This window comes from Zea mays, chromosome 9 (genome assembly GCF_902167145.1).
Source record: "Zea mays cultivar B73 chromosome 9, Zm-B73-REFERENCE-NAM-5.0, whole genome shotgun sequence".
NCBI lineage: Eukaryota > Viridiplantae > Streptophyta > Magnoliopsida > Poales > Poaceae > Zea > Zea mays.
In genome coordinates this window covers 28273910-28345998 of record NC_050104.1, presented here as the reverse complement: position 1 = coordinate 28345998, position 72089 = coordinate 28273910, and the positions used below count along the sequence as shown (strand labels likewise).

General features: G+C 43.7%; 1 protein-coding gene and 1 long non-coding RNA gene across 4 annotated transcripts; one reads left to right on the top strand and one right to left on the bottom strand.

Moving 5' to 3' along the window:
* Positions 1 to 26029: 26029 nt before the first annotated feature.
* Positions 26030 to 48364, bottom strand: LOC100274846 (uncharacterized). 3 transcript variants are annotated; one of them, XM_035962500.1, is made up of 7 exons: positions 48267 to 48364; positions 46823 to 46892; positions 34119 to 34316; positions 26992 to 27078; positions 26802 to 26832; positions 26415 to 26495; positions 26030 to 26331 (listed from the first exon to the last, which is right to left on the bottom strand). In XM_035962500.1, exons 3-7 carry the CDS (start codon positions 34311 to 34313, stop codon positions 26303 to 26305), a joined length of 423 nt encoding a protein of 140 aa, XP_035818393.1. In that variant the 5' UTR covers positions 34314 to 34316; positions 46823 to 46892; positions 48267 to 48364; the 3' UTR covers positions 26030 to 26302. The 3 variants fall into 3 exon arrangements, with proteins under 3 accessions (XP_035818393.1, XP_035818391.1, XP_035818392.1); XM_035962498.1 differs by having other exon boundaries at positions 46823 to 46897; positions 48267 to 48341; XM_035962499.1 differs by having other exon boundaries at positions 46823 to 46897; positions 48052 to 48285.
* Positions 48365 to 62475: 14111 nt separating this feature from the next.
* Positions 62476 to 63201, top strand: LOC103638169 (uncharacterized). Its single transcript, XR_558599.3, has 2 exons — positions 62476 to 62592; positions 62692 to 63201. It is a non-coding gene; the product is annotated as an uncharacterized lncRNA (long non-coding RNA).
* Positions 63202 to 72089: the final 8888 nt, after the last annotated feature.

Below are 72089 nucleotides of genomic sequence, written 5' to 3'. Positions count from 1 at the left end.
CCTTGTACTGCATCGAGTAAGAAGTGAAATGAGGTTACATGAGATAATTTGTTGATTGAACTAAATGCTTGTCACCATGTATGCTTAGAAGGAGCAAATCTAGCTAAGTTAATGAGGATAGAATTTGGAAAGCTAAAAATTGATTTTAGAAACAGCTAGTGCTTTTGGCAAACCAAACCCCTCAGCCAAACAACTGCATAGTCTAGAGGTAGAGGAGTAGACTCCTCACACCGGGTAAGTCTAGTTGAGTATTAGTATACTCAGCCTTGCTTGTGGCATAATTTTTGTAGGTACCATTCAGGAAATGGTTGATGGTGTGACTTGGCCTACCACCCTGCCACCGGGCTGGATGGTCGAGTGGGATGTTGCTCCGGCAGGAGAGGAGCACGAGGAGTAGTGGGCTAGGCCTTGCCCATTTCCTCGATACCGACGACATCGATTATCCGCTGCATTTTAATTTGTGAACTCTTATTTGCTACTCAAAAACTCCGATCTATGTAATAATTCATCACTTAATTTGAGGTTTCCTGTTTTATTATATTTCTTTAGTGACTCACCTTCGAGTGAGATTGTGGAATTTGATCCTGGTTAAGTGGCTCCATCAGACTAGATCTGAGGGACTGACGGGTTATTCCGACTTAAGTGTGTTACGACCCCTGAGGCGTGACTTAGGCACTTAAGCTGGAATAATTCGGGTGGTTCCGCCATAGCTGGTATCGGAGCAAATTCCACCACAGAGAAGGACAATAAACCATGAATACCATTTTCAAAAACTAAAAACTTGCCTAGAAACTGCTACAGATCGTCAGGACTAGACCGCTAGACCTAGGACGAAAGGCCTTAGGCATAGAGGGAGAAATAGGTGGCTAATTAATTAGGCCCCGTGGGCTAGCACTTATATTTCTAAGGATGCCCTAAAAAGCACCCTATTTTTGGAGAGGCAACGTTACTTCCAGCATGCATGCATTATAAACACAAAGAGGAATTAAAAACTTGAGCTAACCCACTTTCTTTAGAACCATCCGGGCTCTCTTTTTCTTTTTCCTTCCACCATAATCTTTACCTTTGATTCCCTTCCACAGATGAATTCACCCACCCCCGCCAGTGGAGGAGACACTCGTTTTAGTTCTGACTTCCTTTCTCGCGATGGCTTTCCTTCCATCTTGTGGGAAGTGCTTAACTCCGCCGGTTACCCTACACCCCCTTTGTACACGGTGCAGTTGTATGAGGAGCATCGGGTACCTCGTTGTCGGGTCTGGCTGACTTTGGAGGCTCATCCCCTTCAGCCAGGTTGGCGTTCTCTTGATTCCGAGACAATTGGACTCAGGACGGACGACACCGTTGAAGCAGCAACCATGAAGACTCTGATGACTTTCTGTGGCTACCATCCCCTGGAGATGGTGATGCACCCCTTGGGACTCTTCCCTGCTGAGAAGAAGGATGATCCCATGTGGTGTAACCGCGTGAGCCATGTAAAGGATGTGTGGGCGATGTATCCTGACTTGGTTGGGAGGGTCACCGTTCAGTGCATGAGTGCGCTGTACCGCCTTCAGGCCCTTCAGAGCGATGCTATGGCACTCCTTGCTAACACCGCTCAAACTGCCAAGCTCACTCTCGACAGTCGAGAAGATTTTGTGGTCGATCTATCCACCGAGTTGGTAGAGAAGGATCTGCAGGTGGAGAGGCTGAGCCAGCGCATCACCACCTTGGAGCAGCAGGTGGAGATCCGAGACAACACTATTGATGTCTTGGAGAACCAGCTTCACGATGTGCAGAGGGAACTCGAAGAAGCAAATGACCACTTGGACATGCATCACTTGGAGATGGAGGCCAATGAAGCCGGAAGCGAGGGAGAAGAGGCTCCAGAGGAGCTAGGACCAGCCCCTGGTGCCCATGGGACTACCTCCGCGATACCTCCTTCACCCGTATCCAGTGTCGCTTTCACCGCTCAGGGTTAGGCAGTCACTTCGACACTTTTAGGCGGATAGAAACCTACGCGAGCTTAGTTAATGTTAGATTTTGGACTAGGCTTACGGGTACTTTCCCCTGATTGATGTAACCCTGTGAACTTTGAAATCTGGGATGTTTGTCACCATGTTATCTTCATTTCGAACCTAATATTATGATTATGGCATTTTCCTTCCATATGAGATGATATCTTGTCGTTCGAAACCGTGAGTTGGGATAACAGTGGCGACAATCTCTGTTTTCAGATGGTAGCTAGGCAGCGTCGTGGGCATAACGAGCAGGTTCCCCCGCCACCTCCTCCGGCTCCCACAGTGCAGGAGCTGATGGCCCAGCAGAATGAGATTCTGCGACAGCTCTTGCAGCGCCACCCCCACCCCCAGCAGCATGGTGGAGGCCAGCATCAGCGACCTCCGACAATGGCAACTTACCAGGAGTTTCTAAGCACGCAACCACCATTGTTCACTAAGGCAGAGGATCCGTTGGACGCCGACGTGTGGCTTCGCGTCGTTGAGTCCAAGTTTCCCCTCCTCACGGGAGACTGCCCTGATGAGTCCAAGGCTCGCTTCGCCGCCCAGCAGCTTCGCGGCCCTGCTCGGACTTGGTGGGACCACTTCCGTGCTATGCTCCCCGCTGATCGTGAAGTGTCTTGGGAGGAATTCAAGACTGCCTTCAGAGGACACCACATCCCAGCTGGCATTCTTGATCGGAAGTTGAATGAATTTCTGGCCCTTAATCAAGGAACCCGCACGGTACTGCAGTATGCGCAAGCCTTCAACGACTTATGCCAGTATGCAGGGTACCATGCTGATTCTGATGAAAAGAAGAGAGATCGCTTCCGCAGGGGTCTTAACACCAAGCCGCGGGAACGACTCAACACTGTCCGGGCTGATAGCTTCAATGAGTTGGTCAACATGGCCATCTCCCAGGAGGATTGCATCATAGCTCACCGGGCAGAGAAGAAGAGAAAGGCACCAATGGAAGCACCATCCGCTCAGACTCAGAGGTTCCGGATTGTTTCTCACAATCAGAGCAGGGTTTTCAGCAGCAAGCAGGCAGATGGGTGATCAGGCCACCTCAGCAGCAGCAGCCGGCACCCAACCGCTTTCCAGCTCCCGCTCCAAGGAACAATCAGCCTCCGCAGCAGCAGCAGTTCCACCAGGGCAATGGGAACAAGTGTTTCACTTGTGGCAATGTGGGCCACTATGCCAAGAATTGTCCCAGGAACCAGTAGAGGCAGATGCCAGCACCAAATCAAGACAAGGGGAGAAAGCAGAAGGTGCAAGTCAGGCAAGGGAAGCTCAACTTCACTACTCTGGAGGAAGTACCTGAGGGAGCTCCTATCATGACCGGTATCTTTTCAGTTTATAATCAACCTGCTTTAATTCTGTTTGATTCTGGTGCATCTCATAGTTTCATTAGCCAAAAGTTCAGTGCTAAATGTGAACTGCCATTCTCTCACTCTAAAGGGTCATTTATGATAGTCACACCTGGGGGTAAAATTTCAACTAATCAATTAAACCAAAGTGTGCCTATTCAACTGGGAAGCCACATTGTCAAAACCACTCTTCTTGTTCTGGGTTTGAAAAATGTGGACATTATTCTGGGAGCTAATTGGATGACCTTGCACCAAGTTGTGCTTGATGTAGCCAGCCGTACCGTGGAAGTCAATTCTCCGTTCTGCGGGAACTTCACCTTAATTCTGCCTAGTCAAGGTTCTACTCAGTCATGTGCTTTCTCTATGATGGAGTTACCTCTGAAGAAGATCCTAGTTGGTCTATGAGTATGCAAATGTCTTTCCTGATGAATTGCCAGGAATGCCACCAGACCGGGATATTGAATTCGCCATCGAGTTGCAACCAGGAACGACACCAATTTCCAAGAGGCCCTACCGAATGCCACCCGCTGAGTTGGCAGAATTGAAGAAGCAATTGCAAGAGTTGCTGGATAAGGGATTTATTCGCCCAAGTACTTCGCCTTGGGGATGTCTAGCACTGTTCGTGAAGAAGAAGGATGAAAGCTTGAGGCTATGTATAGATTACCGCCCTCTTAATGCGGTAACTATCAAGAACAAGTATCCTTTGCCTCGTATTGATGTTCTTTTTGACCAGTTGGTCGGAGCCAAGGTGTTTTCCAAAATAGACCTTCGCTCTGGCTACCATCAGATCAAGATACGAGCAAGTGATATTCCGAAGACGGCATTCTCGACCAGATATGGGCTATATGAATTTTTGGTGATGTCATTCGGGCTGACAAATGCACCAGCATATTTCATGTATCTGATGAATTCTGTTTTCATGCTTGAATTGGACAAATTCGTAGTGGTTTTCATCGATGATATTTTGGTGTACTCAAGGAACGAAGAAGAACATGTCGGGCATTTGCATGTAGTGCTTCAACGTCTACGAGAGCACCACCTTTATGCCAAGTTATCCAAGTGTGATTTTTGGCTAAAGGAAATCAAATTCTTGGGTCACACTATCTCTCAAGCAGGAATAGCTGTTGATCCTAATAAAGTGCAAGAGGTGATGAACTGGAAGCCACCAACGACTGTCCGTCAGATTCAGAGTTTTCTGGGATTAGCTGGTTATTACCGAAGATTTATTCTGGATTTCTCTCGAATTGCGAAGCCTATAACTGAGTTGCTGAAGAAGGAAGCCAAATTTGTTTGGAGTCAGAAGTGCAAAGATGCCTTCCATGCATTAAGGCAGCATCTGACCACAGCACCAGTATTGGCGCAACCCGACAACAGCAAGCCTTTTGATGTATATTGCGACGCCTCTGGCACCGGGCTAGGTTGTGTCTTGATGCAAGACAACCGAGTCATCGCTTATGCCTCAAGAGCACTCAGGCCTCATGAGCAAAACTATCCCACTCATGACCTCGAGTTGGCAGCAGTGGTTCATGCATTAAAAATGTGGAGGCACTATCTAATGGGAACCCACTGCAACATCTTCACTGATCATAAGAGCCTTAAGTACATCTTTACTCAGGCTGATCTCAACATGAGGCAGAGAAGATGGCTAGAGCTGATCAAGGATTATGACCTGGAGGTACATTATCACCTAGGAAAAGCTAATGTGGTAGCAGATGCCTTGAGTCGGAAGTTGCAATGCAATTGCATTCTGATGGATTCTCGCATTAACACCTTGTGTGATGAGTTGAGCAAGATGCAAATTGAAGTGATTCCTTCTGGTTCTTTGTCTCACATTTCTGTTGAGCCAGCTTTGCAAGACCAGATTATCATGGCCCAGCTCAGTGACAAGGGAGTGCAAATTATCAAGAAGAATCTCCATCAGAAGGTTGAGAAGTATAATTGTTTCCGCCAAGATGAAAAGGGTGTGTTATGGTTCAAAAGCAGATTGGTGATTCCTAAAGACCAGGACCTCAAGAGGAAAATTTTGGATGAGGCTCATCTCTCCAAATTCTCTATGCATCCGGGAAGCACCAAAATGTACCATGATCTGAAGCCTTTGTATTGGTGGACCAGAATGAAGAGGGAGATAGCCCAGTATGTATCAGAATGTGACATCTGTCAGAGGGTAAAGGCAAGCCACCTGAAATCAGCTGGAGTTTTGCAACCCCTGTCTATACCTTCGTGGAAGTGGGATGACATCAGCATGGATTTCATTGTGGGTCTGCCCAACACCTCTCGTCATCATGATTCGATTTGGGTTATTGTGGACCGACTGACGAAAGTGGCACATTTTCTTCCTGTGCACACCACTGATAAGGCTCAAAAGTATGCAGAATTGTATATTGACCGGATCGTGTGTTTGCACGGATTACTTCGGACCATTGTTTCTAACCGAGGAGCCCAATTTGTTGCCAGATTTTGGGAACAATTGCAAGAGTCTTTGGGAACCAAGCTAATCAGAAGTTCAGCTTACCACCCACAGACTGATGGTCAGACGGAAAGGGTAAACCAAATTCTAGAGGATATGCTGAGAGCTTGTGCAATCGATTGTGGCAAGAACTGGGATAAGCACCTCTCCTTGGCAGAGTTTGCTTATAACAACAGTTATCAATCCAGCCTAAGGATGGCTCCTTTTGAAGCTCTCTATGGAAGAAGGTGCAGGACACCACTCAATTGGTCTCAACCTGGAGAAAGAGGAGTTTTTGGACCTAACTTAGTGGCTGAAGCCGAAAGGAAGGTCAAAATAATCAGGAAGAATCTAGAAGCTGCTCAGGCCAGGCAGAAGAGTTACCATGATAGAAGGAAACCTCTCCAGTTCGAGGTGGGAAGTTTTGTATACCTCAAGGTATCACCCACCAAGGGAGTGCAGAGGTTTGGGATCAAAGGCAAGCTAGCCCCTCGTTACATTGGACCTTATGAGATCATAGAAGCATGTGGACCCGTGGCATATAAGCTGAAGTTACCTTCAAAGATGTCTGCCATTCACAGTGTATTCCATGTATCTCAGCTGAAAAAGTGTGTTCGATTGCCGACCGAGATCATAGCAGAGCCAGAATTGGAGATAGAGCCAGACCTATCGTACCAAGAGTACCCCTCCAAGATTCTGGATTGCAAAGAAAGATCAACTCGGGCTAAATCGATCAAGATGTACAAGGTCCAGTGGAGTAATCACTCAGAGGAAGAAGCTACTTGGGAAACCGAGAAATTCTTGAGATCCAACTTCCCCGATTGCCTACCCAAGGAAGCTGGTACGTAATCACCCCCAACCCCTCCTCCTGCCCTTCGAATCTAATTTTCAAAAATATGATCTTAATTCAGAATGAAGTCATCATGAAATAAAACTTAAAAAGGGCTTCCTTCTAAAGTTGCAAAGAGAATGACATTCGAAGAGCAGTTTTACCCTAAAAATAACAAAAATCACCCATTTCCTATAAGTCTCACCCTTCGCTTCACCCTGGGAGGACTCTGGCCCGAATCTCGGGACGAGATTCCTTTAAGGGGGGAAGGCTGTGACACCCCAGTGTCACCTAGGGTATCTCTCAAAGTGCCAAACCAAGAACCATCATTTTATGTGAACCAAATTAAGCATGAGCATCAAATTGACTTAAGAATGAAGAATCCACCAAGCATATACTTAAAAGCATCATGATCAAAACAAATGGGTCTTTTAAAAAAGGTAAAAATGTTGCAACCCTAATAAAAACCCTAAGTGAGACCTATGAGCAAAATTCAAGAAAATAGGGAAAAGGGTAGGAAAAATTTAAAATCATGGCTTGAGCCAATTATAAACATTGAAGTATATTCATTAAGCAACAAGAAAGGTTGAGAAAGCTTGGCCAAAATAACTCAAATAAAACCCCAAATCAAGCTTCTCATGTGGGGACTTAATGGGGAATTCTGAATTTCAGAATTCTGAATTTCAGACCTTGAGCCAAAGGTCAAGCATGTTCACCTTGATCCCTAACTCGAATCCTAATGGCCCCATTAACAAAAATGTGCCTAACTAATCCCTCTATCGTGTGCCAGAAGATGGCATTGGGACGCGTGCCTTGGACACGTCAAACCAGAGATCTTCTCCCTGTGCGTGGCAGTGAGACAAACATGATTTCTCCCCTCTCTATCTCTTAATCCAATCAGCAAAACTTGCTAGCCTCCACACACAAACGACAAAGGGACCTGAGAGGAAGAGATATCTCAATGGGATCATGGCCATAATCTCAAAGATTTGGGGCCAATCCGCGCTTGAACTCGACCTCTCTCTGCGCTGCCTCGTGCTCGACGCTGTGCCAGACGCCAGAGCGAGCACTGGCGTTCGCCGCGCACGCCCCGAGCGCTTGTCAGAACCCCGCCCTCGGTCGTGCTCGCCCGCGCCTATAAAGCCTCCCCGGGCGCGCCTCACTTCACCCCGCGCTCACCATCACCGGCCAGCCACCCCTCCTTAGCTCCGGCGAGCTCTTTACCGCTACGCCATTGCCGCCAGAGCTTTGGCCACCATAGCCAGCCCACTCCAGCCACCCCCAAGTCGAGCCAGTGCTTCGGCTAGCTCCGCCAGTGGCCCGTGAAGCTTTCCAAGCCCTCGGACCCGGCAGGACTTCACCGGAAGCCCGAGATCGACTTCACCGGACTTCGGTCGCCCGCCTGCGCGCGTGGACCATGCTCTCCGGTGAGCCATTCTTCAATTCCTCGCGCACACCCCTTTCTTGTTCCCTGGTGAAGCTCTCTGACCCGTTCAATTGAACTATCGTGCCGTGAGCAGGCCGGACTCCTCGCCGCCGACGAGCATCCCCGCCTGCGCACGTGGACTGGCCGACTCCGACCATCCCTGACGGCGACCCACACATCGTTGTGATCCCTGAGACCTCCCCTACGTCCTCGACCACCTCACCGGAGCAATCTCGCCGCCGGTAAGCCCCTCCGCCCTTTCTTCCGCCGCAGTTACTGTTTAAGTTAGGAGAAGGACCTCGGGTTAGGATTAGAGGAACCCGAGGGGTTTTCTGCAATGTCAGTGACTCATTTGAATAGTAGCCCAAGGACTGATCCGTGAGGAAAAACTTAAAACACCCGCCAGGGACCCCAATGCAAAGTAGTTTTCCATTTAATCAATTCTGTTAATCTTTTTAAATAACCAGAGAACTTAGGAAATCCATAACTTAATGAATTCTTAATCAAAAGTTGTCAAACTAATTTTGCTAGATCCTAAATATTATGAACTATCATTTAAAAATGATAAATCCTATGCTTTCTGTTCTAAATTTTAGAGTTTAAAATTAAAAACTAGAACTGACCAAACCTTGTTTAATTAAGGAAAATTAGTTTTACTTCTGTGGTGAACCTAAGAAAATTTGTAGATGTTCAAACCTCACTCAAGCACTGTTTAAAAATAGTAGGAACTCCAGTATTAAAGAATATAGTGTAGATATTCATTTAAAGCTATTTTACCCAAAATTTAGGAAAAATCAGAAAGGCATTAGAAATTAATGAACAGAGAGTGAAATTATTTTTCCTAGTTTGCTTAAGTAACAAAGAACCTAGGAAAAATAAAGAGACTTTTGGTCCAGATCAGTTTTCAAATAAAATGTTTTATTTAGCATTATTTGAACTGAAAATCAATTATTAGAATTACAAAACTAGACCCAAAAATTGATAATAAAATTCAGTGGACTTATAACCACCAGAACCCCACTGCAAAAATAATGAACACCTCAGCCGTAAGGAAAATAAATATAAAATGATAATGAGGCATTATCCAAATAAATCATGAATAACCCCTAATAATGCAATAATGGGCAACCAAAAATTTGCTAAGTCCATAATGAGAGAAACCACCAGAGAAAAATGCAAACTCATGAAAAAGGAGCAAAATCATACCTATTGCTAATAATTTATAAGAAAGGCCACTTAATCCAATTAATGCATACCACCCCTTCCCTTAAGCAAAAAGATGCCAAACTTCAGAATGATTGCTCTTGCGCAAAATAAAAGCTAAGAAAAATAAGAACTCCGTTGTTTGATATTTTTCAAATATAGTGGTAGTAGAAAGCACCTCTTTGGCTAGAAACTTGAGAAAACCATAGTAAAATAACTAATAGGTATCAATAGCTAAAATTTTGTGCCAAGTCTTATTATACCATCCTAAAAGCCAGCAAAAATAAGTTTTAGAAGATTACTCACTGTTAAATAATAGTTGTAGTTCAAAGCACCCCTTCTGCCCAAAAATTTGGTAATTTTGTCCAGAGAAAACTATTCACCTTCTGACCCCCAAATTTTGAGGCAAAGAATTATACACCAGTACCAAGCCACTGTAATTTTTGCAGAAATTTTGGAATTTTATTAAAGCAACTTGTAGTTCAAACCCACTCTAAAAAATTAAAGAAAATAAAAGAAAAAGAAAGAAGAAATAAACCTCACCCCAATAAGTCTAACTTGAGTAACTTATCAATTCTCACTAAGGCTTGAAAAGAATTCAGTGGAACCCCAAAAATAAACCTACCACTTACCTTAGCTAAAGTTTGACCCAATTTACCAAGTATACCACCCAAGGGTATCGCATAAGTGAAGTTAACCTTGTCTAACTCCAGAAGATCATACACCGTCAAAAGTTGTAATTTCTAAAAAGCACATATCTTATCATGCATATATCTTACGCATTGCATTCATTAGATTGTAATCTTGCCGACGGAGAGTACGTGCTCATCCCCGAGCAAGGATCTGCCCAAGAGGAGGACCAGGAGCAAGCTTCCGAGGCTGCTGTTGAGGATCTCCCCGCAGCCCCAGCAATTGAAGGCAAGCCCCGGTTTATATGCATAACCGTATTATTATATGCTACTTTACTACACTTAATGCTTGTAGGATTGTAATGTGCACTTAAGTGTAGGAGTTGCTTGAAACCTCTAGTTGCATGAACTTAGGATTCCTTTTTGAGATGAATACTAGTATGCTAGGTCGAGTAGCTGCTTGCTAATCAGGATCTCGGTAGAAGTCGAGTGATTTTTCTAGCACTCGCGCGAGGTCAGAAATTGATTGTATTCATCTTGATAACGGGATCTATATTAGTCTATGGACTTGGATCCAGGGAGGATGCCTTGACCATAAGACGGGAAAAGGAATTAAGGATTAATGTGTGGATACCTGAGTCAAGCTTTTGAATGTACTAAGCACATGCCGGGAAAAATGCTAACTGGTAAACCTAGTACCTGAGTGAAGCCGGGCGCGGACTTTATCCCTCATGCGACCTGAGACTGGGTCTCCCATGCTAGCTATGGTGGGTACAAGTGCGGTCACTGCACGGCGGCAGCCGGGGTCAGTGGAGCATTGTATGCCAAGGCGGTGAGGCCTAGACGCGAACGGGGAATCGATGGGGACGGTTGTCATGTGTGGGGTCGGAGTACCCTGACATGCCGTGTGTTTAGGTTTACCTTGCAAGGTTTTAAAACTCGATTCGAATCGTCTGCTTCTCGCAGCTAATGAGACTGCTTGACCCCTTGTACTGCATCGAGTAAGAAGTGAAATGAGGTTACATGAGATAATTTGTTGATTGAACTAAATGCTTGTCACCATGTATGCTTAGAAGGAGAAAATCTAGCTAAGTTAATGAGGATAGAATTTGGAAAGCTAAAAATTGATTTTAGAAACAGCTAGTGCTTTTGGCAAACCAAACCCCTCAGCCAAACAACTGCTTAGTCTAGAGGTAGAGGAGTAGACTCCTCACACCGGGTAAGTCTAGCTGAGTATTAGTATACTCAGCCTTGCTTGTGGCATAATTTTTGTAGGTACCATTCAGGAAATGGTTGATGGTGTGACTTGGCCTACCACCCTGCCACCGGGCTAGACGGTCGAGTGGGATGTTGCTCCGGCAGGAGAGGAGCACGAGGAGTAGTGGGCTAGGCCTTGCCCATTTCCTCGATACCGACGACATCGATTATCCGCTGCATTTTAATTTGTGAACTCTTATTTGCTACTCAAAAACTCCGATCTATGTAATAATTCAGCACTTAATTTGAGGTTTCCTATTTTATTGTATTTCTTCTGTGACTCACCTTCGAGTGAGATTGTGGAATTTGATCCTGGTTAAGTGGCTCCATCAGACTAGATCTGAGGGACTGACGGGTTATTCCGAGTTAAGTGTGTTACGGCCCCTGAGGCGTGACTTAGGCACTTAAGCTAGAATAATTCGGGTGGTTCCGCCACACAACGTGGAGTAGGCAAGTTTTGTACTTGGCCAAACCACGAGATAAATCCTCGTGTCTCTTGTGCTTGTCCTTATTGTGTCTATTGTGCTTTACAAGAGCTCTCCTCTCTACTCACTTGATTTCATTGTTCTAACTCTTAATCAAGTTTGTGGTGTTAAGTTTTAAGTTTTACAGGATCACCTATTCACCCCCCTCTAGGTGCTCTCACTTTAACGTTTAACATTCTCTGTGTTGCCTTGTTCTTGACTCATAGCATTTGAGAACAAGTCCCCTGAAAGCATCTAGGCCCCTGGTTGGTTTTAGTGATTAATGACAACGTAATATTATATGTGACTAACATGTGTTTTGCAGAGACAAATGGTAAGTTAGGTCGCATGACAGGTAGAAGTACTACAACGGTGAAAACAATCCTGGAAATAAGAACTCGAAGCGACGGCTAAAACGACGGAACAAAAGGTGAAGGTCTACGGAGTCCGAGTGTCAAGGAAATGTGGACACTCGCGATTTAGTTAGGTCTTTTATTCTCTTTTAGCCGTACTATAAAGAGGGGTTGTCGATGAGTAGTTTGACCAAGAGAGTTCTAGTGTAGTGTTGGTGCCAATCACACTCATATACAGTGCTAGGTGTCACTCTAGAACTCACACACAAGTTAGAGCGAAAACCGATTTGAAAATCAGCTGAAAAACAAGACTTAGTGTTTCTGGCTTAGGGGCACCGGACTGTCCGGTGTGCACCGGACTGTCCGGTGCACCCTCTGCCAGGTGGGGCCAGGCTGGTCCACGGCAGAGACTCTCCCCTTCACAGAAACCCGAGAGCGCAGTGTTCTGAGTTGAATTTTAGTGGCACACTGGACACCGCACCGGACTGTCCGGTGTGCACCGGACAGTGGACTGTTCACTGTCCGGTGCACCATGAGTCCAATGGCTCTCTGTCAGAACTAGCCGTTGGAAGTGACCGTTGGCGCACCGGTGGCGCACCGTTGGCGCACCGGTGGCGCACCGGACTGTCCGGTGCGCCATCGCGCAGTAAATTGCCTGTAACGGCTAGTTGGTGGGTGAGGGCTATTTATACCCCCTCCACCCACCATATTCAATGTCTTGCACTCCACATTTATTCCAGCACATTGGTAGAGCATTGCAAGCACCAAAAGCCTAGTGAAGAGATTAGAGAATCATAATCCGCGCTTGTTCCTCATTAGCGCTAGTGAGAGCCACCTAGAGCACACACCACTTGCATTAGGCTTCTCTTGGTCAAGCGAAAGTCTACGGCTTGTTACTCTTGGTGATCGGCATCACCTAGACGGCTTGGTGGCGTTGGGAGCTCGGTGATCACCGTGAAGATCTTGTTGGTGACCTGACTCAAGTTTGTAAGCGGTCTCGAGGGATCCACCGCGCAGGAGTGGCAAAGGATCATCTCGTAGTGAGCACTTGGTTCTTGCGAGGACCAAGGGGGAGCGATACCCTTGCGCGGGTGCTCCAACGACGACTAGTGGAGAGTGCCGACTCTTCGATACCTCGGGAAAAATTGGAGGAGTCTTCTAAACTTTGCTTTACATTCCGCACTTAATTCAAGCTCTTTACTTTGTGTATTTCTTTAGCAAGTATTTGAAGCATTGTCTTAGCTTTGTTACATTTCTAGTATTATTTTCTTAGTACTAGTTGTTGGGGTGAAGTTGGGATCTTGTTTAGCTCTTGCTTAGGTTTTAATTAGTGTTGATTTTTAGAAAAGCCCAATTCACCCCCCTCTTGGGCATCGTGATCCTTTCAATTGGTATCGGAGCCTTGTTGCTCATAGATTAGCTTAACCGCTAGAGTTACGATGTCCGGTGGGGATGGACCTCCTCCCGTTTTTGATGGTGACGATTTTCCTTATTGGAAAATTCGTATGGAAGCATACTTAGAGGCTATAGACATTGGTGTCTATAAAGCCGCCACACAAGGGTTTCCCCAACCTAGAGATCCCACAAATCTTGTAGGTGATGAGTTCAATTATGAGAAATGGAATGCGAAGGCCAAAAACACCCTTTTTAGAGGCCTTTGCAAAGATGTGTTCAATAGAGTTCGGAATCATAAAAATGCTCATGATTTGTGGATGGACATTTGTGCTCTACACGAAGGAACTAGAAGTGAACGTGAGGAAAGATATCACATAGCCATGCGAAAGTTAAATTCTTTTGAAATGCTTACTAATGAAAATGCAAACGCTATGTACTCACGACTTAATATTCTTGTAGAGGAAGTCAATGGATTGGGGCTTACTCAAATCTCACAACCGGATGTTGTGAGGAAGATTCTCAGTGTCCTCCCAATAGACAAATATGGACACATTGTCACTGTGCTACATCAAATGGATCTTTCAGTTACCACACCTACACAAATTTTGGGAAAGATCAATGCCCATGAAATGTACATGCACATCATCAAAGAAGAATCATCTTCCAAAAGAAAGGATTTGGCTCTCAAAGCAAATCATGAAAGAAAAGGAAAAGCAAAAATACAAGTTGAGGAAGAGTCCTCAAGTGATGATGACCTTGATGCAAACATTGCCTTGATGGTAAGGAAGACCACCAAGATGTTGAAGAAGCTAAATAGAGAAGGCATCAAATTTGATTCAAGAAAGAAGAAGTTCTTTTCCAACAAAAGAAAGCCCATTTCTGAAATGGACTGCTACAACTGTGGTGAGCTTGGTCATCTTGCTCATCAATGCAACAAGCCCAAGAAGAACAAGTTCAAGGGCAAGAAGGAAGATGACAGCGATGATGAAAAGAAGGAAAAGAAATTCTTCAAGAGGAAGGATGGAAAGCAAAAGAGGTTTCACAAGAAGAAGAATGGAAAGGCATATATTGTTGGCGACTGGCTCACCGACATCGAATCATCAAGTGGGTCTTCTTCAAGTGAAGAAGAGAATGATGAAAAAGTTGTGGCCATCGCCGGAGACTTCTCTTCACCACAACCATCGCCATCATCCACTTCTCACCTATGCCTCATGGCCAGGGGTGAACGAAAGGTACAAAATGATATTAATATTGATGATGATAGTGATAGTGATAGTGATGAAGAATTTGCTTCACCTTCATATGATGAGTTAGCTGACTTACTTAAAGAATATACTCAAATCATTAGAAAGTCAAAAGCCAAATGTGATAGGTTGAAAAATGAAAATGAATCTTTAAATGCCAAGTATGACATAGTTATAAAGGCTAGTGATGAAATAAAAGAAGAAAATAAAACTATGTCATCAACTGTAAATGAGCTCACAAACTCCCTAAAAGATGCTAAGGAAAAATATGACAAATTAAATGAAGCTAATAGGGAGTTGCAAAATAGACTAGTAAAGATCAAGGAAGACTATACTCAAATTAAATTTGATCATGACAATCTTCTTGTTGAAAATGAACTTTTATCTTGCAAAACACATGAGGCTATTAACCCTGTTGTTAAGCTTGATGTAGCAACCTCATGTGATGATTTGATTCAAGAAGAGCAAACTAGTCTACATGCTGAATTGACTGAAAAAGTTGAAGTCCTGACTTTAGACAACCAAAAATTGAAGAATTACTTGACTGATGCAACTACTAGAGGAAAAGTTGCTATTGAGAACAATGATTTCAACAATGAGTTGGCAGTGGATAATCAAAGGCTTAAGAATGAGGTCAAGAAACTAAAAAGTGAAAATGAACATCTTGCAACAAGTGTGCAAAAGTTCAACAAGGGTCAATACCTCCAAAATGAGCTGCTTATGAACACTGTTATGAAAAATAACAAGAGTGGTATTGGATACAATGCTTTTGTGCAAAAGAAAGCTATCACTCAATACAAGCCAAAGCAGACTCACAAGCCTATCAAATGCTTTGAGTGTGGAAATGAAGGTCATTTTGCCCACAACTGCAAAGCTAAACCACCAACTCCCTTGCCTAAGCACTCAAGACCATTTGCTTTCAATGCTCACTATGTTCTAAGAAAGGTTGCAAATGGAAAGATTAAGGTTACATTCCTAGGTCCACCAAATAAGAGTAGACCTAGACAAATCTGGGTGGCAAAGTCCTTAATTGAGAGAGTCACTGGTCCTATGCAATATAGGGCCCTCAAAACTCAAGCTTGAATTGTCTGTGAATGTAGGTGAACTACAAGACCAGTGGGAGCCATTGGGTTATTGACAGTGGATGCACACAACATATGACAGACAACCCACGGATGTTCACCTCACTAGATGAGAATGTTGATGGTCAAGATAAAATCACATTTGGAGACAACTCAAAAGGAAAAGTGCAAGGACTTGGCAAGGTGGCAATCTCAAATGATTTATCAATATCAAATGTTCTCTTAGTTGCACCTTTGAGCTTCAATTTATTATCAGTGGGACAACTCTGTGATCTTGGACTTCAATGCTTATTCACTTCATCAGAGGTTATTGTAACAAAAATGGATGATGAATCAATGGTATTCAAGGGATTTAGATACAACAACCTCTACTTAGTGGATTTCACTTCAGAAGATGCAGACTTAAGAACTTGCCTCTTCACCAAAGCTTCTCTTGGATGGCTTTGGCATAGGAGGCTTGCACATGTTGGGATGAGCACACTCAAGAAGGTATTAAAGAAAGATATGGTTAGAGGTTTAAAGGATGTGGTGTTTGAAAAAGATAAGCCATGCAGTGCATGTCAAGCTGGAAAGCAAGTTGCTAACACACATCCTACTAAAGCTTTCATGTCAACATCAAGGCCACTGGAACTACTTCACATGGATTTATTTGGACCTACAAATTATGTCAGTGCCGGTGGCAACCTCTACTGTCTAGTGATTGTTGATGACTTCTCAAGATACACTTGGGTGTTCTTTCTCCATGACAAATCTGAAGTTGCATCTATATTCAAGAAGTTTGCCAAGAAAGCACAAAATGAATTTGATTGCAAGATTAAGAAGATTAGAAGTGACAATGGCAAATAATTTGACAACACCAACATTCATGAGTACTGTGATGAAATTGGGATCAAGCATGAAGTATCTGCCACATATACACCTCAACAAAATGGAGTTGTTGAAAGGAAAAATAGGACCTTGATCACCCTTGCAAGAACCATGATTGATGAGTATAACACACCGGAGAGGTTTTAGGCCGAAGCTGTCAACACTGCTTGTTATGCATCAAACAGGCTATTTCCTCACCGGCTACTTGCGAAGACTCCTTATGAACTGCTAAATGGGAAAAAGCCAGACGTCTCTTTCTTCCGGGTATTTGGGTGCAAATGCTACATCTACAAGAAACGCCATCACCTAGGGAAGTTTCAAAGACGTTGTGATATTGGTTTTCTTTTGGGTTATTCATTAAAGTCCAAAGCATATCGAGTATTCAACCATGCCACTGGCGTGGTAGAAGAAACATATGATGTGGAATTTGATGAGACTAATGGCTCCCAAGGAGCACTTGAAAATCTTGATGATGTAGGTGATGAGCCACTTAGGGAAGCAATGAAGAACATGCCTATTGGAGCTATCAAACCAAAAGAAGATGAAGAAGAGGTGCAAATCATTGACAGGCCTTCTTCATCAAATGTACCACAAGATGATGAAAAAGATGAGAGGCATGCAAATGAAGATACATTTGTCTCTCATGAACAAGCAAGGGTACAAGCCGAAGATGTTGATGCTCCAGGATCTTCTTCCCAAGTGGTTGACAGGAGAAACTCATCACTACTTCAAGCACATCCTCAAAACCAAATCATCGGGAGTCCTTCACAAGGGGTTATTACTCGATCACATAGACATGCTAATTTTATTGAACATCACTCTTTTGTTTCTTGTGTTGAGCCTACTTGTATAGATGAGGCGCTACAGGATCCGGACTGGGTGAATGCCATGCATGAAGAACTTAACAACTTCACCCGTAACGAAGTTTGGACCCTGGAGAAGCCCCCACAAGATGCAAGAATCATTGGAACAAAGTGGGTGTTCAGAAACAAACAAGATGATCAAGGTGTGATTGTAAGAAACAAGGCAAGACTTGTCGCAAAGGGATTCTCTCAAGTTGAAGGCTTAGATTTTGGAGAGACCTTTGCCCCGGTTGCTCGACTGGAAGCCATCCGTATCCTACTTGCATATGCATCATGTTATGATATAAAACTTTATCAAATGGATGTAAAAAGTGCATTTTTAAATGGCTTCATAAATGAACTTGTATATGTTGAGCAACCGCCTGGATTTGAAGACCCTAGATATCCTAACCATGCTTACAGGTTGTCCAAGGCGCTATATGGGCTAAAGCAAGCTCCAAGGGCTTGGTATGAGCGTCTTCGCGACTTCCTCATCGAAAAGGGCTTCAAAATCGGGACCGTCGACACAACTCTCTTCACAAAGAAACATAACGGTGATATTTTCATTTGTCAAGTATATGTTGATGATATAATCTTTGGCTCGACAAATGACTATCATTGCAAGGAATTTGGTGAGTTGATGTCGAAGGAGTTCGAGATGTCAATGATTGGTGAGCTAACATACTTCCTCGGCTTTCAAGTCAAGCAAATGAAAGATGGTAACTTTCTCTCACAAGAGAAGTATACCAAAGACTTGCTGAAAAGATTCAACATGGAGAAGTGCAAACCAATCAAGACCCCCATGCCTACAAATGGACATCTCGACTTAGATGAGGGAGGTAACCCGGTTAATCAAACTCTCTACCGTTCTATGATTGGTAGTTTATTATACCTTACCGCATCTAGGCCCGATATTATGTTTAGTGTCTGCATGTGTGCTAGATTTCAATCTAATCCTAAGAAAGCTCATCTTCGCGCTGTTAAGAGAATTCTTAGGTATCTCAAGCACACCACAAGCGTTGGTCTGTGGTATCCCAAAGGAGCTACTTTTGATTTAATTGGCTATTCCGATTCGGATTATGCCGGTTGCAAAATTGATAGGAAAAGTACTTCTTGGGGATGCCATCTGCTTGGTAGATCACTAGTTTCATGGACATCCAAAAAGCAAAATAGTGTTGCCTTGTCAACTGCCGAAGCGGAATACATTGCCGCAGGTGCTTGTTGTACACAGATTTTATATATGAAACAAACTCTTCTAGACTATGGCGTAGTTCTAGAAAAGGTACCTTTGTTGTGTGATAATGAGAGTGCTGTTAAAATTGCTAATAATCATGTACAACACTCTCGCACCAAGCACATTGATATCCGTCATCACTTCCTTAGAGATCATGTTGCTAAAGGAGATATCATTTTAGAAGGAGTGAGGTCGGAAGATCAATTAGCGGATATTTTCACTAAGCCACTTGATAAGACCCGCTTTTGCATGTTGAGGAATGAACTAAATTTTCTTGATCTCAGAAATTTTATGTGAAATGTCAAATGGTGTTGTCAAGCTTGCATTGCATATTTAAATTCCTTGTATTGCATCTAGGACTTGTCTAACCTAGTTGAGATAACCGCCAACAAAGCGAGTGAAAAAGCTTAACTCGGGTCAAACCTGACAAGTCTTAGTTTTTAAGCTTTTAGCACTTAAATCCTTACTTCTCATGCAATTATTGGTTCTTGAAATATGCATGAGGTACTGCACTTAGGGGGAGTATTCAAAACTCAAATCACTCTTGAAAACCCCTAGTGCAAACCAAAATGCAAATTTCATCATTTGCCTATTTTCTCTAAAAATTATCTAGCCTATGGCGAAATATTTTGAAAAATATATGAGGGTGCCAATACCTGTCCCAACAAGTGTTATTTTGTGTGATTATAAGTTGGGATTTGGTTTGGTTGGGAGTTAGATAGAAAAATTCAAAATTTTCCAAACTCTCCTCTGTCTGGGCTCACCGGACAGTCCGGTGTGCACCGGACACTGCACTGTGCAATGTCCGGTGCACCGGCAGCCGCGCGCTAAAATCCAATTTTCCTGTGCGCTGTCCGGTGGTTCACCGGACAGCTACTGTGCGCTGTCCGGTGTGCACCGGACAGGCACTGTAGACTGTCCGGTGTGCCCATCTTGCGTTTTAAAAAAAGGCCTCCAGCCCGACCGAGCCAGAGGCTCTGTTTTGTTTCCCAGCCAGCGCCCGCTGTTCTCTGTCTCTGGCGATTTCCCCCCCGCCGGCGATCTCCACCGGCGGCCACCATCTCCGGCGGTGCTCCGGTGACCTTGGGCTCCCCTCCTCTTCCCCCTCGGTGAGCAGATTAGTTTTCTCTCTTGTCTCTCTTTCTCTCTGTCTCTTAGGCAGTGCACCACCCTTTGCACAAATTCCAAATCCCTTTGAATTCTTGTCAATTCCTGTGAATCCAATTGGTGGAATGAGTTCAAGTGTCTCTATTGTGTATCCCTGCTAGCTTTTAGCTCCTTCGGGAGGGTATTCCCACCTCAAATGGCCGTTTCACCAAAACCCTAGCTCCCCGCACGCCACATGCTCGGTGAAATGCCCAAACCAGCCAAAAATGCTCCAATTGAACCCAAATTTTTCAGGCACTTTCACAACACTTCCAGTAACCCACTTGCCAAATTTCACGCCAATCCGAGATCCCAGGCTTAAATTTCACCAAAATTCCCGTTTTGAGCGATCGTTTCCGAGCCGAGTGCCCAAATTCCTTTTTCTTCGCCTAAATTCAAACCAAGCACACACTTCACTCATATTCACCTATATAAACCTATTCGTGAAGTATCGGCTCAATCCCACATCATTTCGTGCCTCAATTCGAATTCCAATCATCCTATGTCACTATTTGTCTGTCAAACGTCGTTTTCACATCGTTTGACTTCTTGATCGTCCCGTCTCGTGCCATATCTCTCTGTGTATGTATTTATTCACATTTCATATGCTTATGACTATGTGACTAATACGTGCTCACCTCTTCTGTCATTTCAGTGACCTTGTTTGACCGTGTGCCGTCTCCCGTCCTGCCTGGATCGTCACATCTCGTGTGAGCTTTCCAGGTAGTCATCTCATTCTTGGCTAAATCTATCGGTCATTTTTTGCTCTGTGCTTAGTCTCTCTATCTCATTTGCAGACATTAGTTCAGGATGCCGCGCACGAAGAATGCGTCGACGCCAGGGGGTGGCGATGACGAGGACCCTCGTCGCCCCTTCAGGCAGGTGAAGGGCAAGACTGTCTATTTGGAGCAGCAGGAAGGTCGCAAGAAGCGGCGTACGGACAGAGAGGCCCGTGTAGCGGCAGCAGCTGCCGCAGCCGCTGCGCAGGCCGCACTTGGAGATCAGCCGCATGTTCCATCCGATCAGATTGCATTCCGTGCTCGTCGTCTCACCTCCCGGCCTCGCTCCTCCACTCACACCTCTGTTTCCACTCCGCCACCCACTCTGCCTGCTCCCGTCACTCCTATTGCTCCATCCCCCTCCACAGCCATACCCACTACCTCCTCTACGCCAGCTTCCATTGCTTCCCCTGCTCCCGCTCCCGCTTCAGCTCCTCCTGTCCCTCCACCTCGTTTCCGGGAGCGTGATGAGACTGAGGTCCGTCCTCTGGTTTCGGATCCTCGTCTGTTTGATCTTCAGCATGCTACTGCAGCACGGGTACTTCGGTTCAGGTACGTACCCGTGGAGTCTTGGCTACCAGCTCAGAGAGATCCAGCCGCAGGTGTTCTTTTCAGCACACGGATTCAGGAGTCATTCTTCAGAGCTCAGATGTCTGCTCAGATAGCGCTGCGAGTGCACCGCCTTTTGGATCTTCCAGCTTTTCTGCTTGCAGCCGGTGCTGAGTCTGAGGCGCATCTCACCTATCTGCCTGGCCTCCTGACCCTTCTGACTATCAGCGGCAGATATGTTGAGGAGTGGGTTCGCGTCTTCTACGCCTCTGTTTGGATTGACCCGGATCATCACTGGATGAGGTTCCGCTTTGAGCGCGAGGATGTCACGATCACTGCCAGTCAGATCCGTCAGCTATTTGGATTCCCTGAGTCGACGACTCGCCTTCACAGCCTCTGCTACGGCTCTTCTGACCCTCCTCGTCGCCCTCACGGCGGTGTGGCTCCAGGGACAGCTCACGTCGCGGCTCTGTTCCGCCCGCCTTTCACAGATGGGTCGCGACGTTCACCAGCAGACTTTACTACAGCAGCGAAGTACTTATATGAGCTCATCAGACGGACACTCCTGACGAGGATGGGATACAGGGAGGCTACCACTCATATTCAGCTTTGGCTCCTTGGTGCCCTGGTATCCCACTCTGAGTTTGATGTTGTGGACTTTCTGATCTGTGAGATCGAGGACACCGTTCTGGATGGGATTCGTGCTCGTCGGCAGCTACCTTATGCTCACTACTTGTGCCACATTTTTGCGCAGCTGATTCAGCCACCTCGATTTCAGAGCACTCTTGAGGCCTCACGCCTTGTATTTGGATCTTACCGTCCTGCTCCTGAGATTCCAGTGCCAGCTTCTGCTTCTATGTTTGACACTCAGGCCGAGGATGCAGCTCTTCGATAGTTTGACACTCAGGGTACAGCCGCTGATGATGATGATGATGATGATTTTGGGGTTCCTCCTCCGCCTCCGCCTCCTATGCCTCCATGCTCACATGATCATGAGGCTGGGAGTTCTCGTGCTGCCCCTGCTCCTCCTCCAGCTATGGACCCTGCTCTTGCGGCGATTCTGGCCATCCTGGCAGCCGAGCAGGCCCGGTTATCCGAGACGATGCTCTCGATGTTTTAGAGCATGCAGGACAGGTAGGATGCACTTCAGCAGCAGCTCATTCAGGATAGGGCAGAGAATAGGGCATTCATGGCTCTCATGCTTCAGCATTCTGTTATCTCAGCTCCTCCGGTTCAGTCTGCTCCGCCTCCTCCGCTTCACGCTCCAGTGGTGCCTTCGATTTTGTCTGGACCCCCTGTTGGTACCTCTCCGCTCCGGCCGGTCACTTTGGCGTTCACCTCTCCGGTTCTCAGCTCTGTCTGTCCGCAGCCGCCAGTGCCACCAGCATCTGCTGTTACCACTACCGCTGTGGCAGTATCTGTGACCGCTTCTGCTCCGGTAGCTCCTGCAGCGCGGCCTCAGTCCGAGTCAGTACCAGCTCCAGCTTCTACCGCAGATCCTGGATCCGAGACTGACTCTGACCCTCCGTCGGCGTTCGCTCTGCTACCTCGACCTCGACCGGATGCGCCCCCGCCGCCTCCTCCTGCTTCAGGCGTTTAGGTTCAGGTCCCTTTTGGTGTTTGACGCCAAAGGGGGAGAGAGATGAGTTGTGAGAGCTAGGGGGAGTTAGAGAGTTAGTAGAGAGTCAGAGTCATTTTGATGTAATATATGTGCCTGCTACTCTCTGTACTAGCTTGATGTTTTTGGCTCACAAACTCGTCATATACTCTCGTTGCGTATGATTGACTGTGTGTATTATGTTTTCACCTTATATCATATCACCAGTCTTCTAGCTCTTGTTTCATTAATTTACCTTCTCTTTTATATGAACAAGAATCTTATGATGTGTATGCGCTCACTCTTATTATTATGGTACACATTCTTTCTGTCAAAGATTACTGAGTATAACTAACCATTCTTTCTATTGACAGAATCTTCAAAACAAACTACTCTCACAAAACTTGTAGGGTTGTCATCAATCACCAAAAAGGGGGAGATTGAAAGCATCTAGGCCCCTGGTTGGTTTTAGTGATTAATGACAACGTAATATTATATGTGACTAACGTGTGTTTTGTAGAGACAAATGGTAAGTTAGGTCGCATGACAGGTAGAAGTACTACAACGGTGAAAACAATCCCGGAAATAAGAACTCGAAGCGACGGCTAAAACGACGGAACAAAAGGTGAAGGTCTACGGAGTCCGAGTGTCAAGGAAATGTGGACACTCGCGATTTAGTTAGGTCTTTTATTCTCTTTTAGCCGTACTATAAAGAGGGGTTGTCGATGAGTAGTTTGACCAAGAGAGTTCTAGTGTAGTGTTGGTGCCAATCACACTCATATACAGTGCTAGGTGTCACTCTAGAACTCACACACAAGTTAGAGCGAAAACCGATTTGAAAATCAGCTGAAAAACAAGACTTAGTGTTTCTGGCTTAGGGGCACCGGACTGTCCGGTGTGCACCGGACTGTCCGGTGCACCCTCTGCCAGGTGGGGCCAGGCTGGTCCACGGCAGAGACTCTCCCCTTCGCAGAAACCCGAGAGCGCAGTGTTCTGAGTTGAATTTTAGTGGCACACCGGACACCGCACCGGACTGTCCGGTGTGCACCGGACAGTGGACTGTTCACTGTCCGGTGCGCCATGAGTCCAACGGCTCTCTGTCAAAACTAGCCGTTGGAAGTGACCGTTGGCGCACCGGTGGCGCACCGTTGGCGCACCGGTGGCGCACCGGACTGTCCGGTGCGCCATCGCGCAGTAAATTGCCTGTAACGGCTAGTTGGTGGGTGAGGGCTATTTATACCCCCTCCACCCACCATATTCAATGTCTTGCACTCCACATTTATTCCAGCACATTGGTAGAGCATTGCAAGCACCAAAAGCCTAGTGAGGAGATTAGAGAATCATAATCCGCGCTTGTTCCTCATTAGCGCTAGTGAGAGCCACCTAGAGCACACACCACTTGCATTAGGCTTCTCTTGGTCAAGCGAAAGTCTACGGCTTGTTACTCTTGGTGATCGGCATCACCTAGACGGCTTGGTGGCGTTGGGAGCTCGGTGATCACCGTGAAGATCTTGTTGGTGACCCGACTCAAGTTTGTAAGCGGTCTCGAGGGATCCACCGCGCCGGAGTGGCAAAGGATCATCTCGTAGTGAGCACTTGGTTCTTGCGAGGACCAAGGGGGAGCGATACCCTTGCGCGGGTGCTCCAACGAGGACTAGTGGAGAGTGCCGACTCTTCGATACCTCGGGAAAAATTGGAGGAGTCTTCTAAACTTTGCTTTACATTCCGCACTTAATTCAAGCTCTTTACTTTGTGTATTTCTTTAGCAAGTATTTGAAGCATTATCTTAGCTTTGTTACATTTCTAGTATTATTTTCTTAGTACTAGTTGTTGGGGTGAAGTTGGGATCTTGTTTAGCTCTTGCTTAGGTTTTAATTAGTGTTGATTTTTAGAAAAGCCCAATTCACCCCCCCTCTTGGGCATCGTGATCCTTTCATCCCCAACAACTAGCATTCAGTGCGTCAACAACATTGTGAGTAGCAACAATAATACTGGTAATATACACGATAGTACACACTGTATAATAAATATTATTGTTAGGTCCTTAAAATTAAACGAGCTAACATTGTAAAACCCTCTAGCAATGTCGCCATGCAACTTTGCCCCAATGCAAGGTCATTGATGCTGCCACATGTCGCCCTGAGATCCTTGTCAGATTATGAGGCCCAAACACAAAGGTCAAAACTATCAAAGCCTATCGCAATCTCTCCGATATTGATGCATGTTTCCTCTAAGAGTCCACCAAGGGGTAAAAATGGCTCTCCTTGTTTTTCAGTCACGGCTTTGACTCTGATGAATGCTATTTTTACCACCATCCAACATGTATTGTAACAATCTTGATGCTAGCCATCCTTTGTCCATCCACTGTCACCTTGGTTTCTTTGCTCTAAGTTGTTCATGGTTTATCGATCTAAACCTCTTGTTTGACCTTCTCTGTTGTCATAGTCTATTTTGATGTACTAAACACATGCACAATTGCAAGCCAAGATATACGTTGCAAAATACACACACCGACTTTGTGCAAATCACATTAAACCAACTCTACCAAACCTTCATCACCTCGCTTTGAGAGTTACACATCATCCATGGCATGAACACATATCCACCATGACATCTCAAGCACACACTAGGTACATAAACCAAATGTCGTTTCTTTACTTTAGCTAGTGGTGTGACCGAAGGTGATGGGCTCATCACCTCATGAGTATTAGCTAACACAAAGCCGAGTGGTTTTAAATGTTTAACACAAAATTAATTGTGGTGTAGTATTACTAGCATTTAGAGCGTCAACAACATTGTGAGCAGCAGCAACAATACTGGGAATATATATGCTAGTACACACATCAACATAACAAATCTTACTGCCGGGTCCTTAAAATTAAATGAGTTAACATTGTTTTTGAATAGTCTAGGTACCACCCATTCCACTGATTGAATAGCTATAAGATACAACTAGCACAACTTCCTTCAGCATGATTCATTGCTCATTCCACTGACTGAATTACTAGCAGATGTGTATCACAACTTTCTTCAGCTGATCGATTCATCATCATCATTGCAATTTTAATTATTTTTAGGTAGTGAGTACTAGGTACTATTTCCTCTGAAAATGATACGATTTACTTAAAGCTGCACATACCTACAATACCTACAGGAGGTTTTCCTTCAAACATCTTCCATGGCATGAACACATATCCACAATGACATCTCAAGCACACACTAGGTGCATAAACCAAATGTCGTTTCTTTCCTTTATCTAGTGGTGTGACAGAAGGTGATGGGCTCATTACCTCATGAGTATTATCTAACACAAAGCTATGTGGTTTTAAATGTTTAACACAAAATTAATTGTGGTGCAATATTACTAGCATTTAGAGCGTCAACAACATTGTGAGAAGCAGCAACAATACTGGGAATATATATGCTAGTACACACATCAACATAACAAATCTTACTGTTGGGTCCTTAAAATTAAATGAGTTAACATTGTTTTTTAATAGTCTAGGTACCACCAATTCCACTGATTGAATAGCTAGAAGATACAGCTAGCACAACTTCCTTCAGCATGATTCATTGCTCATTCCGCTGACTGAATTACTAGCAGATGTAGCGCAACTTTATTCAGCTGGTTGATTCATCATCGTCACTGCAATTTTAATTATTTTAGGTAGTGAGTACATGGTATTATTTCCCCTGAAAATGATACGATTTACATAAAGTTGTACATACCTGTAGGAGGTTTTCCTTCAGCCAATAGAAGACTAGCACTTGATGGAGCACCACCCATTCCTTGAGCTTGCTGATTAGCGCCTGCACATTTTACATTTTGGTGTAGTAAAGTACCATATTCCAATCCATATTGCTGTATAAAAATACATAATTTGAATTTATTTTGTTTTTTGATCCTATGAAAGACTTTGACCTTGTCCTTAAAAATCTGTATGAAACTGATGCAAGCACACGTTGAAAAGTTATATGTTTAATTGCAGTAGCAGCAGTATTACTTACATAAAAGCATAAGTGAGGTGAGACATTGCAAATAATAATAATGATGATTCTATATGCATAGAGTGAATGAACGACGAAAGAACATTTGAAAACAGTTTAATTGCATACCACAACCCTGCTTAGCCTCATCTGCTGAATCCTACAAACACAAATAAATTCGAAGTATCAATTAATTTAGCAAAAAGTGGAAATCCTAAAAACAAACACATGGTAATTATTAATGGCCACATATATAGGTTAGGAAGGAGTAAACTCTATATGGTTGCATGGTTGAGTTTGTATGGAGAACTTCTACTACCTTCCCCTTTCCCCTCAACAGACAATTCAGATGATTAAGAACTTGTTTTTTGGAGCGGAATTTGCCATGGGTTTGATGAATGAATGTCTGCAAAACAGAAACATAGATGCACACAATAGTTAAAACCGTTGAAACTTGTATAGTAAACATATATATAGTTTCACGTACGACACTTGTTATCATGACCATAAAGAACAATGGGCACTAATGCATTGTTGTCATATAATGTTTTAATCACTCCACATATGTAATACTCTATCTGTCCCAAACTAAAATTCGTTTTAGCCTTTTAATGGATTAATACAATAATTAATGTATGTGTTTTGTTATGTGTCTAGATTAATCATTATTTATTTGAATATAGACATAAAAACTAAGAGCTAAAACGAATACTAATTTGGGACAAAGAGAGTAACATTTTCCCATCTCCTTTGAAGGAGTAACTTATTTGTTGTATTCTCATGTTTTGTAGTCATATATTTTCAGATTTATCCATGCCATGGTGATTTCACATGAATCTCCAAGCCATAGTGATTTCTCCACTACCCGCTTCTTTTCGTGTTGCACTTGTTGCTACGCTTGTCGAGGAATTTGCAGCCCTCCATGCTAATAACACTTGAATTTCGAGGAGTTTTGCGTGACTTCATGCTAATAATACTTGGATTCCTCGTCATCATGGAGTAAATGTTGCCACTAGAAAATAGGTTTTCATTGCAAACTTTGCTTTTATGGTTCTCTTCATTGATACACGGATCATTAGGTTCTTCGGGGATTCACATAGTGATGATGATCGATTGTGAAGCGAACTTTAGTCCTATGGTGAAGCTTGCCACGTTTCCACTGTTCTCACTTTGAGTTAGCCGATTCATCAACGCAATGTGAAGAATACCTTTTTTCTCTAAGATCCTCATTGATACTATGTACTGCATGCAGTCATCTAATTTTGATGACCTATCCTTGCCCAATCATGTCTATCACTTGACTAAGTCTCTCTACAGACTCAAACAAGCACCTCGGTATTGGAGTAGCCGCTTCGCAACTTACATGTATCCTATTGGTTTCAACACTGCCAAAGTAGATACCTCCTTATTTGTTTATCATCATGGTTCAAAGACTACTTACCTTATTTTATAAATTGATGACATAATGTTGACTACCCCACCAGTTTCCACGCTTTAGCATGTCATCAATGCTCTTTGTCAAAAAATTTCTTTGAGACATGGGCCTCTTCATCACTTTTTTCATGTCTCTATGACTTTGTGCTCCAAATGGGATCTTTTTGTCTCAATGACATTACATTCCAGAAATTCTTGATTGCACATCTATTTGTGATTGCAGTCCTACTCTATGATAGTTTACAACGACTCCAAGCTCTCTTGTTGTTGAGCTTACACTCTATTACAATATAACTGATGCTTTGCAATATGTTGACATTCACTCGACCATATATTGCTTTTGCTATGCAACAAGATTTCTTATTTATGCACAGTATGCATACACCACATCTCTAGGTAGTCAAGCAAATCCTCCAATACCTGCAAGACACCCTAGATCATGGCCCCACACTTCATCTAGGGGCGGACCCACAGGGAGGGCAAAGTGGGCCATGGCCCCCCCTGAAATTTTGACATTATTTATATATGTAATATGATTTACTATAAAATACATAAAATGTAAAAGGCATAATAGGCTAAAATCAATTTTATTGGGCCTTCTCTTTTTTAAGCCGAGGCCCAATAGCTATCTTCGGCTTGCTTCTTCCCATGTGCCTTCTCTCTGTCAATTGTCAAGCTGCTGCCACTTCTTGCCTTCTTGGCTTCTTCTCGTATGCATGTGCTCGTCCAGGTCCAGGCATCCAGGCTCAGCGATAGGGACCAGCCCCAGCCCTAGCGGCCGGCGTGGCGGCACACAGTGCCCGGCGCCTCCGTCCACTTCCCGACCCGGCGCGACGTTGGCCCCGGCGCCTCGCCCATCCGCTTTCATCCTCCGGTGCAGCACAGGCGAGTAGCGCACCCAGCTCGACGACCCGGCCTATCGGTCGCCACTCCCTTCCATCAAGGCAAGCAGTCAGGAAGGTAAGCAAACAAGCTGTGCTAGATTTGCAATTTTGCATAATTGATAACTGACAACTTGAACTCTATGCGGCTATGCGGCAGTAGTTGTTTATTGGTTGATTTTGTCATGTGGTTTTTGGCCCCCCCTGAATTCTTGTCCTGCGTCTGCCACTGACTTCATCATATGACCCCTAATGGGATTGTGGTCTACTATAATGCTAATTAGCTAGGGTATCCTAAAACTTGAAAGTCTACTTTAGGATATAGTGTTTTTAAGTGATAACCTAGTCTCCTGGTCCTCCGAACAACACACTGTATCTCGCTCCAGTAGTTAGACACGATACCATACTATTGCAACTGGTATAACTGAGGCGTGTTGGCTTCATCATTTGCTCTTTGAGCTACATTGTACGCTCCGTTGAGCCACTGTTGTATACTATGAAAATGCGAGTGCCATGTACCTCTTGACCAATTTAGTAAACATCAGTGCACAAAGTATGTTGAGACCAATCTCCACTTCGCCTATAACGAGTGCCTCTTGGTTAAGTTTGTGTCCTGCATATTCCTACTTCATCCTGGTTTGCGAATATCTCACCAAAGGGCTTTCATCCTTGCTACTCTTGGAGTTTCAACATAATCTTGGAGTCTCACCAACTTCAAATTCGTTGCAAGGGGAGTGGTGTAAATCAATTGTTGCCGCCTTCTTTCGTTATGCACCATTGTCGTCAATGGTTCAAACCTATATATGTACACACATATATCTAAGATTAATTATTATTCTTATTTACATAGATGTAAGATCCACCATGAATGCACCATGCAAATTAGAGGGTTTTCACAATGATTAGACAAAACAAGATGAAAACATGATAGATATGTGTAACTGAGAAACAAGAAGACACAAAGAAAGTGTGAAAATTGGTTAGATCAATATGGTAGCATCTCTATTCTAAATAGAAGTTACAAAATTAATGGATTCCAAAAGAAAGGATTTAGAGTTTGATTCCTTTTGTCCTTAGTCACCAACTTCTTCGTTGGAGGCAAGTATTCTGGCTTCCATCTTGCATCTTGTGTTCTTGGTAGAAACCTAGTCCATGCTATATAGGTGATGTCAACTTTAGTGGTGTCATGCTCTTCCTTGGAGGAATCACCTTAGAAGTTCATAGGCTTTGTCAGTTCTGTTAGACTATCCTCACCAAAGGGCTTATCACACTATCTATATTTTGAACTCCACACTATCTATGGTGCTGAAATAGTATTTTGTACAACCATTTTAGTCCTATGGGTGAGGACAACCTTATGGCTATGGGTAATGGTTTCTGTCTATCAAGTGGTGTCATGTTGGTTTTGTAGTCATAGTTTCAACCAATTGGCTGATGGAGTGATTTTTTCATAGATTGGAATTGGCTTTAGCTTTGATTTCTACTCTTTCGCCAGTTGGTGCGAAGATGGGTTGTCATGAGTTGATTTTGTAGAACAAGAAGCTAGAAAGAAAGACTACTCTAGCTATAAATCACATGGATCTCTCTTTCTTATTGCTCTAGTGTTTTTGTCCACATGTAACTTGGCATATATGTAGGTATTTGTAATTAATGTCTTCTAATGAATCCTATGAAGAGGAGAAACCAAAACTACATCCATTGTCGAAAAACATGCAGGTTATGCACACCAACTGAATATGGATAGATAAATGAGAAAATGGTATTTTGATAGGTTCAAGAAAATGTTACAACCAAATAATTCCAATATCGTGCCCAAAATCATTTCAAGCATTAGAATGAAATGGTAACTACTAATCATAGGCTAGATGAGATAATGACATTTTAATGATTATGGTTGCATATAAACTCAGTAAACATGAACACAATTATCTTTAAGGTCTAGTAAAGTTATTTACTCACATAAGCCAAAATGCTAGGGACGATGTTAGTTTTGTTGAGGCAATTTTTTAGATAATGTTGATGACATGGAGGCTAGGGTGCCTATACACAGCTGGCATGTGGAATGTGATGATGAGGGCAAAGTTAAATCTACACAAGTGACATGTAGAGTTTAACTAGAAAGGGATATATGTGTAGTAGGTGATGCATGGGTGGAGTTAGGGCCTATTTTTTTCGGATTATAATCTGCCTAGAATATATAATCTAGGGTAAATAATCCAACTAGTAAACAAGCAACCAGATTATATGTCTAGATTATATAATCTAGAGCCTAGATTATGTTAATTATATAATCTTCTAAAGAGATGTTTATTTGAGATTATTTTTGGCAAAAGACTCACTAGCCATGGTTATGTTGTTAAAATTGCAGGTACTGCCATTCTTCTTTCCCTCCCCCAAATCGCACACAACTGATTTTCTTCCCCTAACCGTGCATAACACTGTTCTTCCTCTCCCTAATCACATCTTCTTCCTCCCCAAACCCTAGCCATCACTAGGTGTTCTCCATGAATGACCATGACGTCGATGACAATCTAGCCGAGCCCTTGGAGTATAGGATCTCATTGAGACACGAAATGAACTTCTAGTCACCCATGGAGTATAGGTCACGATGTTGACAGCAGGTCTATGGGGTGCAACATCGGCAACAATGGAATGTGCTGAGACCAAAACAACGATGGCGTAGGGCACATCCTTAGGATTGGCGACGTCGCCTCTAGGTGTGCATTCATGTCGCGACCATGCGATGCTCTGGCGGCCAAACACCATGAACTTTCATTGCTCTGTTCATGTCGCAACAGGCAACCTTCACCACAAGAGCTAGCTCCATGCTTCCATTGATGGTGCCTACCATGGTTCAGATGTACTTCACATGCTCGATAAAATGCTCACAAGACTGTTGTTGTATACGAGGCACTCCACTTGTTGTCTCTGCTCTATCAAAATATTGTGCTGATGTTTATAACCGATTTTTAGTTGTTGTTTCAAATGGAGTGGCATAGTTTGGGAAAGGATCCAGATGTGGAAAGTGGGCAACATAATGTTCGCAAGGGTCTGTTCATTCAATTCATGGTCGTGGACTTGGAAGCGCCTACAAGCCTCCCCGAGCTACTTTAATTGATGTAGACGACTCGCAACCCATCGAAGATGACAAGAACACTGAAACACTCATTGGCAACACTATACATTCCTACCCATTGTTTTCTATTAACAATTATGTATTGTTTCTACATACTATTTAGTAATCTTAAACTTTACTTCCATACATGTTTTAAATTTGAGTAGAATGGAGTTTATGGCAAAACAACTTGGACATTTGAGAACACTAGAGTTTTTTTTGTGAAATCTACATCCAAGAAATCAATGCTGATAATAGGCCCAATGGCATCATGACTAGTCGTGGTTACACCAACACAACTAAAAAGTACAAGATATAAATGGGGCTGCATCATTCAACACTTCAATTGAATAAGAAATTGGACTTACTCAAAGGGTTGTATGGTTTTTGGTTACAACTAAATGGAAATACTGGACTAGGATGGGATTATGCATTGAAAACTATGATTGCTTTTGAGAGTTTTGGAACCATGTGACTGAGGAGAACTACATGTAGAGATGGCAATGGGTACCCGAAACCCAAAACCGATGGGTTTTTACCCTATTAGGGTACGGGTTTGGGTCAATCTTCATACCCATGGGTTTGTTAATGGGCATAAACCTATACCTGATGGGTTTATGGGTACAGGTTTGTTCCTATAGTACCCAAACCCGTGAACCCATGGGTTTCTTAAACCCGACCAAACCTAGTGCATATTGTCATTTTATTTTATAAATGAACAAAAAACTTGTTCTCTCCCTATTTACTTCCTAATTTTTATGAAATGGTGAATATATAAGTAGTCAATGAGAGTGTTGCTTGCTTGCTATTATAGTTTTTACTAGCGTTATATATGTGGTGGATATATAACTTAGTGCAAGGTTACTTAATTATACAACTTATTATTTGTATTTCATTCTCTCTACTATTAATTTTTATACCAAATAATGAACTCATTGTTCATCGCATAAATTTTGGACCATGATCTCATTAATCATTACGATACTTATTGATTATGAGAAGAACAAGCATATTGGACATGAAACCCGCGGGTAACCCATGGGTTCCCGCTAACCCGATGGGTACAGGTTTGGGCAAAATTTCAAACCCGTCATGGGTACAGATTTTTTAATGAGTATAGATATTTTTCACGGGTACGAGTTTGTGATGGCAAAACCGAGCAGGTCTGTACCGTTGCCATCTCTAACTACATGCCTATTCCTTCAACTCATCAAGCTAATACAAGCCAATTGGGAGATGATGAGGGAGAGGGAGACATGAATAACATTCATGATCAAATGCATTATTTGCTAGAAGAATGTAATTTTAATTTCAGAGTACTTTCTCATGGACAAATAAGGTGTATGAAATGGTGTAGTTTTAATTTCCTATTTTGCAAAAGTTGTATGAATCGATAGAATGCCATAACCGTAAAAAAGAAGACGACTAAACAAACAAGGGCATTGTTGCCTTTGTGTCTCAGAGAACATAATCTACATTCGTATAATCTGCACTACGAAACAACTACATACATATTATAATCTCGATAGATTATAGTCTAGATTATACAATCTACATTATATAATCTATAAGTTGAAACAAACATGGAACATTTGTTGGCTAATGATGGACCACTTGTTGACACAATTTTTTTTTATAAAATCCACATCAAACTGAATTCAACAATGACATGGGCACAACTTTTGAATCTATATTACCACATTTACAGTAAGAAAAGTTACATCCTATTAGCAAATAATAGTTACTAGACAATAAGCTTCATATAGATGTCAAATATGATGGTGTTATTAAATCAATCCTCACTAAATTATTCCATAAATGCGGAAACGAATTGTAATAACCCTACTATATTCCATTTTGAGTCACTCAGAAATTAATCAATTTCTTTTGTTAAGTAGTAGTAGGTAAGGAGAGACAACATAAAACAACAAACAAATATCAAAACATGGAAAATCTTTCATCTAAAATGGAAAATGGATAATATCATGAAAACAATACTAAGGAATGAGACATTACGAAATCAGATCTTCCATTTGGCCTGATGTGGCGGAGAACCTTCCATCCACCATTATATGCAGGATGCGACACGATGGGTCTTGGTGTGCAGACCACTGGTTCCCCCGGATACGCTATTGTTAAGGGCTGAACATCGAGTGGTGCATCATTTGCATTTTGAGGTTCTCCTTTTCCCTTGGCAGTTGTGGTACTCATGTTCTGTACAACACAAGATAGATGAGAAGGATATAAGAGAAAACAAAAGGATGAACATATATACTACTACACCATATGACAATTTTTTGTATATACTTCTCAAAAACTTCGATGCCTCAAGTAGTATTATCGGCAATTACACTCATATATATACTAGTCTTCCATCACATATTTTTTGAAGATTAGGCTATCCATTTAATGAACTCTTGACTCGGATAAGTAGTGACTTTTAACTGCACTAATGAATGCTTGCACATTAGTATCTTGTATGATTTTTTTGGTATGCATAATTCGATAGGAAATCAAAGCACATTGCCACATTGGAAGGACTCTATATGATCCACCTAAAAGAAGAATATAAATTTTATTTGGGGAAACTAGAGGGACCGAGGCCCATATAGATAAAATTACATAGGTGAAAAGCTATAAAATGACATAATGCTAAAATATTTGATTAGATGTCCTTGTAGGCCATCACCTGGTTTTATGTTTCCAACGGTGATGATAGTAGGTTTTCCATGCTGGTGGCAACATAAATGGTTCACTAAATAGGTTTTTGCTAGAGTATATTGAAAAGGATGATAGGTGGTTTTGTTTATATCGTTACTTGTTCAGAGATTGCAACAAGGGACAAGGTGGGAGGAATGGTGCATTTATATTGAGAAACCACATTCGAGATGGATTTATGTATGATTGTATACCATATGCTTCATAGAACAATGATTTTTAGCCACAATTCCAATTGCCGATGTAATTGTTAACTTCCACAAGATGGAGGGTCATAGCCATGCATCGAAGAACTCTATAATAGGTAACTACTATTGTGATTTGTAAAAATTGTTTTGTTACGATATGCAACTATTTTCGTATTAATTTGGTGTTATGCAATATTTTCTCAACCTATAAGTTAGTACTTAGTACTCTAAGCACTACTGACCGTAGTGACTAATGACTTTATCCAACAACCATCCCGCCTGCCACCTGGAATGCCAGGGGGGCATGCAAAGAAAAAAGAATTAAAGAGAGGGATAAAAAAGATCAAGAAAATAAAGAGATCCCAAGAGAGCTAGTTGTTTAATTAAATAATGCAGCCTCGTCCGCATGGAAAATCAAAATCATTGGTATCGTCGTCCTCCCACGAGCTGGTTAGGTTGAAACCTAAAGGCGTGTTTGAGAGCAAGGATATTAGAGGGGATTGAGGGAGCTAAACCCATTACTATTTAAAATTTCTTATGCGTGTTCCAGACCTCGGAGGGTGTGCACGGTGGGCGCAAGATTTATACTGTTTCGGGCAAAACGTCCCTAATTCTATTCATCATCGACTTGCGCTAGCGGCACCATTGATGATCAAAATTCGTAGTAGGGGTTACAAACGGGCGAGAGAGGGAGGAGAGACTCCCAGTTCTCTTTATTGGGGTGGAAGCGGAGCTTAGAAGCTACAGAGTGGAGTCCTAGCTAAGTCTTGACTTGGTGGTGGGCCTTCGGTCTCCTGGTCCTCATCGGTGCTCCTCCTCCTATCCGTCGGTTCATCTGGGCTTGTCCTTGTGGGTGCGTGTCCAGGTGAACTCAACTCCGTCCAACCCCCTTTCTTGGGGGCCAACCCCTCCCTTTTATAGGCCGGGAGAGGTGTCGGCCAGCGGTGGCTTCCTTAGGAAGGAGCTGTAAGGCAGGGATAAAACCAAACGTTCTTACCAGGGGTAAAGTCACACATACTCGTGGGCCTCAGGGTTGCCTGGTTGTGTCGTATTTACTGTGGCGGATGGCGCGGGGTCGCGTGGGTCACATGTGCCATCATTTAGGCTATGCCGACCCCTGACCTTTGTAGCGTGGGGCTCGACGCGACTTGTCGCATTGCGCCCTACCAGTAGTCTTCGCACTCCGGTCTAGTTTGATAGGTCATGAGTGCGCCGCATGCCGAGAGCCGCGTGGACCACAAATGTGCACTCAGACCTAGTTTGATAGGTCATGAGTGCGCCGCAGGCCGAGAACCGCGTGGACCACAAATGCACCGTACTTCGGGGGCTCGTAGGTCATGAGTGCTATGCGACCTGAGGGGTTTGTACGTCATGAGTGGGAAGTGGACCGACGCCCATGCCGTGGCTCGGTACCAGGCGTGGTTAATGCGACCAATTATTTACGACGGGTTAGTCTAGCGCTGGGTAAGGGATCCACTCGAGGGATTCCCCTTTGACACACCCAACCCCTCCTGTTAGGTTCCGCCATGCCTGACCCCGGGCTTGGTGCCGCGAGGTTCGACCAGGGGTGGGTTCTTTCAGGGTTGACGTATCCACCTCTTGTAGCTGTCCAACATGCTCCAGCGACCAGGGGCTTTTCCTTAGCGCTCTCTGACCGATGGGTCCTAGGTAGGGGTGATAATGGGTTCTAGATTTTATACTACAAACTTTAAGGATCGAATCAGATTAGGATCGGGTCCTATTCCTTTTCATTTTTGAATAAAAATTGTTTAAGGGCCCTAAATTTGTGAAGGGGCATTTGGATTGTGATCCACTACCACCCCTATTCCCAGGGACTGGGGACCATTTCTCCGACAGTATCCCCTGATCCCCCAAGGGGAGAGTATCTCCCTTTGGGGGCTAATGACAGGTCGGGTGGTGCCTTGTCCCTTCGTTTTCTGAGCGATCGTGGTGCTTTATTCCTCCTCGAAACTCGATGTCGTCTGGTTGCCTCTCAGGGTGGATACAGGCGCTTCTCCGCCCCGTTATAAACCCTGAGTGGCTGTTTTGTTTGTTGGTTACCCTCGTCTTGCCCTTCTCTTTGGCCTCTCCCTTGAGCGCACCTTCGACCAGGTCAGTGCTTAAATTTTGGGTCATTGGGATGTCACGCTCCACTGGTCATGAGCCGAGGTAAGCTTTTCCCTTCGGGTTCCCCTGACTTCCTTCTCAGGTCTGACTTCACTCCACCTTTTCCTCTTGCGGTAGTGTGGTCACTACCGACCCAAGGGTTGCGTCACCATCCATCGGGTTGCTACAATTGAGCTCCACGTCTCCTCTCCCTCAAGTGTCTGCAGGGAGCTACGATGCCTCCTGCATAGCGTAGGAGACTGCCGAGGCCTAGTTTCTCCGAGTGCAGCTTGCCAAACCAGACGATCGAGTTGTCAGTAAGTTATTCGACCTCCATCTTTTCTCTGACTTTTTCTCCTTTTTGAACCTGCTCATCTCTTTGGGCAGCTCTAGAGGCTAAACTTGAGTTGCTGCGCCATAGTTTAGGCCAGCTCCTTGACTATGTCGGGGCCCGCGATGTCTCCCTGATCGAGCGCCTTGAGAATGTCTCGTGTTGCATCTGGGATATCATCGACTTTGACGTTCGTTAGGGGGCACGGTGGCGTTGCTCATGGGGGAGATCTGCACTAGTCACCGCCGTTAGGACATCATCAGTTCTCCTTCACCCTTTTTGGATGAAGGGCTAGAGGACCTGCTAGAAGGCTACGACGATGTGGCCAACCACTTCGTTCTTAGGGTGTCAGCTCACGACATCATTCGTGATGCGCACTAATCACAATGTACTATGCCTCGGTGTTGTCTCTTTGTATCAATAAGATATATATAAAAGACTTCCATTCATTAGTCTCTAGTGATGTGGGGCCCTCGAGTCTTTTCCTCCTTCCTCCTCTCTATGCGAGCTCTTCCGGGTACCCCTCTCCCTTAAAAGCAAGAGAAGGGGAGGGGGAGTGCAAGCATCCTCATCCGCGGATCTTTATATTAGCCGATGCTTTCTTTCGCTCATGGATCATAGTGGCCCCCTAGGAGGGTCTATCCGAGGGAATGGTACGACCGACCCACCATTTTTCTAGGGTTCCCTCTTATCCCTTTGCTAGTTAATCCCTAGTTTGCTCTTAGGGTGGTGGTCGCCTCTCTCAAAGTGTGGAGGTGTCATGGCTTCATGCCTCAGCTGCCCATCCCCAAGGAGTAGAGAGAGGATGCCCTTTTGAGGGATTTGAGCGCAGGTCGCTCAGCCCTGGAGATAGCTAACACTGAGGTGTGATGTCTGCAATCGCGACTAGCGGTCCTCAGCGATCCGTGGGTAGATAGTCTTTCTCGATTCGGCCTTCGGCTCTTGATATTTTAGACTCCTAACCACCTGGGGATTTCTCGTAGGACCTGGGCTCGAAGCCTTGGGTTTTTTCCTATGCGTAGACCAAGCTACAAAATTTGTTCTTGTGTGAGGGAGGAGTCAGGGATTGCAATTCCTTGACATCCCAGATTGCGTTCGCGAGGCTGTTGAGTTCGAGGTTTACTAGGGCGCAGTGATGGCTCTTGCCATCGCTCAGCTACACTTTGTTGGCTGCTTCCGTAATGTTTTCGATCTGCCCATCAGATCAGCATTAACATACTTAGATCTCCTAACAGATGACTTTGATGTCGCGGCGAACGCTGTGCTCAGGGTGGTGTCAGTGGAAGAAATAATTCATGATCTTCCGTAGCTTCGTTTTGTGGCTTGATTATTTTCGTAATGTGTATCGTCCTTGGGTACCTCATATCCCGGACGATCTTAGTATTGCTCTTGGTCTAAGGTGCACTTTTTGTGCAACTTTCTCCCATTCACCATACCCTTCTAAGACGAGCCCCTGAGTCTCTACTCGACGCAAAGATTTGTCTAGGGGGTCGTCCCGTCTTTTTGTTTTACCCTCCCCCGCACATCCCTTTCATGGTGATGAGGGGAGGTGAGCCAAACCACGCTTTCCTCGATGGGCTAGCAATGGAGCTCGGTGAGTTGCAAATGGGTGATCTGAGTGAGGCCTGGTTCCTTTCACATGATCCCAGCGCGGGTCCACTGGGGACCATCCTCATACTCCCATGCACTGACTCATATAGTTGCTGACTCCGTGCGACCGGACCCGATGGCTCGCTGTCTGTCTTCACAATAAACCATGAGTCAGACCTTTCTAGGACTCAAACACAAGCTGGTGACACCCTTAGCGCTTTGTGCATTAGGGTCCTAGTCGCCACTGTGCCCGGCACCTACTGCCCCTCGCTCTAATTTTTATTGAGGTGGCCATGAGCCCTTGTGGATCAGCCTTTCGAACCCCAGAATCCACATCCATTTTGCCATGAGTTTTTGGCCCCCTAAAGGAAATATGAGTATGAGGCCTTATGAGGTCGGACGCTCCCGGTGTTTGTTTGGCTTCCTTAGGAAGGGTGTTCTGGTTGGTGGCTCGACCACCTTTTCATCCCTTCAGTTCTCCCGAGGTCCTGTGTCAGTTGCATGGACAAGGGAAACATAAAGAGATTAATTAGTGAGATTTTGTTCGTAAGAAGGATGTAAAAGATGCAGAAAAGAAAGCTTGAAGAGGCTAGAGGCCCCCCTCTTACTAGTTCCCACTGTCAAATAGCCTCGGGCGACTGTTCTAGGGCCAAGGTAGAACCGGTTTAGGGCATCGAAAACTCATCACAAGTTGAGTCGTTCTCGTTGATCGATGCTCTTGGCATCAACTAGCGTCTTCATTTTCTCGTCGTTCAACTCAGTGTCTCATAACTAGAGGAAGTGTTGGCCTGTTGACTGGCACGCAGAAGGGAAGAAATGTTGTTTGGGTGTGCTTTATTGAGGTTGGCAATACTGACATACAGCCCTCATGCTCCATTTCCCTTCCGGTCTAGTACTGCGTTGAGCGTTTATCCTAGTTAATGTAGATGCCGACTGCGAAGATTCTGCCAGGCCTCTGCTCGATGGTGCTTTTCTTGCGCTTGCGGAAGCGTCATGGCAATCTGCTTCACGGGCCTTGGAACTGGGACGGATCCTCAAAGAGTATTTGGTAGCTTCCGTAGGGATGCCTCCCATGTTGGAGGGTCACCGTGCGAAGGTGTCCTTCTCCTTGTGAAGGGAAAGGGAAGCAAGTATGCCCCCTACTCGAAATGGGGGGCATGGAACCGACACACACTTCCTGTTCGATGGGTCACCCGGGGTCTGGCGGCTTTCTCTTTGCGTCGTCCGTCATCTTGAGGATCGCGCCTACCTTCCTCACATCAGGGTCCCTTTTGCTGTCGGACCAAAGTTGATCCGATAACCCTGGAGTAAGGGCGGCTCCCTTGGCTAGATCACAACATTCGATATTACGTTCTTATGCATGTCACGCCGTGGTGCCCATGACGATGGTCCCCCGGTTGGTCGGAGGCGGTCTCGGCCAAGACCCATGGCATCATTCGAGGTAGAGTAGAGAATGGCGAGCCTGCTACCCCTTGCTATGAGTACTTTGGTCAGTCGTGTTGTACCATCGATGGGGTCGATGACAAGAGGGCATTGGCCTGACTAGGGAATGTGCTAGAAGCGAGCAGATTGATTGAATGCAACAGCGTAGTCGAACCGACCAAAAGAGGCCGGGGCCGTTGGCCGGGCATCGAACACCTTACCTTGTTCGAGTTTTTTTGTGCCTCCTCGAAGCGTAGCAATCACATCACTCAAAGATCAGTGAGCAGCTGGTTTTAGCGAGGAAAACAATCCTCTTTCCCTAGCTTTGGTCCCCTTTCGGATGGTACCTCCTTGTTTAGGAAATTTCTAAGTAACCCACAATCCTTTTAAGCGTGTCAGACTTGGTGCCGATGGTTCAGACATGGGGCTTCGAGGAGCTTGTTGAAGTGGTCGGTGGTCTCCTCGGTCGAAGGCCTCCTTCCCGTCTGACTTGCCTCAGCCACCAGCACGTCGGCTTGCTGCCATCGGTCTCCTCTCGCTTTCATGTTGAGCTAGTTGCCGACACCCTCGTCCGACTCTTTGTCATATCCGACCTTCCGTTTGTGGCGATCAAAGATGCCCCCCACCTCGTCCTCCCCTGATGCATGGCTAGTCACAATGTCGAGAAGCTCCATTGACGTTTGCGGGCTCTTCGCTCTAGCTTATGCACCAGGGTTTCGTTGGTGGTCCCCGAGATGAAAGCGTCGATGACGTCGGCATCCACGAGGCTGATCAACTGGTTGCATTGTCGCGAAAAGCACTGGATGTAGTCCCTCAGGGTCTCATCCTATTTCTGCCAACAATTCTTAAGGTCCCATGGGTTTCTTGGGCGTACGTACCTTGGAAATTTCTGACAAAAACATCCTTAAGGTGGCCCAATTCTGGTTACACCCAGGCCTGAGGTTTTCGAGCCGGGCTTGCGCTGAATCCGCTAGATAAAGGGGAAGGTTCCGGATTATGAAGTTATCATAATCTGCCCCTGCTGCCTGACACACAAGCCGGTAATCCCCTAACCAAAGACTGGGGTTCAATTCCCCATCGTACTTTGTGATGGTGGGGGGCCTATAGTGCTGCGGTACGGACGCCCGTAGGATGTGACGGTCGAAAGCCTAAGGTCCCGGTGATAGGGGGCTTGGGCTTCGATTCTCATAGCGGTTGAATCGGCCCCTGTGGAGTCGGCTGTACAGTCGACCATCGTCTAGCTCTGTCCATGTTTCCCTACTGCTCCCTAAATCAGGCATGCTCTGTGCTCTTCAGCTCATCCCCAGACCCCAATGGGATGGGGTCCGTACCGGGCCTTCCTCCGGCCCGAGTAATTACCTCATGAAGGTGTCGTTGGTGCCCACGCGGTGCTTTGGTTAGTCCCTGGCTCCTGGTGTTGTGGCATAGAACCTTTGGCTTGTTGGCGCACAACGAGGTTGAGTAGGCCTCAAATTTCTCAGTGGGTCCTCCATTCGCTCAGAGTTTCCGTGTAACACCCTAAATTTGGGGGTATAAATTTTCTTCTCCAATATTCACCAAACTCAGGCGTTACTCTCTTTTTGTCTTCCTGTTTCGCTCCTTCCTCCTATTTCAATGCAGTATAGAGACTGGTGTCCGTATCGCGTGTAACCGAAACCTAAGTTGATATTGTTGTTGCATCATGCCGGAGCATATTTATTTTGTCTGATGTTGTGCCTAGGCGTGCGTTCGTCTAGTTTTGGTGTTCGATTCGCGGATTGATCTTGATTAGAAGTAGGTGAGATCGAGTAGAGGGAAGTCGACCCGACCCAGCTCAGCCCTGGGCGCGCGCTTAGGCGCCCATGCCGCCTCCCATGCGCGCCCCCTCCCCTCCCATGCGCGCCCCCTCCCCTCCCATTCTCTCTTTCCCGCGCAAAGTAACCTCCCTCTCCCTCTCTTCCACCTCTCTCCCTGCCCTAGGGTGGATTCCGGTGAGCGATTGCTGCCGTCCGTCGAGCCCCGTGGTGAGCTTCCCCTCTCCTCCCTACCCTCCCTCTTCCCCTTCCTCTCCTTCCCTCTTCCCCTTACGCAGTCCCCCCGGCGACCCTTGCGCAGCCCCCGGCGGCCCCGGCCCCGACCCCGCAGTGCTTGCCCCCGGCACAGCTCAGCCCCGGTGCGGCCCCTGCGTGCCCGTTTCCCATGTGCGCAACCCTAGCACGCATTGTAACATTTTAAATTCCGTTTAACTCACGTGTGGTGTCGCGCGCTTCACCGCGCGGCAATCCTTTTAATTCCGTTTAAATGACACGTTGTGTCGCGCGCTTCGCCACGCGACAATCCTTTTTAATTTCGTTTGAGTAATGCGTTGTGTCGCGCGCTTCGTCACGCGACAATCCTTTTTATTTTCCATTTAGATCATGTGTTGTGTCGCGTGCTTCATCGCGCGACGATCCTTTTAAATTCACCTAGGATCACATATAGTAATTAAAGTGCGTAGTGTAACGACGATTAATCAAATACCAAACTAATTAGGATCTAGTGCTAATTTTATTTATGCATTACATGATGGTTAATTAATATGATTATATTTAGACAAATGTTTTAGTTCATAACTGCCTAACATAATTGCTATGTCTCTCGGTCGTAGTTTCGACCGTTGTAGTTTCTTTTCTCGCATAGTCATAGATGCGATCCCCGCACCACGCGTCTGTTTAGTTGTAATATTTTATCGTGTGGTGTATTGTTTATGTCTATGTTAAGATTGTGGAATTAATGTTTGAACTCGTATAGATAATGGTCCATTGGAGGAATCCAAAGGAGTTGCAGGCGAAGACCCTGACCAGCAGCTAGTTGATGAAGGCAAGTGTCCTCTGACCTAATTATGTCCTACTCATTTCATAATTCATCCCCCACATTTACACAATTATACCTAAGGATTTACTAGTTCTTGTTTATCATGTCCTTGTTCACCTATTTGGGTTAGATCATATTTGGGTTAGCTCTATGCTAGCGCTTTACTTTAATCAATGAACATGATGAGATTATTTATGATATGAGGTTTACTTTTGATTATGATGATGGCATTGTGATATTTAAGGGGGCTCGAGTGGTTTATCGAGTGCCTCTCCGTAAGGACTAGTTCGTTGGATGACCGCCTAGGAAAATAGTACATCCATGAGGGTGGTATGGGACGCCCTTAGCTAATTAATTAGAGAAATTGATGTGTAGTTTGCTTCTCTGTCGTGCTGTCAATGGGGCTCGATGTATGCGACTCGCTCTGCCGAGGGTGGTTTGCCCCTTGGGGAGGAGTGCGGTACATTTAGGAAACCTAACCGGCGGCTACGATCTCAGGGAATCTTTGTAAAGGCTACGTAGCAAAACCTTGCCTATTCACCTTGGTAGTGTTTAAGGGTTTGATTGGCCCGAGGCAAAAAGGAATCACGACTCGTGGGTAAAGTGTGCAACCTCTGTAGAGTGTTATGAAACTGATATATCAGCCGTGCTCACGATTATGAGCGGCCTTGGGAGCTCCTTTTATTAGAGATACTATGATTACAGATGATGATGAGATTAATTATGGTTTTGATGATTATGATTATGATTATGGTTTCTGGTATTCTTTCCGTTTGGAAGTACTTTTGGGCTAATATCTTGGGTTTAATGCTAAAACCTGGCTCTCTACTAGTAATAATTACCTGACCAATTAAAAGCAGTTGCTTTGATCTTAACCCCACATAAAGCTAGTCCACCACAGCCAAACAGGACAATTGCTGAGTATGTTGATGTGTACTCACCCTTGCTTTACAACACCAAACCCCCTAGGTTGTCCGCTTTGCAACCACTGCTCAGGAGAAGATGAAGTCGTGGTGGAGGATTTCCAGGAGTTCCAAAACTAGAATGAGTTCTAGGTGTGGGTTAGCGTCAAACCCCCAGTCGGCTGCCTGTGAAGACCGTGCGTTGCTACGTTTCGTTTTCACACTTTGATCTATGTTAATGACTATGTGGATGTCGCGGGCATCATGATGTAATCAAATTAATACTTTTTATGTTATTATTTGAGCATTGTGTGATGATGTCTAACTATGTAACTGCTATGTATGTGAATTGCTGATCCTGGCACGTACATGGTTCGCATTCGGTTTGCCTTCTAAAACTGGGTGTGACATTCTGTCTCGAGGAGTTTGCTTAGGAGTGCCGCGGCAGCAGCGACGTTTTGGCGAGTACGAGGGAATTGCGGTGGGCTAACCTTGCTGCAGATCGGGCGATGATGGGTGCCAGCTGCTTCGATGCATGTTTGCCAAGTGCTTCGTCGTAGCTGCCCTATTTTCCATCGATGCAACCCCCGCCTCTCGGTGGGGGGGGGGCCTTGGCCGCTCTGTGCCGGGTCTCGCCCTGGTGGCGGTTCCTAGCATGGCAAGTCGAGTTGGGGCGGGGTTGACGCAGCAATGTGCATCATGATATCGGCGAGGGTCTCCTCAAGGCTCTCCACGAACGCGAAGGGGTCCCCGGTCGACATGACCATGAGGTATTCCTGGGCCGAGGTGTGGGTGATTCCGCTCGATGAAGAATTGGGTCTGCCTCCCGACCTTGACGGGGGAAGCTAAACAACGGTTCCCGGACAGGATCCAATGCTCCCACGACCTCGGTGAAAGCAGATTGCGGAGAGCACCGCCGCCCGTTTCCACCTCTCAGGGATTGCGGTGGAGGTGGTCAAAGCTTCTGGCAATGTTGAGCGAATTGTCCATCAGGGGAATTGGGGCTTTCGAGGCCCTATCCATCGTTTCTTCGTTGTCGAGGGCGTAGTCAGGATTCCCAAAGCGGAAGGTCGCTCTGGGGGCTCGTACTATGCCAACACTATTTTGCAGCCATCTGAAGCTTGGAGAACTTCGTCGCGAAACGCGCAGAACCCCTACCCGGCGCGCCAACTGTAGGTGTTTTGAACCTCGCTCTGACAAGTAAATTTATTGTACGCGCTCTGGGCTCCTAGTGTTGTGCGCAATGGGCGTAAGATTTATACTGGTTCAGGCAAAACATCCCTACTTCCAGTCATTGGCGGCTTGCGCTACCGACATCATTGATGATCAAAACTCGTAGTAGGAGTTACAAGCGGGCAAGATAGGGAGGAGAGGTTCCCAAGTCTCTTTATGAGGATGGAAGTGGAGCTTAGAAGCTATAGAGTGGAGTCCTAGCTAAGTCTTGGCTTGGTGTTGGGGCTCCGGCCTTCTGGTCCTCATCAGTGCTCCTCCTCTTGTTCGTTGGTTCGTCTGGGGCTCGTCCTTGTGGGTGCGTGTCCAAGTGAACTCAATTCCGTCCAACCCCTTGCCTGGGGGCCAATCTCTCCCTTTTATAGGCCAGGAGAGGGATCGGCCAACGTGGCTTGCTTAGGAAGAAGCCGTAAGGCAGGGGTAAAACCAAACATTCTTACCCGGTGTAAAGCCACGAGTACTCGTGGGCCTCGGGGTCGCCTGGCTGTCTCATATTTACTGTGGCGGACATCGAGGCCGCGTTGGTCCTAGGCGCCATCATTTAGGCTATGCCGACCACTGGCCTTCGTAGCCTAGGGCCCGGCGCGGCTCATCGCGTTACGCCCTGCCACGGTCTGCGCACTCAGGCCTAGTCCGATAGGTCATGAGTGCGCCGCTGGCCGAGGGCCACATGAACCATAAATACGCCGCAGTCCGAGGGGCTCATAGGTCATGAGTGCTATGCAGCTGGTTATTTACGACGGGTCAGTCTAGGACCGGGTGCGGGATTCACTCAAGTGGTTCCCCTTTGACACGCCAGGCCCCTCTTGTCAGGTTCCGCCATGCCTAACCCCAGGCTCGGTGTCTCGGGGTTCGACCGGGGCGGGTTATTTGAGGGTTGACGTCTCCACCTCTTCAAGCTGACCAATAGGCCCAGCGACCAGAGGCTTTTTCTTAGCACGCTCTTTGACCGGCGGGTCCCAAGGACCGGGATCATTTCTTTGACACACGTATGAATTCATTAAAAGGCTAAATTGAATTTTAATTTAGGACACGCAGCAGTGGAGCTAGTGGTTTCGACGCCAACTTACAGGACAATGTCAGGGCTTGTTCGGTTAGCTCTCAATCCATGTGGATTGAATGAGATTGAGTATGTTTAAATCCTAAGTAAGTCAAATTTCTTCACAATTTTTTCCAATCCCGTCCAATCCATAGGTAACGAGATTAACCGAACAAGGACTCATATGGTGCGGTGTCCAGCTCATTTGTTCAGCCTCTCATATACAGATGTAATAACCATGTGATGAGTTCGCATGATAACAGATCAATATATAGAAAAAAGAAAAGATCTAGTGATTACTCATAGACACATATCTAGCAAAATAATTAACTACTCCGTTCTAATTCATATCATATGCATACCTTCGCAATTTCACCTCTTGATTGCCCCAAAATCGAGAGCTAGCTGCTGAATCACCGATATGAGACACCTCTTTTCTGGCAGGGAAATTTGCAGTAATAAGAGCCGACTTCAAATGGAGAAGAAGAAGACTAGCGAGAAGAGGAATTAACACAAAAGAAGGAAGAAGATGGGCTCCAACGTCGGCGTATGCTTAAGATATCATCGCATTGCACTCCATTGTAATTAAAAGCTTAATTAAAAACACGTGATCTCATCAGCGTTTTAGTGCTAGGTTCGCTACTAGGATCAATATAATATCCCACCAGTCATAGCAAGTATTTCGGATATTCTCTTAAACTTCTGGGGATAAAAAAGTATTTTCAGAGGTGAACATTTCTTTATTTAAAGAGATCGGTAGGCCAATCACAACGTCTGTCGTCAAAACGTCAAATGGTCACTGTGTTAGAGACATGCATGGTGCTGTCCAGAGCAAGAGCCAAAGAATCCGCAAAGTTAACTATTAGCTAGCCAGGTATAATAGGCAAAACACTAGTAGTCAAAGATTCAAGTAAATTTTGGCAGCTTACTGTGTGTGATCAAACAGCATGCAGGCTCTGGTAAATCTAACCCATTTATAAGCTTTCCGTTTATTTTTGTACTAATATTATGCCATGTTTAAATTAGGCAGAGCTAATAGAAAGTTGCTATTTTCTTGTACTAATATAATGCCATGATTAAGCAGTCAAAGAATCTCTAATGTTTTATTCTTGCTCAAGACATTCAAGGTGTTGAAGTTATACATAGGAGGTGTTTGGCACTGTTCTCAAAGTGAAACTGTGGTGTATAATATAAATTTAAACGGTTTAAAAATATCTTTAATCTAAATAAGAAATAAAATGACTTATCTAAATGTATTCTAAAAGTTTGCAACTTTAGCTTTACGATTTTCTGAAGCTTCTAATGATATGCTTTATCAACTTCACTAAATTTTGTGAAGCTGAAGCAGTCCCAAACATGGCCATAGTGTTCGGTGAGATTTGTAAAACTTTGTACTTAACAAGTTTTATTTAAAATATAATCTCCTAAGTGCAGAGTTAATACACACACTTGTTCTATACAAGGTTTGGAGATATAAAGTAAAAGAATAATAGCATATGCATAGAGGTCGTAGAAGTTCTGGTTTGAATTGTATAAAATATACATGGACATAACTTGTGCAGAAATCTACAAGGTTGTGAATTATTCTCACGTGCAATAACCGTATGATCTTCTTTTATCACACAACCTCCATCATCTTCACATATTATTGGAGCAATATATGCACTTGATTTGCTCGAATTCACCAACTAATTGATACAAAGGCCAGGCTAGTTTGGTAACCCAGTGACCAACACAAGGTACCCGGCTCCAGCACCAGTGTTGCCTATAGAACCCAGGTATCTATACGAGAATAAGAGGACTAACCTTGGTAAGCCAAAGCAGCACTTCTCTTGTCCAGCACCTTCTTCCTAATAACTTTCTTGGCTCCACCACTTGATTCTATATACATGTGATTAACGGACACTTGACACTTCATATCTGTATATCTGTATCTACGTATCTATATCTGTAACTATAACTATATCTATATCTTTATCTATATCTATATCTATATCTATATCTATATCTATATCTATATATCTAATATCTATATCTAATATCTACATCTTAAAAAAACCTGCCATATTTCTATCTCAACATGCAAGCTATATTGGCTCATACTAAATAACACTTCACCCCAGAATGTCTTTGTGCAATCTATCCAAACCACCCCGACTAAATACAATTACTATTTTCAATCCATGGAAAAAATACAAGGAATCTATATTATGATATTTGTTTTGCGTACTATCATATTATAATTTGATCTCATTTACATTAGTTTCTTTACAAAATTATTTCGTTACTTTGCCAAATTTTAACTAAAACCGGTGCAAGAACATGTTGGTCCAACACGTGCCCATGACTTTATTTCTAGTAATGCTTTGTAGCAACATATGGTTTATCCTAGCTGGTGTCTACCACGACTTCACCATATGCCATGACATTCTGGGCCCACACTACACGACTCTCTCAGCTACTGCTCTATGGACCCCTAGCGCCACTGCACCTGCCCAGCACATGACCCCGCCCGCGTAGATACCACACCACGCAAAAAATAGTGCAGAAAGAGCACTTGAACCCACACCCCATTGCTCCAGAAATTTGGGGCTAACCACCCCATGTACCTTAGTGTTTAGAAATAAACAATAATTATATTTAATAAATATCTCAATACCTATTTCTATGATATATAACAACCGTAGCAAAGTACAGACAACTAGCTAGTATTAGATATATAATCATTCACATAGGATCCTAGGTAATTTGCTTATAACTATTTGCCAGTTGGCACTACCTAAAAACAATTTCAAGAGTAACCTCTTTTATTTTACAAAGGCGGACAAAAAATGTCAGTGCCTCCAATGGCTAGGAGTTTTAGAGACATCTCCATGATTTAATCCATAGGAAGATTCCGTTCAGAGACCAACCTCTAAAAATAGATTAAAGGAGAACATCTTAAGAAGCCTATCTTTATAATGGAACATATCCGATGCTCATGAGACTTTGGTGCACATATTAATTTATGACTATCCATCTTAGATCTAACGTCCCTTACTGCGCTATATATTTTACAAAGAACACTCTTCGAGTAAGGCGAAAATGGTGGAGATAGCAGTAAAGGTTTTTTATGCAAAATATACAATGTTGTAAATGACGTTAGATCTAAGATTGATGATCATGATTTAGTATGTGCACCAGATATGTTCTCTCTTTATAAATAAGGTCAGGCGAGACCCTAACCAGACCACGCGTACACCAAACCCTAACTTCTCTCACATTCACCCTTAAAATGCACTTCTCTCTCTACACCTCACCTCCCATTCTCTACCACTACACCACACCATGCCCTCACCTTCTTGACCTTCCATCTCAACCCCTTATGTTTGTAGCCCCTACCCAATTTTATGAGACCAACCATCTTTACGTACCCTAGATGAACACAAAAGTGGCACATATATTCAGTGTTGAAATGACGTGTTGTTAACTAGAAGTGATGCCCTATGACTAAGGCCCTATTTGGTTCATAGCTCATTTTAGAATCTTGTTCTAGAATCCCATTATTAGCTGAATAACTTCTAGATTTTATATTGGATTTTGTGCCAGAATCTCATAATATCAACATAAGTTGATAATATAGTTTGTATTGGATTTTGTGTAGTATCCAACTCCTCAAAATGTATGGGAAACCAAACACCACCTAAAATTCCCCTTGTCCTTGACTAGGTTCCCAACAATATAAATGGTTGAGCGTGAACCTTATCCTTCTTTCAGTGGTGCTGCAAGGGCAAGAGACAGCCAGACCAGGTAGCCTTGATAGCCAAGGAGGCGAGAACTCAAGAGTAGGCTCAACAGCAACAACCCATTAGCTTGTAACAATATTTCTATACATACATCTCTACCACCATTGGCAACCCATGACTTTTCTATTAGTATGTGTTGTGGTTTTTTCATGCATAACACACAAAGCTTCATCCTTGGACATGCTATTGATGTAATCAGAACAAATGTTGCAACAACGATTAGAGAAGTGTTAAGAAGCTATGAGGGCATGTGCCTCATGAGATTATATGAGTGCAAGAACTAGATCTACTTTATGTGATACACCACTCACATAAACATAAATTTCTAAAATACAATGTAACTTATAGCAAAGTGTTGAAATAAATCTTAGCTAAATAAGGTCTTAATCTTAGACTAAACATGATGACTAGCTTAATCTTATGCAAAATTCATCTTAGTGACTAATCGAGGTTTGTAGGCACTATCTGAATATCTTTGTAGATGCAATAGATTGATGTAGATGAAGTAGATATACTAATATTCACCAAGTGAGGGATGCACCTAATTGATTAGTTAGATGGGTTTAGGTGGCGAGATTAGTCTTAATCCTAAAATCACACTTTGGTCTTATTCATATACACATTATGCACCGATTGTGGAAAACATATAATAGATCAACATTAATAGGTGGACCTTAACTTACATGTAGAGTTGGACTCAGTTAGCCAAGATCACATCCAACATTCTCTCACTTGATCGAATGGCTAACAATATTTATGTTTGGTTTAAACTTAAGTTCACACTTAGTACAAAAGTGAGGCCAAATTGTGATGACTCAAATGTTGTACACGGTTGAGTGGTTCACCATGTCGGAGTGGTGAAGAACAAGCTCATAGTGAGCACTTAGTCCTTGCGTGGACTAAGGGCGATATATACCCTTATGCGAGGCTCCAACGAGGACTAGTGGAGAGTGCCGACTCTTTAATACCTCTGGTAAATCGGAAGAGTCATCTTTACCCTTGCTATTACTTTCCACACTTGATTTGAGCAATTTATTTTGAGCATTTACATTTCAAGTGCTGCCATGGTAGCATAGGGTTTTTTCTAATGCCCTTATCTAAATATAATCTCATTAGATTCTAGGGTGAAGCTGAGCTTGTGCTTAGGACTTAATTATTGCAAGAATTTTTAGAAAAGCCCAATTCATCCCCCTCTTGGGCGTTGTGATCCATTCAGTTGTCTTGTCTCTTAGTAAAAGGTTCAAAGGACGTTGCAATTTGGTGGACTTGGGATACTCAATCTTGAAAAATGGGTTGTGCCTTACGCATCCGATGACTCTGGTTACAAGAAGACAGAGTCTTCCTGACAATGGTAAAGGTTACCAATTTAGGACCTCACAATGTGTGACCCTCTTTGAAGTCATCATGGAAGCAAAGGTTACAAGTGGTGAGAATACTAAATTCTAGATTGATCGGTGGCTTCATGGCTATACAGTTCTTGAGCTCGCTCCTATTCTCATTCATTTAATTCCTAAATGAGAAAAAAGACAGTGCACTGTATGTCAAACCATAAATAATAGAATATGGACTGCTGACGTCCAAGGGGTTCTTACAAGTGATTGTTGAATACCTAAAATTATGGGAATTAATTGATGAGGTTACCTTGCAGTCATTGATAACTAATCATCACACTTGGAAGCTTACTAGTTTATGGTTGTACACAAGTAAGTCTGCACACAACTCTTTATTTCTAGGATATATTAAGTTTTCATCTTGGAAGAGGATTTGAAAATCTTAGGCCCCTCTTTGGTGCAAGTTCTTTTTATGGTTGGCAATTAAGAATAGATTTTGGACAACTAACTGCTTGTTAAAGCATGGACTATCACATCCTAGTGTTTGCCCTCTTTGTGACTAGGAGAAAGAGTTAATTCAACACATTCTATTGAGATGTGTCTTCTCTCAAGAGACTTGGACCAGACTACTTCATTATGTTCGATTGTAGGTCATTGCCCCAACATGGTGAGATAGTTTTCTTAGATTGGTGGCGTTCGACGGTCAATAGAGTGTCTAAAGAGACAAGGAAAGAGTTCAACTCTCTGGTCATTCTTTTTGCTTGGACTTTATGGAAGCATAGAAATGCGTGTGTGTTTGAGGGTTTTCATCCTAGTGTCTCTTTAGTTTGCTTGGGGTGTAGGAGGAGGGCAGGCTATGATGTTTCACCGAAGACAAGGCTCTGCATGAGTTGTTCGGCAAGGCACAAAGGCTTGATGCCTGAGCTGTTCCTTGTGGTCGTTTTTGTTTCCTTGTGTGTGACATGTATGTAATCTACATTAGTGGTTCGAAGAGAGAGGACTTCATGTCTCCCCTTGTTTGTATTTGAAAGTCGCCTAGAGGGGGGGTGAATAGGCAAATCTGAAATTTACAAACTTCAAGCACAACTACAACCCGGGGTTAGTGTTAGAAATAAAAACGAGTCCGAAAGAGAGGGCAAAAACAAATCAACCAAAGAAATAGAGTGGATGACACGACGATTTGTTTTACCGAGGTTCGGTTCTTGCAAACCTACTCCCCGTTGAGTTGGTCACAAAGACCGGGTCTATTTCAACCCTTTCCCTCTCTCAAACGGTCACCTAGACCGAGTGAGCTTTTCTCCTCAATCAAATGGGTCACTTAGACCCCGCAAGGACCACCACACAATTGGTGTCTCTTGCTTTGATTACAAATGTCTTGAGAACAAGAATGGGGAAGAAGAAAAGCGATTCAAGCGACAAGAACTCAAATGAACACAAAAATCTCTCTCGCACTAGTCACTAAGTGTTTGGAGTGATTTTGGACTTGGGAGAGGATTTGATCTCTTGTTTGTGCCTTGGAGTGAAGTCTAGAGCTCTTGTATTGAATGCAATATGCTGGAAACTTGGATGCCTTGAATAGAGGTGGTTGGGGGGTATTTATAGTCCCAACCACAAAAACAGCCGTTGGGGACGGCTGCTGTCGATGGGACCGGACACTGTCCGGTGCGCCAGCCACGTCACCCAACCGTTAGGGTTCTGACGGTTTCGACTGTTGGAGCTCTAACAGCTTGGGCCACCAGGCAGTCCGGTGCCGCACCGGACAGGCACTGTTCACTGTCCGGTGCGCCTTCTGGCGCCTGCTCTGACTTTGCGCGAACTGTCCGCGTACTGTTCAGTTGTTAGTCGACTGTTGGAGTCGACCGTTGCGCTGGCGGTCGTTGCTCCGCTGTCACACCGGACAGTCCGGTGAATTATATCGGAGCGCGGCCTCAGAAACCCGAAGGTGAAGAGTTTGAAGTCGATCCACCCTAGTGCACCGGACACTGTCCGGTGCGCCAGACCAGGGTTCACTTCGGTTTCTTTTGCTCCTTTCTTTTGAACCCTAACTTAGATCTTTTTATTGGTTTGTGCTGAACCTTTGGCACCTGTAGAACATATAATCTAGAGCAAACTAGTTAGTCCAATAATTTGTGTTGGGCAATTCAACCACCAAAATCATTTAGGAAAAGGTTTGACCATATTTCCCTTTCAATCTCCCCCTTTTTGGTGATTGATGCCAACACAAACCAAAGCAAATATACAAATACATAATTGAACTAGTTTGCATAAGGTAAGTGCAAAGGTTGCTTGGAATTAAACCAATTTATATTTTCATTAGATATGCATGGATTGCTTTCTTTCTTTTTAACATTTTGGACCACGCTTGTACCACTTGTTTTGTTTTTGCAAATTCTTTTGGAAAATCTTTTCAAAGTCCTTTTGCAAATAGTCAAAGGTATATGAATAAGATTGCAAGAAGCATTTTCAAGATTTGTAAATTTCTCCCCTGTTTCTAATGCTTTTCCTTTGACTTAAACAAAACTCCCCCTGAATGAAATTCTCCTCTTAGTGCTCAAGAGGGTTTTACCAATTGAAAGAAGATTAACTAAACCAATTTTAAAAATACTAACCAATTGAAAAATCCTCTTTTAAATATTTCATCGTAAGATACCAATTGAAAATTTCATTTTTAAACTTTGAAATTTGTGGTGGTGCGGTCCTTTTGCTTTGGGCTAATACTCTCTCCCCCTTTGGCATTAATCGCCAAAAATAGAGTCTTTAGAGCCCTTTGTTTACTTTCTCCCCATTGGTACTAATTAATAAGAGTGAAGATTATACCAAAGTGGAGAGCGGTGCGGAGTGACGGCGAAGGATAAATAATACCGATAGAGTGGAGTGGAAGCCTTTTCTTCACCGAAGACTCCATTTCCCTTTCAATCTACGACTTTGCATAGGAACATACACTTGAAAACACATTAGTCGTACACATAAAAGAGATATGATCAAAGGTACATAAATGAGCTATGTGTGCAAAGTATCAATCAAAGTTCCGAGAATCAAGAATGTCTAGCTCATTCCTAGGTTTGGTAAAGGTTTTCTCATCTAGTGGTTTGGTAATGATATCGGCTAGTTGTTCTTTGGTGCTAACATAAGCAATCTCGATATCCCCCCTTTGTTGGTGATCCCTCAAAAAGTGATACCGAATGGCTATGTGCTTAGTGCGGCTGTGTTCAACGGGATTATCCGCCATGCGGATTGCACTCTCATTATCACATAGGAGAGGGACTTTGCTAAATTTGTAGCCATAGTCCCTAAGGGTTTGCCTCATCCAAAGCAATTGCGCGCAACAATGGCCTGCGGCAATGTACTCGGCTTCGACGGTAGAAAGAGCTACTGAATTTTGTTTCTTTGAAGCCCAAGACATCAGGGATCTTCCCAAGAACTGACAAGTCCCTGATTTGCTCTTTCTATCAATTTTACACCCTGCCCAATTAGCATCTGAATAACCTATTAAATCAAAAGTGGATCCCTTGGGGTACCAAAGTCCAAACTTAGGTGTATGAACTAAATATCTCATGATTCTTTTCACGACCCTAAGGTGAACTTCCTTAGGATCGGCTTGGAATCTTGCACACATGCATACGGAAAACATAATATCCGGTCGAGATGCACATAAATAGAGTAGAGATCCTATCATCGACCAGTATACCTTTTGATCTACGGATTTACCTCCCGTGTCGAGGTAGAGATGCCCATTAGTTCCCATGGGTGTCTTGATGGGCTTGACATCCTTCATTCCAAACTTGGTAAGTATGTCTTGTATATACTTGGTTTGGCTGATGAAGGTGCCCTCTTGGAGTTGCTTGACTTGAAATCCTAGAAAATACTTCAAGTCCCCCATCATAGACATCTCAAATTTTTCAATCATTATCCTACTAAACTTTTCACAAGTAGATTTGTTAGTAGACCCAAATATGATATCATCAACGTAAATGTGGCATACAAACAAATCATTTGCAATGGTTTTAGTAAAGAGTGTAGGATCAACTTTACCGACTTTGAAGCCATTAGTGATAAGGAAATCTCTTAGGCATTCATACCATGCTCTTGGGGCTTGCTTGAGCCCATAAAGCGCCTTAGAGAGTTTATACACATGGTTAGGGTACTCACTATCTTCAAAGCCGGGAGGTTGCTCAACATAGACCTCTTCCTTGATTGGTCCATTGAGGAAGGCACTTTTCACGTCCATTTGGTAGAGCTTAAAGCCATGGTAAGTAGCATAGGCAAGTAATATACGAATTGACTCAAGCCTACCTACGGGTGCATAGGTTTCACCGAAATCCAAACCTTCGACTTGTGAATATCCCTTGGCCATAAGTCGGGCTTTGTTCCTTGTCACCACACCATGCTCATCTTGCTTGTTGCGGAATACCCACTTGGTTCCTACAACATTTTGGTTAGGACGTGGAACAAGATGCCATACCTCATTCCTCGTGAAGTTGTTGAGCTCCTCTTGCATTGTCAACACCCAATCCGAATCTCTTAATGCATCTTCCACCCTGTATGACTCAATAGAAGACACAAAAGAGTAATGTTCACAAAAATGAGCGACACAAGATCGAGTTGTTACCCCCTTATGAATATCGCCGAGGATGGAGTTCACGGGGTGATCTCGTTGTATCGCTTGGTGGACTCTTGGGTGCGGCGGTCTTTGACCCTGTTCTTCATGATCATCTTCCTTGTCTTTGTCATGGTCATCTCCCCCTTGATCATTGCTCTCCTCTGGCTCATCTTCTTGATCATCTTCTTCATTGTCTTGAGCCTGATCCTCATCTTGGGTTGGGGGAGATGCTTTATTGGAAGATGATGGTTGATCTTGTGCTTGTGGAGGCTCTTCGGATTCCTTAGGACACACATCCCCAATGGACATGTTCCTTAGTGCGACGCATGGAGCCTTTTCATCATCTAATTCATCAAGATCAACTTGCTCTACTTGAGAGCCATTAGTCTCATCAAACACAATGTTACAAGAAACTTCAACTAGTCCAGTGGACTTGTTAAAGACTCTATATGCCCTTGTGTTTGAGTCATAACCAAGTAAAAAGCCTTCTACAACCTTAGGAGCAAATTTAGATTTTCTACCTCTTTTAACAAGAATAAAACATTTGCTACCAAAGACTCTAAAATATGAAACATTGGGCTTTTTACCGGTGAGGAGTTCATATGATGTCTTCTTGAGGATTTGGTGAAGGTAGAGCCGGTTGATGGAGTAGCAAGCAGTGTTGATTGCTTCCGCCCAAAACCGGTTTGGAGTCTTGTACTCATCAAGCATGGTCCTCGCCATGTCAAGTAGAGTTCTATTCTTCCTCTCCACTACATCGTTTTGTTGAGGTGTGTAGGGAGAAGAGAACTCATGCTTGATGCCCTCATCCTCAAGAAAGCCTTCTATTTGAGAGTTCTTGAACTCCGTCCCGTTGTCGCTTCTTATCTTTTTGATTCTCAATCCGAACTCATTTTGAGCCCGTCTCAAGAATCCCTTTAGAGTCTCTTGGGTTTGAGATTTTTCCTGCAAAAAGAACACCCAAGTGAAGTGAGAATAATCATCCACAATTACAAGACAATACTTACTCCCGCCGATGCTTATGTAAGCGATCGGGCCGAATAAATCCTTGTGGAGTAGCTCAAGCGGCCTGTCGGTCGTCATGATGTTCTTGTGTGGATGGTGTGTACCTACTTTCTTCCCTGCTTGACATGCGCTACAAACCCTGTCTTTCTCAAAATGAACATTGGTTAGTCCCAAAATGTGTTCTCCCTTAGAAGCTTGTGAAGATTCTTCATCCCAACATGGGCTAGTCGGCGATGCCAGAGCCAACCCATATTAGTCTTAGCAATTAAGCAAGTATCGAGTTCAGCTCTATTAAAATCAACTAAGTATAGCTGACCCTCTAATACTCCCTTAAATGCTACCGAATCATCACTTATTCTAAAGACAATAACACCTATATCCGTAAAAAGACAGTTGTAGCCCATTTTGAGAAACATAAAGCAAATTGTAATATAAAGAATCTATAAGAAAAATATTGGAAATAGAATGGTCAGGTGATATAGCAATTTTACCAAGTCCTTTGACCAAACCTTGATTTCCATCCCCGAATGTGATAGCTCTTTGGGGATCTTCACTTTTCTCGTAGGAGGAGAACATCTTTTTATCCCCTGTCATGTGGTTTGTGCATCCGCTATCAATGATCCAACTTGAGCCCCCAGATGCATAAACCTACAAAACAATTTAGGCCTTGTTCTTAGATACCCAAACGGTCTTGGGTCCTTTCACATTAGAAACAAGCGCCTTGGGTACCCAAACACAAGTCTTGGAGCCCTTATGTTTGCCCCCAACATATTTGGCAACTACTTTACCTGATTTGTTAGTTAAAACATAAGAAGCATCAGAAGTCTTAAATGAAACATTAGGTTCATTTGATGCAGTAGGAGTTTTCTTTTTAGGCAATTTAACATGGGTTGATTGCCTAGAGCTAGAAGCCTCATTTTTATACATAAAAGCATGATGTGAAACATTATGAGGTTTCCTAGCATGAATTCTCCTAATCTTGTGCTCGGGATAACCAGCAGGATATAAAATATAGCCCTCGTTATCCTGAGCCATGGGAGCCTTACCCTTAATAAATTTAGACAATTTCTTGGGGGCATTAAGCTTGACATTGTCTCCCTATTGGAAGCCAATGCCATCCTTAATGCCAGGGCGTCTCCCATTATAGAGCATGCTCCTAGCAAATTTAAATTTTTCATTTTCTATCTCATGCTCATTGATTTTACTAGTTAGTTGTGCTATGTGATCATTTTGTTGTTTAATTAAAGCTAGGTGATCATGAATAGCATCAACATTAATGTCTCTACATATAGTACAAATAGTAACATGATCAACACTAGATGCAGAGGGTTTGCAAGCATTTAATTCATCAATCTTAGCATGTAACATAGCATTTTCATTTCTAAGATTGGAAATAGAAACATTGCAAACATTTAAATCTTTAGCCTTAGAAATTAATTTATCATTCTCAATCTTAAGGCAAGAAAGTGATTCATTCAATTTGTCAATCTTAGCAATCAAACTAGCATTATCATTTTTAAGATTGGCAAATGAATCATCACAAACATTTCTGTTTTCAACCTTAGCAAGTAATTTGGCATTCTCAGTTCTAAGGTTAGAGATAGTGTCATGGCAAATGCTAAGCTCCTTAGATAAATTTTCATTTTTCTCTACTTCCTGAGCATAAGCATTTTTAAGTTTAACATGATTTTTGTTTTCCTTAATAAGAAATTCCTCTTGGCTATCCAAGAGTTCATCCTTCTCATGAATAGATCCTATCAATTCATTTAATTTTTCCTTTTGTTGCATATTAAGGATGGGAAAAAGGGCAAACAAATCATCCTCATCGTCGCTAGAGCTACCCTCATCACTAGATGTTGTATATTTAGTGGAGGCTCTAGATTTTACCTTCTTCTTTTTGCTGTCCTTTGCCATGAGGCACTTGTGGCCAACGTTGGGGAAGAGGAGGCCTTTGGTGACGGCGATGTTGGCGGCATCCTCGTCGGAGGAGGAGTCGGTGGAGCTCTCATCAGAGTCCCATTCCCAACACACGTGGGCATCGCCGCCCTTCTTCTTGTAGTACTTCTTCTTTTCCTTCCTCCTTCCCTTCTTGTCATCGCCCCTGTCACTATCACTTGATAATGGACATTTAGCAATAAAATGACCAGGCTTACCACACTAGTAGCATACTTTCTTGGAGCGGGGTTTATAATCCTTCCCCCTCCTTTGCTTGAGGATTTGGCGGAAGCTCTTGATGATGAGCGCCATTTCCTCGTTGTCGAGCTTGGAGGCGTCGATGGGGAGCCTACTTGACGTAGACTCTTCTTTCTTCTCCTCCGTCGCTTTGAATGCGACGGGTTGCACCTCGGGTGTGGAGGTGCCGCCTTGCTCAACAATTTGTTTGGAGCCTTTGATCATCAACTCAAAGCTCACAAACTTTCCTATAACCTCATCGGGAGACATTAGCTTATATCTAGGATCACCACGAATTAATTGAACTTGTGTAGGATTATGAAAAACAAGTGATCTTAGAATAACCTTGACCATTTCATGGTCATCCCATTTGGTGCTCCTGAGGTTGCGCACTTGGTTGACCAAGGTTTTGAGCCAGTTGTACATTGCTTGTGGCTCCTCTCCTTGGTTGAGGATGAATCGACCGAGCTCCCCCTCGATCGTCTCCCGCTTGGTGATCTTTGTCACCTCATCCCCTTCATGCGCGGTCTTTAGTACGTCACAAATCTCTTTGGCACTCTTAAGCCCTTGCACCTTATTATACTCCTCTTGACATAGAGAGGCGAGGAGTATAGTGGTGGCTTGGGAGTCAAAGTGCCGGATTTGGGCGACTTCGTCCGAGTCATAGCCTTCATCCCCCATGGATGGTACCTGCGCTCCAAACTCAATAATGTCCCAAATGCTAGTGTGGAGTGAGGTTAGATGATGCCTCATTTTATCACTCCACATACAATAATCTTCACCGTAAAAAACCAGTGGTTTGCCTAATGAGACGGAAAGTAAAGGAGTGTGTTTGGAAATGCGAGGATAGCGAAAGGGGATCTTACTAAACTTCTTGCGCTCATGGCGCTTAGAAGTGACAGAAGGAGCGTCGGAGCCGGAGGTGGAAGGCGATGAAGAATCGGTCTCGTAGTAGACCACTTTCTTCATTTTCTTCTTCTTGTCACCACTCCGGTGTGACTTGATGCGGGGAGGTGATTCCTCCCTTCCTTTGGTGCCAGACTCCCTTGATGGAGCCTTCCCGTGGCTTGTGACCATTTTCATCTCCCTCTTGGTGGATCCTCCCGACATCACTTCGAGTGGTTAGACTCTTAATGAAGTACCGGGCCCTGATACCAATTGAAAGTCGCCTAGAGGGGGGGTGAATAGGCAAATCTGAAATTTACAAACTTTAAGCACAACTACAACCCGAGTCCGAAAGAGAGGGCAAAAACAAATCAACCAAAGAAATAGAGCGGATGACACAGTGATTTGTTTTACCGAGGTTCGGTTCTTGCAAACCTACTCCCCGTTGAGGTGGTCACAAAGACCGGGTCTCTTTCAACCCTTTCCCTCTCTCAAACGGTCACCTAGACCGAGTGAGCTTTTCTCCTCAATCAAATGGGTCACTTAGACCCCGCAAGGACCACCACACAATTGGTGTCTCTTGCTTTGATTACAAATGTCTTGAGAACAAGAATGGGGAAGAAGAAAAGCGATCCAAGCGACAAGAACTCAAATGAACACGAAAATCTCTCTCTCACTAGTCACTAAGTGTTTGGAGTGATTTTGGACTTGGGAGAGGATTTGATCTCTTGTTTGTGTCTTGGAGTGAAGTCTAGAGCTCTTGTATTGAATGCAATATGCTAGAAACTTGGATCCGTTGGGGAGGGCTGCTGTCGATGGGCGCACTGGACAGTCTGGTGCGCCAGCCACGTCACCCAACCGTTAGGGTTCTGACGGTTTCATCTGTTGGAGCTCTGACAGCTTGGGCCACCGGACAGTCCGGTGCCGCACCGGGCAGGCACTGTTCACTGTCCGGTGCGCCTTCTGGTGCCTGCTCTGACTCTGCGCGAACTGTCCATGCACTGTTCAGTTGTCAGTCGACCGTTGGAGTCGACCGTTGCGCTGGCGGCCGTTGCTCCGCTGTCACACCGGACAGTCTGGTGAATTATAGCAGAGCGCGGCCTCAGAAACCCGAAGGTGAAGAGTTTGAAATCGACCCACCCTGGTGCACCGAACACTGTCCGGTGGCACACCGGACAATCCGGTGCGCCAGACCAGGGTTCACTTCGGTTTCTTTTGCTCCTTTCTTTTGAACCCTAACTTAGATCTTTTTATTGGTTTGTGCTGAACCTTTGGCACCTGTAGAACATATAATCTAGAGCAAACTAGTTAGTCCAATAATTTGTGTTGGGCAATTCAACAACCAAAATCATTTAGGAAAAGCTTTGACCCTATTTCCCTTTCAGTATTGTTTTCTCTTTATTAAATGAAATGACACGCAATTCCTCTATGTCTTTCGAGAAAATATGGTAAAGAGTTTGACTCCCCATATTATGGATCACATACTCAAAATTGCACACTGTAAAAATCATATTGTAATGGAAGCCAAGGTTCAGAGGTTTTATCGGTTAATGTATTATATTTGCGAGATTAAGCCTAGCTGGTTTGAGTTTCATAGACCTTAATGACATTGGTGGAATCGATTTTGTTAGAGTACTAGCATAGCATTAGATATAGAAATATAATGTTTATGAAACTAATACGACAAAATTTATTACTTTTAGTAACAAGTAGAGTTCTTTTATACTATAAGTAGAGGTCACAACTTTCAGTTATGCAAGTTCATCACCATGATGTTGGTCCCTTGGTTGCAAAGCTAAGTGAGCAACATGCTAGTTTGTAATAAATTTGTTGGAACACCTTTTTTCAACCATCTCACCGCACCTTTTTTTAGAAACAATAGTACATGCTTGTGGGTCCAACATATATAGTGAAAGCTAGAATCTAATAATTATGTCAAATTTAAATCTAATTTGTGAAATATATTCCAATGAAGTCATTGTAGATTTTGAGATTCAATAGATAAAAAAATATATCTCCAATTTGAGGTAGAGATAGAGATAGAGATAGAAAAAACAAAAAAGAAATAGAGACAAAGATAGATGTAGGCATACATAAGAAAATATATAGTTATAGAGAAGAAATAGGGATAGATTTAGAGAAGAAAGGATATATAGATATATAGAAAACCAAATTAAATTGATGTCTTTCCATGTGGTATTGGTCTCTTTATTAATATGTACATATAAGTGCCATTCACGATATATATTATTGTGTGAGGACATAGTTAGGTCACTCACTGTCCAATATGAATATGAGTAATATGTGTGGAGCTACAATACTTGTATTGTTTCTCTTTGTATTCCTTGCACAATGTAAGTGTCTCATCATCATCTACTCTTTATCTTTGAATTTACTATATATTTGTATATATATATACAACATCATATCCTCATGAACACATAATCTAGCAGGTCGTCCTCATGAGCTTGATGTCGTTGGAACTTCTTATGGTATCACCAAAAGAAAAGATGTATTTTGTCAGGCGGGTCACATAGATAATAAATTGGTCTACTACTGCATGCATCAGAAGCCAAAACCAATATGCTATGACACTTTGCAGGAGTGTCTTGCCAAATGCCTATAGCCAATGATAGATGCACAATCTGTGCAAACCTTAAGGCCATTTGATCGATGGTATTAAACTTAAACCATCATTGATAACCTAAATAATGTAGGCCTCATCGATTGGCAACAATAGGAGCTTGTTTTGTTTGTATGCCACTATCTATCATTGGACTCCTTGAATCTTAAGTTATTGCTAAGCAGAAGATTCAGAGGTGACCTTGTGCATGGAAGCCTAGTGCTATGGAAGGAAGTGTCATGGTGGTGGTGAAAGCGATTGGTCGTGGTCGCTGGGTTTAGTGGATACACTTTCTCATTTCAAGTCTACCCACATATGTTTTGCGGTGATATTTGCCTGACATGTTTTACAAAAAACCTTCCATGCTCTTCTCTCCCATACCCAACTGCATATTTGCAAAAAAACTTCCGTGAAATGACCCTACTTGTAGTGCGTGGCTACAACAACTACAAACCACACCATACTCGATGATATGGAAACTCATACTCGCCATTGTGGCCTATCACTTGCCATTGTGGCATGTACAACATACGACTCAAGAACTATGACAAAAAGAAATGGTTGGATCTCTATTGGGCGACACTCCCCGTCCATATGGAGATGTAACTCTTTCCTTCCTTGTGCCATAAAATGGAGGCGTAGAGAAAAATAGAATTGGACTTACTTGATTTAAAGCCTATTTAGGCATCATTTGAGCATTTAGGCATCATTTAGGCATCATTTGAGCATGTAAAGCCTATCCATACTTGCATCAATTCATCCACCATACAGAGGATGTAGGGTATTATGCTCAAGCTATCAGGACCTTTTTATATTGTATGTGTGCATACTACCATATCGACGCTCTATTGCAGTAGCCTAGGCCTATAATCCTCTCTTTATCTATGTTTTCCTCTGGTACTCTTAGTATCTTGATGCCACGCAAGACAACGCTCCGTATTACCAAGAGAACCATGATTATGTTACTTTCACCATTTTAGCAACGAGTGTCTCTAGCCCATTAGTATTGCACTACTACATACACGATTTTAGCAAAGGAGATATTTTGAGCAGAGGTGGCTCATTCAAAACCGTCCTTTAAAAATGGTTTTCGTGCTAACTCGCTTCTATAAATTGATTTCTAGAGACGGTTGTCAAGGGGACCCGCCTCCAAAATTACCATTCCTTGTGATGCTCTGCAATTTGGCTTGTCTCAAAAATAGATAGATCACAATACAACTCATAGCTTATTCAAATCAAGTCGGATGATGATAAACTTTTTATAAAAGTTGTACACTACTAAAAATCACTTTTCTGCAATGGACAAAAATCGTTGCGATAGACCATAAATCATTGCAATAGGTACCAATTGCAATAGAACAACTGTCGTTGCCTGTTGTTGCAGAAAATAGAGTGGCAATAGGCTATGACAACAATTTTACGTTTTTGTTGCAATTACTATGTCCATTGCAATGTATTCAAGTGTTGTAGTCGTTCGATGTTACAATGTTACAATGGATTATTCTGTTGCAAGAATATATTTTGCAACATTTAAGGTAGTTAAAAAACTCTATTGCCACAACATATTTCATGGTAATAAGTGTTAATGTCACGTTTGAATCGGTTGCAAATGACTTTGTTACCACAAGATGCTTCATGGCAACAAAACACTAGTGCCACATAAGTGGCTCTTGGTAACAAGATGTATCACCATGCAAATAATTTTGTCGCATTTGATCATTTTTGCAACATAATGTGTCTCGTAGTAACTAAGGAGATCTAGAAATTTGTATTTGACTATACCATTTGAATCGATTCATTGAACAAAAAAATATATTTAAAGATTCTAGATTTTGAAACCCAATCTTCTTGAATTTTTCCAAATGACCTCAGATAGAGAAAATACCTAAACCAAAGTAACATTACTAGAAGGCATCTGTAACTTTTTAGCTGGCGACTATTTCGATCGAAATCATTTAGCGCCAATGAAAATAGCTTTAAGTTTTCATATTTTTAAATTCATTTTTCTATTTTTTAAAGTACCTCGTATAAAGAAATGACCTAAACTGAAGTTGTAGTACTCATACATATATAAAACTTTGTATTAATTTGATGCCTTCATTCATTCGAAATCATTTAAGACCAAAAAAATATGTTTTAATACAAATGATTTTAATTTTAAAAAAAATTAATGACCATGGATGGATGAATGACCTAAACAAAAATTATATTACTCAAAGAGATAAAATTTCAAGTTCATTTTTTATTTAAATTTGTGTCAGATTTTGCAATCTGACATGTGAGGGATAAATCGTGAGTTTGATTCCGGCAACTTGGTGTCTAGTAAAATATGACTTCTTTAGGAATGGCAATGGGTCGGGTTTAGATCGGGTGGAGCAAAAACCTGACCATAATCGCTCCCATGAAGTCTAACTAAACCCGTCCACGACCGCACCCACATGTGCAATTTCAAACCCACACCCAAACCTGTCGGGTTTTGGGTCACGCACAAGTTTTTACTGAGTGTAAACTTTTAAACAATAATTTAGCTATAAACGATTAAATACCACCAATAATTGAGTTATATCTATGTATTTTAAGTCTTCTCATGTTGAGCAGCAATAAAAAACTTCATGAATCATTAGCCAAGTTACTTATTCAAAATAATTACTATTGTATCTTAATCATTGTTGCGCAAAATACTGAATAAACCAAATTTTGGGTCGGGTGCGAGTCACCCGTGGCTTAAAATAGAAACCCGCGCCCACACGTGCGAAACTTCAGGTCGGGTGCGGGTTAGACCCGCGGGTCAAATTCTTCACCCGTACCCGCACTTGTCGGGTCGGGTACCCATCGGGTTTTGGGTTTGCGGGTTAAATTGGCATCCCTAGACTTCCTTTATTTACTACTATAAAGCACCAGTTTCGACTCTTGCATCATGCGTGAAGCGCGTAGGTCTGTTTTCCTCCTCCTCCCCTGTCAGTGGACCGTTATCTCATAGATAGATCGAAGCACCGGTTTCGATGGTCATTCTGTGTCACACGCAAATCATGTAAGTCTATTCTTCTCCCTACCAGTGGGTCATTACCCCATATATATGGATATTACTATAAAGCATCATCTTTAACGATCGTCCCACGTCACACGCAAAGCGCGTAGGTCTATTCTCCACCCCTATCGACCTTATAGATAGGTCGTGAAAACTACCCAAGCTAGAATTTAATACCCAAGCCAGTTTTGATGTTTTAGGAATAATATAATAGTACAGGCTAGTAGGTCCAATCTATAGTGAAGAAGTCAGAATTTAATAACTGGGGTCCAATTTACATCTAATTTGCACTTTTTATAAAATTTGAGATCATCTAGTGTTGGGGGCCTTCGTCTTCTAAAGGTCCTCAAAAACATGATTTAACAATATTTCCCAAGTGTAATATATGTACAGGTACCTTCGGACTCGGAATGAAACTGTACACAATATGAAAAGCATGGTCGAGACGAAGGATGATGTAGCTCCGAAGCTACGCGCAAGGCAGCTTCGGCTCAGCGGCAGGAAAAGGAACCAACTTAAAGGGGAAAAGGCTATCTAGTCCTCGTTGGATTGTCCTTACGTCAATAGTAAACATAAAGGGCATGAATGTAATTTTACATAGGCTGCGCCCTGTGCCTATAAATAGATGAACAGTACCCCCGCACTGTTCACGCTGACTGGTATTCATTCGTGCGTCACACTTGGACTTTTGCCTTCTGTCAAGCCGAAGGTACAAATGTAATTCAATATTGTTCATTTTCATTTATAATGATTTAATAAAGATATATAAAAGATGTTGTATAATTATTCATGTTGTCTCTCATGTTTCATATGCTTCTTCTTTCATTAATATATACTGCGATGATGAAGGTACGTCCTTCATAACCTTCGTCTGAAGATCATTATATCCTAAGGGAGATAATGCTTTGGAGGACGAAGGGCTTTAATCATTAACATTCTGTGTTGCCTTGTTCTTAACTCATAGCATTTGAGAACAAGTCCCCAACATTGGCGCCCACCTCCGGTGTACTCACTTCCATAATCTTCGGCAAAGCATCAACCTTCGTCATGCCACCGAAGAAGATAATAGCACCAGGGGCTGCACTGCAGCCACTGGACACAAATCAGGAGACTCTCTCTCTCCGAGAGGCCAGAAGCCAAAAGAGAAAGGCCATCAGTCCAACACTTCAGGAGGAGGAGTTGGACCAGGAGATCAGGGACCTAGAAATCATTCACCAACATGTGCAAAGGAAAAAGGAGAAGATGGCTCGGCTAGCCGACCTTTAGAAGAAGATCGACGAAGCTACTGAGGAAGTGCGTCATCTTACTCAAGATGATCATGACCGAAGGCCCCAACATAGGGAGCTTCGTCAATAGGGCTCATTCAACGAAGAAGAATGGTACGATGATTTTAATCATGGTACCTTTACTTTTGATGATGCTTCTCCTCTGGCAGCAGAATTGCAGGCTATCCCATGACCACAATCCTACAAGCCACCTCAGCTACCCATGTATGATGGGCACTCGGACCCAAAACAATTCTTGATGAGCTATGAGGCAACAATATCCTCATATGGAGGCAACACAGCTGTCATGGCAAAGTCCTTCGTCATGGCAGTCTGAAATGTGGCCCAGACATGATACTCTTCTCTCCGGCTAGGGACAATCACGTCATGGAAGAAGCTCAAGGACATGCGGGTTACCAGTTTTCAAGGCTTTCAGACGAAGCCAGTCACAGCTTAGGCCTTGTTCCAGTGCACACAAGACCATGAGGAATACCTTCAGGCGTATGTTCGAAGGTTCTTGCGATTGAGAGCACAAGCGCCTACAGTGCCCAATGAAATCGTCATTGAGGCCATGATCAAGGGTCTTCGGCCAGGACCTACGACCCAATACTTCACCAGGAAACCCCCCAGACTCTCGAGAAGCTGCTTCAGAAAATGGATGAGTACATCCGAGCTGATAATGACTTCCGACAAAGAAGGGAGGAAGCTTATAGATTTTCTGAGATGACTAGGGGCTTCGGAGGGAGAATCCACCCTAGGCATGTCAGATCAATCCACAGCTCCAATCAGAATGATGATAAAGGAAGCCAGCTTCAGAGGCCACATCACACCTCACAGTCTTTGGGATAGCAGCAAAGTTCCTTCAGGCCACCAGCTCCAAGGGGCAGAGGCAGCAGGGGCTTTGGAGGAAGATATGGGGATCAGCCCAGGAAAATCTATTGCTTATTCTGTGGTGAGGACAAGGGCTATACTACAAGAACGTGACAGATCACTATTCTGAAGCAAAAAAAGATTGCCGAAGCAGAAGCTCGGTAGAATCAGCTAAAGCAGGTTTTACATACTGCTTCGTGCCACTCTCCTTACATACCAGAATATGTGGGCAACCAACCAGCAGCTTCTGTTGCTTCGGCAAGCCATTCACAAGCTTCTTGGCCTCAGCTCCCACCGCCACCACCACTGCAACCTACTTATTCCCGAAGCCAACAGCTAGAAGGGCGCCAACACTCCCAACAACAACGTGACTTCAGGGAGGAGTCCGAAGCTCGTATAGTCAATAATACTGTGCCAGAATCAAAGCACATATACTGAGCAATATCCTGCTTAAGTGCTTCTCAAATACTTTTATTTTCTAGGCTATTTTGCTTTTTGAATAAGGAACAAGCAATGAAAACTTAGTTTTAATTTCTTGTAATGATTTTGCTTCTATTAGAATGAAATATATCTTCTTCACAGATTTACGAAGCTCAAAAGTTGTTCCTAAGGGAATGCAGAGCCAAAATTGCCGAAGCTACAAAAAGTCGTTCCTAAGGGAGCGCAGCGTAAGTTTTGTGCTCAAAAGTCGTTCCTAAGGGAATGCAGAGCCCAAATTGTCGAAGCTACAAAAAGTCGTTCCTAAGGGAGCACAACGTAAGTTTTCTGCTCAAAAGTCATTCTAAAGGGAATGCAGAGCCAAATACCGCCGAAATATAAGACGAAGAAGTTCAAAAGTCATTCCTAAGGGGATGCAGAACTTATACCGCCGAAATAGAAGGCGAAGAAGTTCAAAAGACGTTCCTAAGGGGATGCAGAACTTATATCACCGAAATAGAAGGTGAAGAAGCTCAAAAGTCGTTCCTAAGGGGATGGAGAGCTTGTGTGTTCTAGTGTGGGTGAGTGGGTGTGTGGCTTCGACATCCTCATCATTTTGCATCATACCATCACATCATTTCGCACAACATTACATCATACATCATATTGCATTAACGACGCAAGAATCGAATACGAAGCCGACCTTCGGCAAATGCTTCGTCAAATTGAAAATGTGCTAAGGCACGAAGTGAGCTTTGGGAAATACAGTTTTGACAGCCTTGTCATAAGAAGGGATCTCTTTCTTTACGAAGCATGAAAAGAAGGGAAGGTGTTTTTTCGCTGAAAGCTCAAAAACGGTATGTGTACATATTTCATGCATCGCAAAGAAATTAAATTACAATAAGTTACATATTACATTCAATGTTACATACATCAAATGTCACATAGTTTTGTTACAATAGAAGCTTAATCTTACTTAAATTGTTCCATACATTCCAGCTATTATTACAATAAAACCTATTCCTCTTTAAGGACTTTCTCTGCAACTTCGTTTAGTAATTTGTTGACGACTTCGTCGACAATGGATTCAGCCATGTTTATGATGTCCAGCGCTTCCTTCATTTCTGGATCAGCTAGGGGATCGTACGGTTTCGGCGGCAGAGGTAGTTCAGCTGAAGTAGGGAAAATTGATTAGTTCGAAGCCAAAAAATAATACCTATACGTCTTTCGCGTTCTGCAGCTTCTTCAGCTTGCTTTGCTTCTGCTCTGGCGTCATGGGTGTCTTTTTCGCTCTTTTTTATAGTTTCGTGGGCTAGCTCACGGCCACCGTTCACCCAGACATCGTTATAAAATTTTCCGCCCATTAAAGTTGCTTCGGTTGAAGGATCCTTCGTATCATCTACGGAGAAGATAGCTTCGACCTGGGCCATGGTATTAACGTGATCACACCCGACCTTCTCCAAGATGGCTGAAATCCCCCACGCACCGGAAAACACACAAACATCCCCGCGATCACTCAAAATTTCTTCGAAGGATTCAGCTTCTCCACTTATCCATTCAATAATGCCTTCGGGGTCGCCTCGTATGAAGTTTTCTTCAGCAGAGTAGGCACCCACTTTGGCGAAGCTAGTTTTTAATTTTCTCACGCAATCCAAGGATTTCTCGAAGCACCTTTCCTTGGATTCACGAAGTTCTTTAACATTTTTCTCTAGATAATTTTTCCAATATTCGCTGATTTCTTGATTAGCCTGTGCGAGTGCGTAGTTTTCCTTAGCTTCGGCCAGTTGTCTCTGAAGGTCTTCAATTTCAGTTTTCTGGGCTTCGGCCTGAGCTTTGAAATTAGCTTCGTCTTCCTTTACTTTGTTCACCAATGAATATAAGATTTTGTCCTTTTCTAGACCTTCGTTTCTGAATTCAATCACCTCTGAACGAAGGTTATTAAGAGCCATTGTATAGCTTTTGTCTTCAATATTCTTCTGCGCCCTAAGGGCATTACTAAGAATTAAGCCCTGCATAGAGGAGGAAAGAATTGAGCATGACAAATAAAATACTTCATTCTCAAATTCGAAGTTAACTTCTATACCTTTATACTGTTGTATGCTAGGCTGTCAGCAAGATCATCCTTCGACAAAATTGAAAGGCCATCTTCCAGCTTCGAGAATCCCATGCTCTTACCTATCTCCCGGCAAACGGATATTTCTTTGTTGTCCGAGAGACAATATAAGAAGTCGTCATCGTTAGTGCCGTTAAACACTAAAGCTCCCTTCAGATATTTCAACTTTCGCGCATAGTGTCTGGCTTCTAGAATTTCTTCTTCGGACAATTTCTTCCCCGAAGCGTGTTGAATGATGTAGTCAACATTTTTGATCGGAGCTTCGGGAGCAGGAGTCCCGATCTTTTCAGGTGCAATCTGCTCTACCATTTTCTCCTCAGGCGCGGCAGGCTTCGCCGCGACAGGCACTGAAGGCCCAGCTTCGATTTCAGCCTGAGTTTTCGTAGCTTCGGCTTTTGCTTGCCCAGTTTTGGCTTCGGCTTGCGCTTTGGCAGCTTCAGCAATTTTCTTTGTAGGAGCAGGGCTCAAGGCCTTTGTAGTCTCTAGCACAGCATCTAGCACATTGGCCATCCTCCTCCTCTTGGGAGTCGCGGCAGAAGCCTTTTGCACCATAGGCAGTTTTACCTCTGTTGGAGGGCTAGGATTTCTGGCATTATTTATCACGTTTTCTACTTGTGGCTCTTCGACCTTATCATCTTTAGCTTCTACTGGCCCGACTGTAGGCATCTTCGGCACTACAGTTGGCTCTTCAACGCTCTATGCAATTGAAGCAGTTTGCCTTGCTTCAGCAGTTGAAGAGGCTCCTTCAGCAAATTCAGGCACCACGACCGGTTCAATATAACGCGGCCGGTGAGTCAGAACCTTCACCTTTTTGCTCTTCGGCACAACTGTGGTGGCCGAAGCGGCAGCCTTCCTCTTTTTTCCTTGCCCTCGCAGCAGGAAGCGATAATCGGGGTATACGAAGCCAATCACATCAAAGACCCTGTTCAGTCTTTTCTTCCCCCGACCTCCGAAGGCTGTGGACAAAGCATTATCTTCGGCCTTGGAGTAAGCTCCAAGTAGCTCATCACTGGTAGCTTCAATACACTTCATCCAGTCGTCGTTTGGCTCATCAAACTTCTCTCTAAATCTGAAGGTATACTTTAGTCGGACCAGACTACCATCACTAGAATCGGTGGTGGTCTCCTTCGGCATATCCCAGCTTTCCACAAGTGGCCATACCCTAAAGGATATATGCTCTTGAATCAAATCCCTTGTGCGAATGAAGGCACAAATAGTGCTAAAAGCCCTCTGACATGCTCAACAGCGTCATCAATTTCCACCTTCGGCCTTCGAAGGCCGAAGCGAGACCAGATGGGGCGCTGGATGATTTCTTTGATGACTTCCCTTGCCTTTAAACCATTTTTAACATAAAACCACTCCTCCATCTAGGCTCCGGGCCATCTCTTCCGGAATGTAGGCATCGGGTGGCTTGCGTTGGGGCGAGCAATAAATCCATAACAACCGAAGTTGTTGTGGTATTGTTCTTTGCCAGTAGCCTCCGTCTCATATAAAAGCTCGTGCATACTACAGAAGCACTTCGCGCTTGGCTCTAA

Excerpts from the sequence above, each read along its gene's own strand:
- LOC100274846 (XM_035962500.1), bottom strand. The coding sequence starts at position 34,313 with ATGAGTACCACAACTGCCAAGGGAAAAGGAGAACCTCAAAATGCAAAT. Across the intron at positions 27,079-34,118 it reads CAAATGGAAGATCTGATTTC|ACATTCATTCATCAAACCCA; the intron begins GTAATGTCTCAT and ends TCTGTTTTGCAG. Across the intron at positions 26,332-26,414 it reads TGAAGGAAAACCTCCTACAG|TGACGATGATGAATCAACCA; the intron begins GTATGTACAACT and ends TTAAAATTGCAG.